The following is a 72,089-nucleotide window of genomic DNA, read 5'->3' on the forward strand; positions in this document are numbered from 1 at the left end:
TGTGTGCTATCAAATATTGAACACATAAATTCGTGTGTTATCAACTTTTAAAAATGTACATTTGATTTAATTATATGTTTCCTATTGTTATGCAACAAATTACTATTAATTTGGTAGCTTAAAACAACACAAATTTATTGTCTTACAGGTCTGGGGATCAGAAGTCCAAAATCAGTCTCACTGGGCTAACTTCAAGGAGTCTCCAAGGATGGTTCCTTCTAGATGCTCCTTGCCTCTTACAGCTTTCTGGAGGCTGCTGACTTTCTTTGGCTTGCGGCCACATCACTTCAACCTCTGCTCTTATCACCTTTTGTAACTTTGATCCTCTTGCTTCCCTTTTATAAGGATCTTTGTGATTACATTTTGTCCACACAGATAATCCAGGATAATCTTATCATCTCCAGATCCACAACTTAATCATGTATGCTAAGCCCCTTTTGCAATGTAAGGTAACCTTTGCAATGTAAGGTAACAGGTTCCAAACAGTAGGATGTGGGATCTCTGGAGGACCATTAGTCTGTCTACCACAGTGTAGCATAAATATTACCAAATAATGTACTAGTGTATTATTTCTTTGAAACTAAATTCAGAGATATATATAAGATTATAACTCTATTTACAACTGAGTAAAACCTAATATTCTTTTCACCGAACCAAATACATCCTCAATATTTTTAAATGGCATAAAATAAGTTTCAGAGAATGTTCTCATCTGATGCACCTAAGATGTGTTAATAAAGTGCATTAGATGATTTTAAAGATAAAAGTATTCAAACCTCTCTTCTGTGAGCATATGCTAAATTTGTAAAGGGCTTTTTCCTTTTGAGTTTTTAAAGACAATTTGAAAACTATATGTCTGTGGATGTCAGTAATTTATTCGCAAAGAATATCATTTAATTAGGTTGTAACTAGTATAGTTGTTGCAACTGTACCCTCAGGACCCTTTGAAAATAAGAAAGGAACGACTCAAAGTGTTTCTTCTGATTAGGAGTAAGCAAGTTGCTGGGAGACAGGAGTGGCACTAGTAGAGAAGAAAATTAAAACCTCTGTGAAAGTTCTAACGCCGAATCTGATTTTTTTAATTCTGACAATGCCAAGTAGTATGAGGAACAGAGAGGCCTGGATTCATGGTTTGAGCTAAAGGAGAAAGCAGTGCAGTGGAACCCCAAACAATACAATAAGCACCATGAGCTCACTTCTGTGACTAAAGAATGAAAGTCTGTCCTGTCATTTCCACCAGATATAGGTCAGGAAAATACCTCCTCATAGAAAAAGAGTATTATTTTTAAGAAATATAAAGTGTTTAAATTCTCCAAAAATTTCCCATAAGTTTCCAAGGTACTTAATATGAGGTGAAATTTTATACTGACTTTTATAAAAGCCAGAATTTGTTGACTTTCTAAGAAAGAACTCTTTGGAAAACACAGATCGAACATTTCATTAATAATATTTAGTCAACCTAGAAGACTGGCAATAAGCTGACAGAAATATCCTTGTATTTTTGTTTTATTTTGTTAATCACTTCCGTATGCTACAGATGCAACCAAAATTTTATTCTGATTAAAGAAAATCATAAATAATCATTTAAAAATATAAATCTCAATTCATAAGCATCATCAGATGCGCATTCGTTGTCCACTGTGCTCAGGGCACTAACTGAATACAATGGATGCCAGACCACGTCATCTTTGCTCAGATTCCACAATGGCACCCAGTCTGACCCAGAGAAAAGGTGAAGTATCTTCAGGAGCTTACAAGGCCCCAAACATTCTGCTGCCAACAGCCCCCCTTCTCTGACTTTATCTGCTGCTCCTCTCCTCTCTTGCTCTCATGACTACAACCTCACCAGAGAACCCCCATGCCAGCTCCTGCTTGAGGATATTGGACAACCCTGGAGTCCTTTTCCTCAGGTATCTATTTTGCTAACTCCCTCACCTCGTTTCAATCTTTGCTTACATCTCACCCTCACGGCGAGGCCCTCACTCGCTACCCTTATCAAACGCTTATGTAGCTCCTGCACCAACACCACCAGGCTCCAATCCCCTCCCCTCTGTTCTTTTCTTCTTTCCGTGACACTCTCCAACATCCTATGCAACTGACTTATAAGCTTTGTTATTTTTTCTCTCTCTGCACTAGAATACAAGTTCTATAATTGGAGCTTTTGTCTGTTCTATTGATTGATGTATCCCAAGATCATAGAACTGAAACAGAGCAAGCATCATTAACTGTATGTTGAATAAATGAACACAAACTGAGGACAGGAATTTTTTTTTTTTCTTTTTTTTATTTATTTATTTATTTATTTTTTAATATATGAAATTTACTGTCAAATTGGTTTCCATACAACACCCAGTGCTCATCCCAAAAGGTGCCCTCCTCAATACCCGTCACCCACCCTCCCCTCCCTCCCACCCCCCATCAACCCTCAGTTTGTTCTCAGTTTTTAACAGTCTCTTATGCTTTGGCTCTCTCCCACTCTAACCTCTTTTTTTTTTTTTTTCCCTTCCCCTCCCCCATGGGTTTCTGTTACGTTTCTCAGGATCCACATAAGAGTGAAACCATATGGTATCTGTCTTTCTCTGTATGGCTTATTTCACTTAGCATCACACTCTCCAGTTCCATCCACGTAGAGCCTAAATGTCCATCAACTGATGAATGGATAAAGAAATTGTGGTTTATATACACAATGGAATACTACGTGGCAATGAGAAAAAATGAAATATGGCCTTTTGACAGGAATTTTTTTAATTACACTTTAATCCTTGCAATAAACTGTAAATTTGATAGCATTATAACTTATTTTTACAGATGCCTAAACTAAGAGCCTGCAAAGTTAAATAATTTACCTGTATCATGCAGCTAGTAAATAACCAAGCTAAAACTCAACTCAAAATTTTAAACCTTTTCCAACATACCTCACAACAATACCAGTTTCCATTCCTTAATTCAGTAATTATTTCCTGAGTGCCTAGGCCATACAAAGCACCATGGTACAGAAATTATAAACAATAATAAAATATGGTACTTGTTCTCAAAGAGATGACTCTCTGGTAGATTTTCAAATGAGAACACACAGATTGGGATGGAATCCATCTGGTCAGCCAACTAAACATGCAGGGTTCTTAAGCTTCTCCCTGACCAACCTATCTCAGCAAACTTTGTCTCTCCTGGTTGGAAGGTTTCAGCATAAACAACAGCTTCTCTAACATCCTACATTTAATCATCTGAGAAAATGGAAGGCCCTCTGAATTCTATTTAGTCTTGAAATGTTTTACAGCCTATAATTAGAGTATAGTTACTCAGAAGTACTTCCATTACCGTTATCCTGTTTGTTCTGCAGAGTTTCCAAAAGATGGGTTCTCATTTTCTAATGATTTATGGATTGTGGACATGGAGAGGATAAATAATCACCTAAGTAGAGTACTCCAGGCCAAGGTTTCAGATATTCTCCAAAACACCTAGAACTTTTACTGGAAAGGTAGCAGGAGCAATATATCAAGATAGTGTTATGGACTGAATCATGATATCACTTCAAAATTCATATGTTGAAGCAATAATCTTCAGAGTCTTTGGGAAGTGAGAATAGAACCTTCATGATGAGATTAGAGCCCTCAAAAGGAAAGGAAGACAGCACACTCTCTCTCCACTAGCACACGCCAAGGAGAGGTCGTGTGTGCACACAATGAGATGACAACAATCTGCAAGGCAGGGAGACAGCCCTCACCAAGGGCCAAATCTTCTGGTGCCTTGATGCCAGATTTCGCAACCTCCAGAACTGTGCAAAATAAATGAAAGTCTGTTATTTGAGCCACCCAGTCTGTGGTATTTTGTTATAGCAGCCTGAACTAAGACATTAAGATATTACAAAATAAGAGTGCTGGGTGAAATAACTAAAGAGAACTATCAAAAGCTTTCTCCATCTGCAGCCCCTCTCGACTGTCTTAATAATGGACCTCGTCAAAACAAGGATTCAAGTTTTCCTGCTATGGAAAAGGAAGTGAACCAAATAAGCCTTTTAGAAAAGGCACTGTACCATTAACATGGGAATTGTTCACATTAGATGTGAGAAAATGTTTACTCCTTTGAGTCTAGGTGTTACATTGATTACTCACAAGATCCTGATTGGTTTTGTGAGGTCTATAAAATCTCCAACTAAGGTGCAAGCTAGTCTAGGAGATTTTAAAAAAATGTATTTTTAATTTAGTGTGTGGCTTAAAGAAAATAAAAGATGGAGTGGAAAAGAATATTCTAGCTAGCTTTTGAAGGATACAAGACCTGGGCAAACAGAGATGAGGATAAATGGAAGTTCAAATGAAAGGAGCACCTGGAGCGAAAGTAGGCACAATGTTGCAAACTTCCCAATGGAAAATAAAATGTACCACTAGTTCAGTTTCGCTGGGCTATGGGATCTTTGAAGGCCAGTGCAGACCGTAAAGACTAAGGAATATAAATATTGTTCTATAGACAGCTGTGAGTCACTAATGTTTTTTGCTCAGGGGGTGACAATATCTGAACTGTATTTCAAAACGATTCATCCATGTGTAAGACAGATTAAATATCCATATTATTAGAGGAAAAATAAATAATAAGGAAAAGATATTCTGCGTAAAGATGTCAACACATAAACACACGAAACTTTTTGTAAGATGACATATGCTTATTTTGTCATCCAAGAACCAAAATAGGAGACATAGGACTGGACTTGTGCATAGGTTACCTAAATTACTCCCTCTTATCACAAATGACCAGGTGTGTGCCACCCCGAAAACTCAAAAGTTAATAGGTTTTTGGATTATTCATTATTCTGTCTGAAAAGTTCTCTGGAGAACCCACCCACTGAGAAGACCTGAATCCTCCAGCCTGGAAGAATCTGTCTTTTTGTTAATTATAAGAATCCAATCCTCAGAGATACTACTGTTTGGCATGAATAATGAAAAGCACATTAAGCTCCCATGAACAACTGCTATTCGGATATTGAGAAGAATACCTGGCACTCTTAGCATACCCTAATGCATAGCTGCTCTGATCCAGCCCACTCTGGTGTTCTCTCAGAAATGGAGCCACTGGACAATAAACCACACATTTAAGCTAATTATGCTGTGGTTCCCATCAAATACAAATTACTTTTAATAAGCATCTCCCACCAACATTATGATGTTATGCAATATTATGAATTTCCTTTGTTCTGTAGCAAAGTCTATTTGAAGTCTTCCTTTCTTTCCTTGTCTTTGAAACTATTTCTTAAGTTTGCTTTTTGCAGTGTCTCTTGAAACTTGAAGCTCTCACCCCATAACCTTAAGCTATTGTGTGAATTTCACATTCTCCATCCTTTCTTCCACTGGAGTTAACTCGCCTCAAGAACCTACATCTATGGTTCTCACATCCCTATACCATTGGGCCTTGGAAGTCTTCTTTTTCTGTTCATTTGTTCATGCATTTCTGGGCCTGTGGTTGTTACCAATGATACTTTTAAAGTAGATCACCAGTTCTATATTTTTTATAAAGGGATAATGATATTATGATGATTCACTTGTAGGTCTTCCCCATTGTGTATGGGGTTCATACTAAGAAGAAACAGAACTTCTGCAATAATAAAATACCTTCCTAGTTCTCTCTCTCTCTCTCTCTCTCTCTCTCTCTCTCTCTCTCTTCCTGAAACTAAGCTATGAGGACAGTACATGCGATGATTTTCTATTGTCAGATCAGGAGATATTTTAAGTCTTCTTGTCATTTATAATCATAGGCTTTGCCAATGAAGCCAAAGAAATGTAGCCAGCCTGCTGTTCATACTTGCATAGTCTATATTTTCTATAAATATGGACTATTGAGAAGCTTGGATATGTTAAAATTGATACACCCTATCAAACAGACATCCTATTTAATAAATATCAGACTCGAATTCACTTGTTACTTTTTCCTATAATTTAAGAAACTTATTGGGTTTTGGAAAAGGAAAAAACCTCACTATAATGAAGCCAAATGGATCTTTAGGTTATTTTTGTATATCTAGGGTAGAAAAATAATAATTCTGTGCATGATGATTATAATGCTGGTGATAACTGCAAATTGGATAGATATGTTTTTGATTAGACACAAGTCACTAATGAGCTTAAAATGAAATGTTTCAAAATACAGTTGCATTTTTGAGACCGCCTACATTTTTTAAAACAACATAATAATTAAGACTAAAATAAAAAAAAACAACCTTGACATTTTTGTTTTTCTTAATAGATGGCAATTAAGTCTTATGATTGTTCCAGGCTTGATATGCTCCTGCTTGATTATCCTTCTCTCCTCATGGTCCTCTCTACATGTATTATCGCTCAGAAAAAAATTTATGGATATGCAATAAAAATAATGGCTGCCTCTTACCACCTTCCACACAAAGATTGTCCCAGATACATTACAGATGTTGCTTCCCAATAACCCCACAAAAGTATGAGGTCTTCTTCTATCCATTTCATGGCTGAACACAGATATCTTGAGTTTACACAATGGAAAGTGCCAGCTGCAGGGCGCAAGTCCAGGTCTTTTGCAACATCAAAGAATCACTGGATTGATATATACTTACCTCAAGATAAGTTTATCAACAAATCATGTTAAAATTGCACAAAAAATTTCTCCTCCTTTTCCATATTTCTTCCTATTCTTCTTCCCACTTGGGAAGCGTTTCCAGCAAAACTTTCACTTCTCTGTAAACTCTGTAAACCCTCCCCTTCCTCAGCTATGAATAGTGCCGTCAGCCGAGGTTCCTATGAACTTTAGGGACATAAGCCAGGATAAATTATCCAGTAATTATCAGAACACAGGGCATCTGGGTGGCTCAGTTGATTAAGCCTCTGACTTCGGCTCAGGTCATGATCTCACGGTCTGTTAGTTTGAGCCCCTTGTTGAGTTCTGTGTTGACAGCTCAGAGGCTGGAGCCTGTTCCAGATTCTATGTCTCCCTCCCTCTCTGCCCCTCCCCTGCTCATGCTCTGTCTCTCTCTCTCTCTCTCTCAAAAATAAATAAACATTTAAAAATTTTGTAAAAAGAAGAACAGATAAACAGTTCTCTTTCTCAAGTAGCTGACTGCATAAAATATCACTGAGGAGGTATTTTCTTCTTTTTTAATGTTTACTTTTGAGACAGAGAGAGAAGGAGAGAGAGAGAGAATGCAGGTAGGGGAGGGGCAGAGAGAGAGAGACCGAGGATCAGAAGTGGGCTCTGTGCTGACAGCAGTGAGCCTGATGTGGGGCTCGAACTCATGAACCTTGAGGTCATGACCTGAGATGAAGTTGGATGCTCAACCAACTGAGCCACCCAGGTGCCCCGAGGGGGTATTTTCTTAAAAGCATATTTTTGGGGACCCACCCTGAAGTCATTCTGTTTGAGCAAGATGAGGCCTAGGAATCTGTGTCTTCAGCAGCCTCCCAAGGCAATTCTCATTCACAAGCAGGCTTGAGAATTATTGGTTAAATCAAAAGCAGAATTGATAGTCAATAATTCCTTAAGGCCAAGATTAAGAACAACTCAGCTGCACATTAGAATCACCTTGGGAGGTTTTTTATTTAAATCCTGAAGCTTAGGCCCCAGCCCCCAGACCAATCTCATCAGGATGTTTGGGGGTGGGACCCAAGCGTCAGTGTTTGTCAAAGCTCCCAGGTAACTGCAATGTGCAGCCAAGGAGAGAACCATTGCTTTAAGGGGTGGAAATAATCAGGCAGAGTGGTTTGGTTTTGTTTCCCCCCAGCTCCCTTCTCTCTGTGCCTTCTTCCTCTCTCTGGGCTACAGTCACAGAGCTGTCACCCTGAATGTGATGACACATCAACATCTGTCCGCAGCGTGGGGGTAGCTCCAACAGGGAGCCAAGAACTGGGTCTGCAGCTTCTAGTTAGCCTGCCTTCCACTGGAGCAGAATACTTAAGTATCCAAAACTGAAATCTGAAAGAGAAATGTATCATAATTTCACTCATTTACCCAACAGCTATTTAAGCTAAGTGTAAGCATTACCTTGCACTCATGTAAAAGAAAATGTGGATGATTTTCTATTTCTGACTTGTTTACCTGCATCCATTCACAAACTCTGAACACACACTCACAGCTTATGCATGTAATCTCCATTGCAAACTCTTGCTTAAAACTTTGTCCCCTTGTGTATTTCAGGACTTAGATGGGAAGAAAGGAAGGTAGGAATGTTAGGAACTCTGGGCCAAACTGGACACAGAAAAGATAGAATTAAAATCTCAAAGATCTCAGTCGGTTAAGCGTCCGACTTCAGCTCAGGTCATGATCTCACAGTCCGTGAGTTCGAGCCCCGCGTCAGGCTCTGGGCTGATGGCTCAGAGCCTGGAGCCTGCTTCCGATTCTGTGTCTCCCTCTCTCTCTGCCCCTCCCCAGTTCATGCTCTGTCTCTCTCTGTCCCAAAAATAAATAAACGTTAAAAAAAATTAAAAAAATAAAATAAAATCTCAAAGATTATTGAAGGTTAGAGGTAAAGGTGCCCCGAGCAGAACATATGTTTACATAGTATTTCTCTGTTACTCCAATTCCCAAAGGATATTGTCAGTAAAAGCTTTCTTTAAGTTGGGTGGGGGGAATAATTCATATTCCTGAGAGAAAATAGGAAGCCAGAAGCCTGACACTGACGTAGCCATGAGCATCCTGGGTCAGGCAGTCAAAAGTTAATGAGGTGATAAAGGACTGGAGGACTAGGAGTCATTGACACCTGCTGGCATTTTTTCTGGAACAGGTTTGAATACACTTGGTATCTAAAATCTACCGCTACTCTTTTTTTTTTCCTTAATGTGTTTGAATCTGGTCCAGGGTTCTCTAAATCACCTCAAGGGTTGGGATATTTTCCTCAGTTTCTGTCATAAGAACGTAAAACAGAATAGCAAAAGTCTGACTGGTGATTGGGAAGTAGACAAAAATTGGAAATTATCTCCAGTTTATGTCTAAGTCAATTTAAATCAGGGGCTGGGCCCAAACTCAAGCAGGACAAGCTCACAGTTTTATGAGCCAATTCAAAATGAGTTTTAAAACAAATTTAGAACCCAAAAGGCAATTTAATTCAAAATTCCTCTAGGCAGAAAACCAATGGGGCTTTAAAACATGGCAAAACGCAAATAAAAGGGCAGATTCAAGGGTAAAAATATTTTACAAGTTCCAGTGACAGCACAAAAATTCTATTTAAATATGGGATAATAGGAAGATAACATTGTACAGCATTAAAAAAAAAAAAAAAAGCACTAGGCTGGAAATTAGAAGATCCTGATATTATTTTGGCTTTGCCAGTGACTAACAGCCCTTGGGTAAATTATATAAAATTTTCTGGGCCTTAGCTTCCTCATCCTTAAAAGAAAGGTGAGGGATAATTGGTATCTTTCAAATTCCTAAAATGTTTATTTCTGTATCTACTTGAAAACCTCACACTTTGGGTTGTCTGAAAGGTTTACATCATTTGATTGTCTCATAAGTGAAAATCACTTTAAAATCAAATTTGATACTTACAATTATTTCCCCCTACAACAGACTAAAACCCAATCTGAACTCACCCTACTTAAATTTAATCTTTAGAAAATTAATAGCACTGTACTAAAAAGTCAAGAAGCTTTCAGAATTGAGAAAATATTTCCAGGTTGGTAAAATATTTTCTCTAGAAATTGTTTGTCCTCAGTCCCTAAAACGTTACCATTAAAAGAGACCACGGAATCAAGTAACTATATCTCACTGGCAAAAAAAGAATAAAATTTTTAGTAATTGCTGGATGGGATATTTCAGTCAATGCTTGACAAGCATCTTGTTCTCTTCCCTCTTACAACCTCCTCATTCTCTCTGAATCCTTTTTGCTATCATCATCCCACTTCTCACCAACAGAAAAATTTCTTAGCCCTCGGTTTCTTCATGAGTTTGTGGTTCTGAAAATTGTCTTGCCCCTTCCAGTAAGTTTTTCTTTTTTTGTCCAAGTGGCTCCAGTATTTGACATCATAGAAGCTATCACCTTTATTCATGAGAAATTCATTAAGTATCTGGAGGCAAGTTTTGGAAATAAGACTTCTTTCTTAGAAACGTTATGCCTGTAGGTTTATTGCCTAATGTAATGGCAACTATCCAGTTTTAAAATAAATAAAGACACTTGATTTGCCATGCAATTCATAGAAGCTAAAAGGTGAATCCTATTGTGAATCTCCATTGATTTAGAGTAAAGCACAGGGAAGCTTACCATATAATTCTGTTGTAAAATGCTATTGATTTACTGTACGGTATATAGAAGCTCATGGTGTGGCTTTATTGAGAGACTCTTATTCACTGTGCAGTAGCATGAAACCAACTGAGTCACTTGGTAGTGAAACCCTCTGGTTTGATATGGATCTCAGAGGATTTTATTGTGTCACTCTCTGGTAACAGAACTTGAAATTTCATTAATTCATTGTGAATTTCTCAGTAGAAGCCCTTCGTAGGCTGCAATGTGGCTCTAACCAACCATGAACAGTAGCAAGCACAGTGTTCTGTGTGGAAGTCATGAAAAAACAACCTCAGGAGAACAGTCTCTGGCATAAGATGAGTGTCGCTAATCTTCCTTTTAGTAAGAAGGATGAAAGATTTTATCCTCACCAAAAAATTGTTAATACCAAAGTTCATAGTCTAAATTTGAAAGGAGAAAGAACAATGTGATAATTCATCATAAGATTAGTTACATTTTATAAATACTATATGAAATAGCCTGTGATTATCTTCACTTGCTCATATTTTAGTTCCTATTTAGAAAAGTGTATTAATCACTATTTGAACTATGTAGAACTAGATGAGGTAGCACAAAATAAAGTAGATTATTATCTGGGGATAATTTTTTAAAGTCTTCAGGAAAAAAATCTTACAAGATTTTCAAGTTTGAAAATAATGTAAAAAAATTAAAGTGTGCAAAATTGTGTGTTTCTTGGTCTAAATACTGTTATCAATTCATAATATTTAATTTCTAAGTTTAATGTCTTCATTGAGGACAATTCTTTGTTTAAAAGGTTATAAATCTGTTACTCTTTAGAATAAGTTTACTTTCCTTGAAATTTAATAAAGTGAGCTCTTTTCAGAAGAAATCCCAGTGTCAAACATTATTTTTTGTATATGTGAAGTTTTTGTCCTTTACATAAATTATTCAAATTTGTCTTTCTCTTAACCCTGCATATTTCTTTTTTGACTTAACATGAAAATTGTACTTGGTAGTAAGCAAATGAATGAACAGGCTTGCATTTCAGTCCTTTGTATTGTTCAAGAAACACACTGTGATTTAGTACGTTAGAAAGATTCCTTTCAACTTCACAGGCAGTTGAAAATCTATGCTACATGGGATTTCTTCTAGAAAGTTCCATCTGCAAAAGTCATCTTCTTCTTACATGTGTATAAAATATAACTGTGGGGGCGCCTGGGTGGCGCAGTCGGTTAAGCGTCCGACTTCAGCCAGGTCACCATCTCGCGGTCCGTGAGTTCGAGCCCCGCGTCAGGCTCTGGGCTGATGGCTCAGAGCCTGGAGCCTGTTTCTGATTCTGTGTCTCCCTCTCTCTCTGCCCCTCCCCCGTTCATGCTCTGTCTCTCTCTGTCCCAAAAATAAATAAAAAACGTTGAAAAAAAAATTAAAAAAATAAATAAATAAAATATAACTGTGAAAAATAATGTTCGAAGGACTGCTTGAATTTGATATACTATTATATTTTCTGTCAGTCAAAGACTACCTCTGAAGTGTATTACAAGTAAAAAAGTAATTTTTTTAAATTATACATGTTGAAAGAAAGAGAGAGAAAGAAAGAAGGAAGGGAGGAAGGGAGGGAGAGAGATGGAAGAAAGAAAGAAAAAGAAAGAAAGAGAAAGAAGAAAGAAAGAAAGGGAGGAAGGAAGAGAAAAGCAGGGCAATTGGGTTGGTCAGTTGGTTAAGCATCTGACTAGATTTCAGCTCAGGTCATGATCTCAGTTTGTGAGTTTGAGCCCCATGTCAAGCTCTGCACTGACATGATAAAGTAGTGCTTATCTTATCTAGGAATTACTTGGATTGGGAAGGAGGAAAACAAACATTGAGGCCTGAAGACATCAAGGTTAAGTCTAAAACTGGTCCCTATCCTTGCTTCCTTTATACAACTCCACCATAAATACCTCCAAGAGAACTCCTTTTTTAAACTACAGCCCCCAGCTGGGAAGGTCTCAAACCATATGGACAGGGTAAAAGGAAATTCATGTTTCCTCTTGTCACAAAAAAAAAACAATACTATATTTTTTTTGCAAATATTTACTGCGTGTTTAACAGATGTCATGAACTAATTCAGGGGCTCTCCATGCATTAACTAATTTAATACTCACATTGACTTTTGAAGTTTTATTTTGAGCCTCCTTTTCCAGATCAGAAACTGAGCATGGAAAGTTCACAAAACCTTCACAAGGATACAGAGATAGTGAGAGATAGAGCTGGGACTCAAACCCAGAGTCTAATTCCAGAACCTTCACCATTGAAAATTCTACACTAGACCTCCCCAATAGGCTTAATGGCTGTCCTTCAAATCACACATTTGTGTGTGTCTTTATGTAGGGGTTTAAATCTATTGTGGATAAATACACTTCTTTCTCTTTCATTCCTGTGTATGCATGTGTGTTTGTGTATGTATGTGTATGTGTGTGTGTGTGTGAATCTGATGTGCATAATGCATTTTAGAAATATCAGAATCTTTTACAGGAATGTGGACAAATGCAGTGTGTACAATGTGTTTCCTATTGTGAGTGTATATCCTAAAAACTGCTTCTGCCTTATGAAAAAAAAAAAATGGGCTTATTATTAGAATTAAGAGGCATTAAGAGAATTAAGAGGCATTGCATAACCCCAACTAGTACCAAATAAATACCATGTGACTTCTTGATCATGCAGGAATTTTGCCTCCACAGAGTACAGATAGCTCAATAAGGTTAAATGTCCTGCCAAAATTGCATTCTTAAAAATATCCCAAACCCAATAAGTTAGAAGTCATTCAATGAAAGACTATTCTTTATAGAGCCTCTCTCCTTCCTTAAAGGAGTAAGTGATGAACTGAAGTGAGATCATTCACATGTCAAGAAGCTTTTAACTGCCTTAGCTGCAAACTTGATTAATAGTCATCACATTGGCCCTAATAGCACAGCAGATAACATACTTTTTTTGAAGCACGCAAAATCCTTTCTTGAGTACTAGGCAGATATCCTAGGTGTGAGAACAGCTGTTTGGCTCTGTGGCAGTTTAGAATAGCAAATGTTAGCCCCAGGGGCACGAGAAACTAGAAGCATGGAAGTAGCTTCTCGAAGGCAGTGGAGGCTTTGTGTGCTTTCCCCTTAGATTTGGGGCTTATGGAAATCTCTGTGAACTACTGGACAGGTCTTGATCTTGAAGGTCAGTGCTTCTCAACCCTAAGCATGCAGAGGAATCACCTAGAGCACTTGTGAAAACACATATTCCTGGGCTTGAGAGTTTGCATTTCTAAAAATCTCAGAGGTGATGCTTCTGCTGTTGCAAGGTTCCCTTTGAGCAGCGCTGAGCAGCACTGTTTTAGGGCATCCTTGTAACCACTGTGATTCTCAAAGCTGCCTCAGTTTCTCACTATTTTTTTTTTCTCTTCCTTCATATCAGTGAGATGGAGAAACAGCTCTGGGAAACCAGGACATGCAAAAACAATTACTGTGCCCTGACCAAAATACCAAAACAACCTGCAAGGCCACCATACAGCATGAGGCTTCTTTGACTGGGTACATGAGTATGAAAGATGAGTGTCTCTGAAGAGAATCATTCTATTGTACCATGAGCTCCAAGGGTGGCAGGTGACCGACCTTAAGGTGCTGTTTCATACTATAAAGAGAAGCCAAGAAGATTTGAAAGTGAGTGCATGTGGGGTCCAATTCAGATGCTTTCTGCAGATCTCAGTCAAGACATTTCTTTATTTTCCACTCAGTTTTAGGTTTCTGTTCATCTAACTCATAACAAAGTTTTCAGTAACTGTTGGATGGTTAAGTCAAATGATCACTCATTTAATGTCACATTTTTAAAGGAATATCCAAAGAAGCTTAGCACAATACATTTTGAGCTAAAAAGGGGGAGTTATTGCAACAGGCCTGCTGCTGTGGATAAGCAGGATATCTTTATTTATCAATGATACAAACGTGGCTTAAAGAAATTAGCTTACTTGCCCAAAATCACATGCCAAAAGCATAGAGGGAAATAGTTGACCTGAGGCAAACTGGTGTGCAGGATGAGGTAAAGCCATAACTGAAGCTGCCCGGTGGACTGTGTAGATCCTTCAGTGGGTAGAGGATATGACTGAGACTCAGTGAGCCCTTCAAACAGGAAAAAGCTGAAGACAGACTAAAGTGGGTAGGTGAGAGGGATCAGGGGGGAAGTCCCAACCATGTGAAGAGAAGAGAACACACGTCTCACCAGACCTCCAGTGCTTAAACAAAGAATGGCAGCAGATTATCAGTAACCTGGTGAAGGGACTTCTCCTAGTAGGACACCAGTCAAGACTGAAAGAATAGCAGAGGACAGATATGGAGATTTTTAGGCCAAAGGTCATCAGTTAAACACTGGACACTTAATTTGAGATGCCTGGGGGATATGCAAGTGGAAGTGTATTTTGAGCCATTAATTTGGAAGTCATCTACTTGTAGATGGAAACTGAAGGGATGGAATTTGCCATGAACACTCACTGGGTTTTCATGTCATCCCACACAGGTTCCCCCTTCTCTGTCCTACCCACATTGTGATAGAGGAAACAGCCACGGTTGTACACTATGTCTTGCCCTTGCAGGCCACAGTTAACTGCATGAAGAGTGGGTACATTGCCCAAACTGAACCAGGCAATTTAGAATGGGAAGTAGAAAGTCCAGCTTCGGGCAGGTGCTTGTTGAACATAAAAGATATAAATCTGGTCCGTTGTATCAGCAGCCATTTTCCATTGTATAGGGAAAGATATAGAGAAATCCAGGCGATGGCAAGAGAGAAAGCATAATGCTAGCATAAAGAGAGACCCAGAGATGAGAACAGAGATGTTCTGGTTCATCTACAGTGCCTTGGTCCCTGATTAGATCCATTTCTGGGACCTACCCACATGCAGGTTCTTATGGCCCATGAGCCACACCTTCTACCTCTACCAGAGAAAAACTCCAAGACTTCCCTTTTGTTTAATCAAGTTCAATTTGATTTCCATTACTTCAAACCAAGAGTTTTAATCAATAAAAAGTAATGCTAATAATAGATAAGAGGTTATGGGGACACTTTTTAGAATGAGGAGAGGACTTTTTAGAGAGATGACAAGGATCGTAAATAATAACCAACAAAAGTATCAGACAGAAGAGAGAAGTTCACAGGAGATTGAGAAGTGGCCATAAAGAAGAAAACCTAGAACCTGTGTTGTCTTACAAGTCAAGAGGAGACCATTTCAACAAAAAGGCAGAGTCCAGCTGTGTCAAATTCTACCTGTCTAGCAGTCCTGAAACATAAAGAAGGAGACATGGCCAGTGGATTTAACAAAAGGGGAGGACATGGCTGTCAACCTTGACGAGAGAAGTATGGAGTAGATTGCTGTGGAGCTGTCAGGAGTAAATAGTAACAGGAGGTAGAAAGAGCAAGGATATGTAACATAATCAATAAATTTGATTTAAAAGAGAGTATGAAGGGTATTTGAGATGGATACAGTTTTTTTTCCCCTTCCTGGGATGTGTGTACATGTATTATACACATTGGAAACATGTCAACATGTTTAAATTCTGACGGAAAGAAACATCAGGAATGGTCCGCACAGGAGATAAGTAGATAGTAGCATAATGGTAGAATTAGGGCTGAGAAGGCCAGAAGATTGGGGTCCTGAGAACACCTGAGAGACGCCTCTTGCATTAGATGAGAAGCTCAAGTAAGATGCCCGTTCACTGTCGGGGAATGAAGGCAGGGGTACAGCCTGACCCAGCCTCTGTTTCTTCTCTCCTTCCTAGCCACACCTCTTTTCCTTCTTCAAGTCCTGGAGACAGGGATCCTGATAACCCCTGCCCCTGTGGGGAATGAGTTCGGAGTCAAGGACATATAGACAAGATACAGACTTTAGTATTACTCGATCAATGACATTCTCCACTCTGCTGTTTTGTTGTCTTCTCCAACATGTATCTGTCCTCAATCCGTAGACATTAATAAATATGTCTTACTGTCTCAATTAAGTTAAAAATTCTTTGTGAGAGACAAACATGTATTGTCCACTTTTGCAGCTTCCTCTTCAGAATTTACATGCAAAATTCTCTCAAAAACAATTATTTAATAAGTTGATTAGAAATGTTGCTTAGTATCTAAGTCAATAACCACCTAAAATCTCACCATATTTTTTCACTCCTGACGCTAAAGTATCCTAATTTCTGATTACCTTGTGAAAGCTGATTTAGCCTATGTGTTTTCTAGTGATGTGAGAAAGAAAACTATCATTTGGAGGAATTTTTTTAATTTGTAGAGGTTTGAGAGGTTTTATAATCTGATTTATTTAAATGGACCTCCGAATAAGTAACAAATTATAGCCAGGTTTTTTATCATTCTTTTTATAGCTTATTAAATATTAAACATTTCTTCTTTAGTCCTTTTCAGAACTATTTATTCCAAATCCATTGCAGAGTCATCCAGAATTTTAAACACCTGGATTAATTTCAGGCATCACATAATGAAGCTAATGTTTCCATGGTTTCATATTTCTAAGGGCTCCTGAATGTACCCTTCAGTGTCAGTAATATTATAACCTTCCTCTCTCCTTTCCCCCTAGCTTGATACTGAGCCTCTACTTAGTATCTGTTAACCTAAAGATACTCAAATGAGAGTCATGTGATTGGAGATGCATTTATGCTGTTAGTATTTCTAATACGTTTTTTTTCCAATTTCTATTCATTTAAGATCTGGTTACTTTCATGTTTAATATCAGGTTTTGTGATGAATTCCAAGCCACAAGTTCTGTGTTTGATGGTCCGCTGCTGCCCTCTAGCTTACATTTGCAAACTTCCTGCAATGTAACAATTTATTCAGCAAATCCCTTGTATGAGTCCGGTAAACAGATACCCATTCGTTTTCAATGAATCATACATTGGAGGCTCTTTATTTGTACAGCTATTAATTAAAGGTATACATTTCTTTCCTTTCCAGATAAGATTTACGCGGATTTATAAGTTGATTAACTGATCATATTACAATAGAAGAAAAATCTTAAAAAGGAAAAAATTTAAAGCTCCCTCATTGTGTGCCAGATTCCCAGCTGATTCTCTTTTCACCTTAATTTACACCTTCTCCTTTCAGGTAAGCTGGCTGTTTTAAAAATCAATGTGCTTTCTTATCTTTTATTCCTTAAGCAGCCAGAGAGAAGTATCAAATCTTTTATGCTCTCAGTGAATGCTGAACACTTGTCAAAGGATATTTCTGAAGAAGGAACAAAATAATTTCAGTTCACATTCCGAGGACTGTCAGTAACTTCAAAACAGCTGTTTTTATATTCAAAAAAATTATAACACTTTTTAAGGCTTGGGTTGCTATTCTTCTCTGAGAAAAGTTCTGAAATAAATGCTGTTCTGACATGAAACTCCTTTGTGATGAGATTTTCTGGCCTTGGACAGAGTTATCAGCTATTTGTTACCTGAACAATTCCATATCTGCTTGGCTGGGGTTTATTTGTAGTCAGGCTAAAACCCAGTGAAACGACATTAAATTGAACATGTCGACACATTAACAGAAAAGGAAGATATGTTTATTTAAGTATCTACTTGCATTTTGGTATCCAAAAGCCTTAAAATTGAAATATAATGTGCAGCTTAAGTTTCAGTGTTGTTCTCAGCTGGAACTGTGTAGGGAATGACATTTGCATATAGCACAGAGACCATGATGCCCCAAGGGTGGATACCTGGATTTGATTCTCAGTTCTGTCAGCACTTAAGCACTGAGTCTTACCTCTCTTACATTTAAAATAACGAGTATACCATGCTCATGCAATTGTAGAAACCATCAAACGAGGCAATGAATGAGAAAGCACGAGCATGATGTATGCTCCAAACAAGGAGTTTAATAAGCCTTTGTTTACTCTAATATAAACATTAAGTTGTTCCTATTCTTCTGATCAAGGGGCACTCTCTATCTTGTATCTTCTTTTCCCTTTATCAAAATTTCGTGCTCTTTGTGTATCCTTACGTACTGTTTTTCGATCTTTGCAAATTCGAGCTTGTTTAAGCAGAAGTGAATTTCTTAAGAGCTATTAAGTAATTCACAGAATCAGGGATGGTCAGAAAACCAGGTCTGGAAGCTACACTGACTGTTCCACACACACCATAAGCCACTCCCACTGAGCAACAAGTACTACCAATGCCAACCCAGGATGCTACCCTTGGGACTCTTGTCACTGCTGCCTCCTCAGGTTTACCCAGAGTGAAGTCCACAAGGGTTGAATTATTGCATCTGATCGGCAGAGCCTGCACCACGGCTGCAAGAAAAACTGGAAAGGTGAGATTCTAACTTCTACTTTGGACAACAGGAGACAAAAAGTGAGGAATTCTACAAACATAAGAAAGTTACTTAAGGGTTCAATGTGGCCAAAAAGCATGATCACTCCACCTTGCTCTCTGTTTTTTGTTTTTCGTTTGTTTGTTGTTTTCTTCTAAGATCCCCATCAAGCTGATCAAATTGTTTACCCAAGAGATCCTAGAAACAGAGAAACTGAAGAAGTACATCTAACGGCAGAACGTTTAGGGCTAATAACAAAGCACAAATCATGGATTCTCTCAGCTGTCCCCATTTCTACTTTTCACTCTCTCTGGGTATATGAATATGTGTAAGAGTATGATACTGGACAAGCATAGAACTCCATTATGCTTACACTATATACATTGATTGACTGACTGATTGATGGATTGATTAAGCATTTATTGAATTCCTTGTAGAACATCTACAAGGAATAGGAAATATAAACAAAAATATGAATAAGATCTGTGTCCTTCATTCTTGAAACTCACATCCATAGGAAATCCGCCGTATGAACTGCTAACTAAAGGTAACATGTGGAGCATGTTAACAGAGAAGATGTAGGGCACTCTGCATATATGTAGTGTTTAGAGACACTGGTTCTAACTCTTGTAGTGGGAAACCCAAGATGAAAGGTATTGCCCCATAAGACTTATATCACAAACATATTGGTAAGTCTATATTGTTAAACAGAGACCGGAGATATGTCAATAGACTGTTGCACATTGCTGATAAGTTCAGGTCTTACTGTGTGTGCACTTTCAATTTTTATTCATATTAAAGTTTTTGGGTCTTTTATTGCCTTCAAATCATCATTTCAAGCTTCGTTATGATTCAGACACTGTAAAATGAAATTTTAGATCATAAAATGTCCTTGAAAATAGAAACTTCTTACTATGATACTAATGTTTTAGTTTCTGGTCTTAAAACATTATAGTTTTTAATTTACATTTCTTATGTATACTCATTTAATAACCAACTTTAAATTCAGGAATCACATTTTCCCCTAAGCTTTGATTAGAACAATTATAGTTAATGAAAATAAGAAAGTAATTTCTGTAAAGAGATTCATAAAGCATCCTTTTCAAGCCATAAAGCAGCCTTCCAAATAGTTTCTTCAGCATTAGGTCTATCAAAAAAAATTATTCTGTTCTGCTCAAGATACACAGATCCAAAACACTTTCACTGTCTTCTCATCTTTTTTTCTGGGTCTACTCTGGTACTGTGGCTCCCAGCAGAAGAGTTAGCACACAAAATGTGCCCAATAAATGCTACTGAGTGAGTATCTGGCCCTTTTGCCTAGACCTTAAAGCTAGAAGCATTAGCAGAAACTCCCCTCAAAAATAGAAAGCATGTAAACAGGTAAAGAAATAGAAAAGAAACAGATCATTCCATTTTTACATCTATCACAATTTTTCTTTAACCCTCAACTTTACTCTTGGCCAATGTTACTTTGGTTTTACCTTTAAAAACAAGAATATACATCAGCCCACACCTAAAGGAAATCTCTGTGAAGATTACCACACCAAATTATGTTGTAAGATCAGCCGAACATTTTTTGTCAACTCACTATGGTACAATTAACATCAAAGGTATTATTCCTGGTTACATAATTTCCTCACATTGCCATCCTGAATTTTGTAGTTTTTTTTAGGTTATGCTGATATAATATATATATATATATATATATATATATATATATATATATATACACACACACACACAAACACACACACTGATATAACAACTTGATTAGCAGAATTTTTATAGCACCTTCTATCTGTTGTGGAAAAAACAAGCCAAAACACTAGCCATGTTTCATGAAGGCCCATGGATGAAAGAAGTTTCTATACAGCTCTGTTAGGGTGGGAGATAGTACAGTTTTTTTTACACGCGTGGATCCTTCTGATTCAGATTCTCAAGAAGTGGAAAGATTGAGGAAGTAGTCTTTCACTGTTTCTTATATCTTTATTCTTTCATTCTCAAATTCCCCAAATGTCCCCCACACATGTATATATACACATACAACTCAGGCACATGCACTCGTGCACACACACACACACACACAAGTAGGAAGATAAGTTTTGTCACATAAACAAAGACCCAAAATCACTGCACCTTAGAGGAGAGTTTCCTTCTCTCCCAGGTAAAAATCTCAATGTAGGCCATTGAGCAGAGTTTCCACCTTGTAACTCCATCTCGTGTGGGTTCCATTCCCGAGGGCATTACTCTAGCTGCAAGACCTGCAGGTTAACCAACAGGAATGGCAAAGGCAGAAGGATAGAGAAAGGGTGGGAAACAGAGTCTGCCCTTTAAAGAAGTTTCCCAGAGTTTCCATGCAGCACTTGTACTTACATCTCTTTGGCCTGAATCTAATCACATGACCACACTCAGCCACAGTGGAACTCAGAAACGTCATTTTTATTTTCCATCATGCGTTCCAACTGACACATTTAGGTGGTACTATGGGGAACAGAGAGAGAATGAATATTGGCAAATAACTAGCGAGCTGCCATGGGGTTCCTCCCTGCCATCCTTCCCATGATGTAATGTGTGGGATTCCATTCTCAGAAGTTTCTGGGCTGTTTCCTTTCCTTCTCCACTCACCCAGCACCACCTTGCCCTCTACCTCTTAATCCACCAAGAACGTTATTCTCCTGCTCAACAGAGAAAAGAGGGCAGCAATTAGTGATGGACAGGCGACTTTGACTGTTTAAGCTACTGGGTGCTATGAATTTGAATAGGAGGATCTGAGCCAAGTCTAATCCTCTGCTCTTGTGTTTGCTATCTAAACTGAGGCCACTGTCAGTTTTAATTGAACATAAAATCTCTTGTTTGATCCTAAGCAGTAGAATAGGGTTTTCACTTGCTAGTCAGTGGATTTTGGATTTCCTCCCAATGAAGCTAAACTTTAGGGATAGTTAGCAATATTATCTCATTCAAATGAAGATCTGGAACATTTAATATTCTCTGGGACATACCAACCTCTGTGGGCAGTAGAATCAGTCATCTAAAGATAAACTTAAGCTGCAAGCATAGCCTTCTTATATAGGCAGTTGCTCTGACACTTCACAAAGCACTACAGACATCTTCAAAGAACAGAACGAAGCATGAAGAGCCCAACCATCCCGCCCCCCACCCGCCCTGCCACACATACCCATTCCACCTGTGTTTTATGCATGGGATTCTATATGAGATATTGCTTAAAGAAAAATTTTCATGACTTTCAAATATTTGACCTCATTGTTCCCAGCCAAATTTTATTTCTTATGGATTTGTTCCTCATGGACATTATAGCCCTGAACTTCCCAAGCCTTTCAGAAACTAGTAAAAAAACAGTGAAAAGAAGGGATATAGGTGAAAACTTCTGCTAACTTGTCATCATGACATATTTTTGAAAACTCATTTAACTTATTTAGAAAGATCACAATGATGCTTGCAAAATTTGCTTCACAAAACAGCTTCCACGTTGTTACTCCATCTTGTGCGGGCTCCATTCCCAGGAGTGTCACCCTCGCCACATCACCTGCAGGTTGGCCAACAGGAAGGGTAATGGCAGAAGGGTGGGGAAAGGGCAGGAAACAGAGCACCTGTCCTCCAGAGGTCTTGATTAGTGAGATTGTATTAGTAAGCATTTTTGTCTTTCTGGCAGTCACAACCTATGTGTATAATTGAAATTAATTGAAATCCTTTGGGTTTTTTAGTCATTTAAATTCTGTTTTGTAATTCTTAAGACTTCTTTTATTGTGTGAATGTATCTGTTGCCCAAAATAACTGCATATTTCTATGTAGGTCAACATACACGGAGGAAATGATGACTGACTGACAAGACCTGGTAAATTTGCATAATACAGCCGCACCACAACTTTATTGTTTGTTTCTACTGTCAGAATCTCTCAGCAGTCCCACTTCATATCTGTCAAATACTCCATGGGGACAAAAAAGAGCGAAAGCATTTGTAGTCTTTTTGTTGTTAATTATAAAAATCCAATCTTTTCTTTCTGGGAGATCAACTACTTAAGTAAAAATCACATCTCTGAAAGAATAGTTAAGGGTGCTATTCTAAATAAAATATTCTAAGAATTTGTTTCTCTCTGCATCTGTTTCTTCATTTTCCAACTCATATTTTTTCATGGCAACAAAATAGCGAATAAAAGTTTCCCCGAGAGCCTGTCTCAGGCATTGATCTTCCTCCAGTGCCACAAGAGCATCTTCCAGTTTCAAAGGAATCTCGGAAGGTTTTGACTGATAGAGGTCCGTGCTGTCATCTGGACCAACCAGGACACCATCGCTGCTTTGAAGTCCATCCAAGCCTGCAGCAACAGTAGCAGCCAACACCAGGTAAGGATTCGCAGTGGCTGAGCCCAGTTTGTTCTCTATCCGGGTGCCTTTCTCACCATGACACTTGATATTAAAAGCACAGCTGTTATCATTGTATCCCCACGTTGTAGGCACACTGTCCTTGAGGTCTTTACTCTCCTTAGAATAACGCTTTCGGCAGCTAACAGCGGGAGCCATCAAGCAGCTGAGAGCAGCGGAATGCTTCAAGAGTCCTGCCAACCATTTTTTCCCAGTGATCGTGAGCTCCTCAATCCCAGAACTGCTGCAGAACATGTTTTCCTTCCCATCGACATCCCAGAGACTGTGAGACAAAATTCCTGAATTGCAGAATCCAGTCTCAATGAAAAAGCTGGCGATGTAGTTATATTTCCTTGCCACTTCTTTGACACCTGTTCTGAGGGTAAATGCATTATCAGCTGCACTGATGCCAAATTCGGGCAAAAAACAGATTTCCATCTGACCAGGCCTGGTAGAGGAGGAAAAGCTCTCAACATTGGCTCCTGTGTGATACAAACCATCAACGAGTTCCTGGATGAAAGGCTGGTCATGATTATTTAGCAACGTTGAAGCAGGAAAAGATATGGTCTTTGAATTGATAATTTCAGGCACAGCAAAAATGCAAAAATCATAGATGAAGGCAGAGAGCAAGGAAAAGCCAGAATCTTGTAGCTGGCTCAGTTGCCTCTTGGCAATGTACCTTGGGGAAGTCAGAAGAGGTTCACCGGTCACAGTGAATGTGTCACATATCACTCTTGCCGTTCTCTCAGCCCATGGCAACACTCGAAAGGTTGAGAGCTCTGGCATCAGGACTATGTCACTATTAAAACATGTTGCTCTTATGTGATCCACTTCGTCGTCCTTAGGATTCGGTATCAATTCAAGATAACCTCGAGGCATGCAAACGCCATGGATCACTTTTTCCTAAAGAAAGTAGACACAGCAATCAGGCTTTGAAACTTGAAAACAAACAAAAGGGTGGAGGTGGGGGTGAGACACTGCTGATGAGGAAAAAAAAACTGTGTCTAATGTCTGCTGGGTAACATTAGCTTAGTATCAAGTAAATTTCAAATATTTTAAAAATAAAACCCCAACGTTACTTTTATAAGCAACTGTTAACCTTTTTAGCCTTCAAGGCTTTATATGTTGTTGGATCTGAAAGTAACAATCCTAAATAAAAGGTACAATGATAAAATGTCTTTATCACAAACAACAAAGGTAAAGCCATATGAAATTATTCGAAATGATTATAACCTAGCCCTTTTCAAAGCACTTTTTATTTTATGGCATAGTTGCTAATACTTCAGATAAAATTTTATTTTGGCTTATTCTATTGTAATCCACACAGTTAACTGAGAATCCTCAGTTCTTCCCAGAGAGACTAGTATGGGTCAATCCTGGGACACACATGACAATTATCCTATTCTAGGACACACATGACAGACATCCTAACACCAGAGGAACCGGGTCTACTGAAAGCTGCACTTCTGTCTTCAGTCATTTTTATAGCCCACTAAGAATGACTGCCTCGCAGCCTCACAGTCCCAGAAACTTTGCCCGTGAGCTAGAGTTCCAAAATGTTATAGCCTTCAAGTCAGCCATGAACTGGATGTTACCAAATCTGACTTCTAGCCCTAGGTGTTTCACCAATTACCTATGCGATGTTAGGCAAATCACTGGACTATGTGCCATCGGCTTCCGTGTCTGTGAAACAAAAGTGTTAGACTAGATGATTGCTAAGACACTTTCTAGCTATATACCTCTTGGGGTCAATAGATTTGGTCATTTATTTAACTTTTGCTATGTGCCAGACAACAGGGACATGATGAGGTTATAAAGTTGAGCAGACACATAAAACAATTTCTAGAAATAGTGTCATAGCAGTATAACAAGGCTTCATGTGTTGAAGGTTACACTGATGGTAGAGAAAGCTAAATATAAAGTCTGGTTCCCATAATGTCAGTGTGCATCATGAGGTTAATAAAACATACTAACATTCTGTGAGCCAAATTGTTTCTTATATTACCTCCAATCCCAAAGAGCATGGGTACCAAAAAGGGGCCAAAGCTAGTAGAGGCAATCTACTGGTCCCTCTTCTGCCTTTGACCTTAAGTCACTGTCTCCTTCACTTTCCACCATCTATACACATGTTTTCAAATGCCATTTGGCTTAGCTGATCCAAATCTGCTTTTGCCAGTAATAAAGTAGAGAAAGTCAAGCACTATTCAGTTATTCAGCGCCTGCTTAATTTTTCAACTCCCTCAAGGACCTGTATACACACATACATATTGTGGAATTTTAGAGTACTTTAATATAAAATCCTTTCATTTGAATTTTTACTGTAAGAAATAATATTATTTCCCTACTTTTCAATTTCTTCATTTGAAAATCTGTCATTTCGTATGTATCTAACATGAGGAGTAATATTATTTTACTCATGAGACTTCCAAGAGTTCCTGCAATTTAAATCTGTTTGTACTCACTTGATTGTGAACAATAAAGAACGGCTTGTTACCATTTCATTCCACTAGGCCTTCACAAATTTAAAGAATAGTAAAAAGTCACACTGTATTCTTCAAACGATTTAATCTCTATTTTTCCGAGCAGTCTTTGTTAACACTATCATTTTCTTTTTTCGTTTCTGGACATTCTGATTCAAACTACTCTATTAGTAGGGGGAAATATATAAATATATACAAACATGTCATGTTCATGACCACAAATTAAGTTACCTTGTATATATATAAAGCACTAGAACAACTTCACACCCCAATATAGATCACCAGGAATTCAATACTAATTCTTGCAAAATAGCTTAAATCTCTATAATAACTGAAATTTGGATCACAACAAAGTCCACCAAAGTCCACCGTCTGTCACCATACAACGGTATCACAATATTATTGACTATATTCCCTTTGCTGCATTTTTCATCCACATGGTATATTTATAACTGGAAGTTTTGTACTTTGTCATTGCCTTCACCTATTTCACCCATCCCCTACCCCATACTCCCTGGCAACTATCAGTTTGTTCTCAATGAATCCGTTTCAGCTTGTTTGTTTGTTTGCTCCTTTGTTTTCTTTTTTTGAGATTCCACATGTAGATGGAATCATATGGTATTTCTTTCTTTATCTGACTTATTTCACTTAGCATAATACCCTCTAGATCCATCTATGTTGTCACAAGTGGCAAGATCTCATCCTTTTTGTGGCTGAGAAATATTCCACTGTATATGTGTTCCACATCTTTATTCATTTATCAATGGACACTTAGATTGTTTCCGTATCTTAGCTATTGTAAATAATGCTACAATAAACGTAGGGGTATTATGTCTTTCCAAATTTGTATTTTCATTTTTGGAGGGTAAATAGCCAGTAGTGGAATTACTGAATGGTATGGCATTTCTACTTTTAATATTTTAAGGAATCTCTATACTGTGGTTTTCCACAGTGGTTGCACCAATTTACATTCCCGTCAACTGTGCACAAGGGCTCCCTTTTCTCCACACCTTTGCCAACACTTGTTATTTCTTTTTTTTTTTTTTTTTAACACTTGTTATTTCTTGTCTTTTGGGTACCAGCCATTCTGACAGGTGTGAGATTATATCTTATTGTGGTTTTGACTTGCATTTCCCTGATGATGAGTGATGTTGAAAATTTTTAAGAAACAAATTTGAACCTGTTGGAATTCTTGTAAAAAAAAAAAGTGTTTTGGGGATGCTCGGTTTTTCCCAAAATAAAACAAATGATAAAATTACAATTTAATATTAAAGTGATAAAAGTAAGATATCTCTTAAAAATAAACTTCAAGGATACTTAACTTTTACACTTTCATATATAATACTAACATCCCTTCCTTCTAAGAAATGTTTCAGTGATGCAATAAATCAGTCATTAAAAAAATACATGACATAAACTGGAAAAAAAATCTCAAAAAGTCTCAAAACATATCCAAAACTACAATATTTCTTAATGTCACTATTTTCAAGAATTTAATCATATTCATTAAGTCATCCAACAACAATAAGGTATTTTCTTATCATAATTAGAAGCTGAAAGGGATGTTCTTTTTATCTAGCAAATTCTTACCATTTAATCTTTTTTTTTCATTTGATATTTGCTCTTGGGTCTTCTGTTGCAATTTTCTCATGTCAAACAAAATATAATCTTCATAATTGCAGCACGAGAGAAAAGATAATTCTATAGAGGGAAACTATTCAAGGCAGAAAAACTAAAATTACCAGTCTTAATTAGTTTTGTATTTCTATCGGGTAAAGGAATTGCTACTTGGGCCTTGAAAGTATATGTTCAGCTCCTTAGGGAGCAATAATGTGTTTGGGGAGGGACAAGCAAGAAAGAAAATAAATTATTGGTTTTCAGCTTTAATTACTGTATAGATTACAAGAAAATAAGAAAGATTAGTTAGGACCATTTGCTTGCTCATGGTCGTGAAATTACATTTAATCTTAACTCCACCTGTAAAACTCACTTGGAAAAAGTGTGCAGGGATACTCTTAGATCTGGACACACCATGGAGGTCTGTTGCTTCAAATCGCACAAACTGTAGGTGATTTTTGACCATCTCTTGCTTAATGTGCTTCATTCTAGAGGAGATATGGGGTGTGGTCGGAAGCTGAGTGCCATCTCTGGTGTCATCTGTAAAATAGAGAATGGCCCTAAGTAGTTAGATCACGATGAACTGACAAGCAAAAGGAAGCTACACAGTAGTGGCTTCGTCACCATGATTGTTAACAAAAGCATCATATACTCATGTTATTGGCTTAGAATTGGGGATCTTACCTTTCTTTCCCTGCCTTTACCATATTCCCAAGAACATGGTCTCTAAACAGCCTTAGAGACTGTTTAGCACTTGGGGGTAGGTGAAAGATAACCTTATGTGAATAAGGCACCACACAAGTCTGCATACAGATGACTATCATTGAAAAGACTGAGCTTCTAAGGGGCGCCTGGGTGGCGCAGTCGGTTAAGCGTCCGACTTCAGCCAGGTCACGATCTCACGGTCCGTGAGTTCGAGCCCCGCGTCAGGCTCTGGGCTGATGGCTCGGAGCCTGGAGCCTGTTTCCGATTCTGTGTCTCCCTCTCTCTCTGCCCCTCCCCCGTTCATGCTCTGTCTCTCTCTGTCCCAAAATAAATTAAAAATGTTGAAGGAAAAAAAAAAAAAAAAAAAGAAAAGACTGAGCTTCTTGAACTAACTAGTAATGCCTTCATTAGAAGTTCCTGTATGATTAAAGGCAAAAGTGTTTGGTTTTTGTGTATTGTCTGTGGGTTTCCATTTTGTGTTTTTTGTTTTGTTTGCCAAAAGGATTTTATAATGGCATCTAAATCTAAGACATCTACATGTCTCTGTCAGATTTAAACTTTAAAATCAGTGTGAGTGAGCAAACAAAAGGGTTCTTCAAGGATGAGAGTGTAAGAGAGGAAAAATCTAGAGTGAGTATTCAATTTTAAAACCAGAAACCTAACCCCAAATGTGTGTGTGTGTGTGTGTGTGTCTATGTGTGTGTGCGTGTGTAGGTAGGTATGTATATATTTTCAAGGCATTTAAGGTAGACTGCAAATTCTAAAACTTCAGAGCTAGAAGAGAGTTTGGAGATAAATCACCTAATTCAACTGTCTAGCTTGAGTCCCAGAGAGGTACAGTAAGGTAGTCCAAATCATGCTCTCAGTCCAGTGCTGAAATTGAAACTAGAAACCAGACCTCTTAACTCCCAGTTGGTGACTTGTTACCATAAAGTGAATGAATATATATAAAGCACATAGATCTAAAGGATCTGGCACATAATACACATCATACATGTTAGCTACTGTCCAAACTTTGAGGAGAGGTAGCAGACCATGATGATTCAACACACACACTGAAGCCTGTCTGCCTCCCTCGGAATCCTGCCTGTGCCCTAGACACTTTTTTCATCCTCTCTGTGCCTGGGCTCTCTCACTGATACAATATTACCCTCTTCATAGGCTTGCTGTGATGATTAAACAAGTTATTTAACAATCCCTGGCAGACATTAAGCATCATATAAGTGCTTCTGAAACGCATAAAGTGAACACAATTACTCTAACCCTAGTAATGGTACCATGATCATGTCTGAATCTGAATACTCATCAATCTGTCACATCACTGATGTTGAGCAGCTATAATTTTAACGTGATACCTGAATATCCCTTTTTGATATATAATTGGCTTTAAAAATATGCATAAAGATTGACAGTTTAAAAACACAGATTAAGCAGATTTAAGTATGTGAAGCATGAGGAAAACAAATTACTGGTTCCACCTCTACAAATATATTAGAGATAATGTCCTGTCACTGATACATTTGGCTACTCTGAGACTCCTGAGGCTTTATAACTACCTTCCATTTAACACAAACAATTAAGCTGTAGCAATTACAATGTTTCATGCTAAATTAGCAGTTGCTGTCTTCCCAACCTATCCTGAAGTATTGGGTGTTCTGTCCAGGTTGAACAATTCTCTTTACAGAAAATAAAACTGATAAGCATTTTAAAATATGGAAAACTTCTGGGGCCAGTTAAGGGCTGACCTCAGCTTAGGTCATGATCTCACGGTTTGTGAGTTGGAGGCCTGCATTGGGCTCTGTGCTGACACCTGGAGCCTGCTTCAGATTCTGTCTCCCTCTCCCTCTGCCCCTCCCCTGCTCTCTCTCTCTCTCTCTCTGAAAAATGAATAAACATTAAAAAATTATAAAATATGGAAAATTTCAGACAAGCAGTATTCTAAAAATAATAAGCAATTAATATATAAGCTATAAATATTTTAACAACATAAAAAAATCAGTATTCATCTCCTATCAAAGAAGGAAGGTCATTTTATTAGTTCATCCGTAATATAATCACAGACAATCTTATTAGTTCTTTGCCTTACATGTAGCTTCTAACATTTCTACAATAAATATGCATTCTTTTAAAATAAGAAAAGTATGTATCCACTCAAAATATGTTGTTTAGTTACCATGTATTATTTATTTATTATTATTATTTATTGGACATACACCTAGGAAGAAGCCAGAAAAAGCCCTGCCCTCATACAGCTTTATATTATTGAATGGGGGAGTGATAGACAATACATATGCCATTGAGTGCAAAGGCGGTATACTTTACCATGGTTAAAAGTGCTGAAAATAAATAAAATATAATCACCTGGAGTAATAATTCTATGAGATCTGATCACAGTACGGACAGGTCTAACCCCTGATTCATTCCAAGATTGCCAAGTTGCCCTGTGGCTGGACAATAAGTAGATGTATTCATTTGCTAGGGGTGCCAAGACAAATTCCACAGACCAGGTGACTTACGTACAAATTTATTTTCTTACACTTCCAGAGGGTAGAAGTCTAAGTTCAAAGTGTCAACCAGAGTTGGTCTGTTCTGAGAGCCCTCCCTCGTTGGCTCGTAAATGGCTGTCTTCACATGATCTTCCCTCCTTGGGTGTCCTAATCTTCTCTTCTCATAAGAAGAGTAACATTCATTACTCCTTTTAAAACCCTATCTCCAAATACAGTTACAATGTGAGGTATGAGGGGATAGGATTCCAACCACCCACGAATTTGGGGCAGACATAATTCAACCCCTAACAATATATCATCTCATTTCCATTTTCTTGAGTCCCTATCACTACCCACCATATTGTATAATCACATGTTTACTTTCTGTCTTTCCCCACTTGCATGTCAGTTCCAGGAGAACACTTTACTTGCTGCTGTATCCCGGGTACCTGCAGCAGTACGAGCATATCAGAGATGCTCAATGACCACTCCTTTAATCCTTCCATAAAGGGGTGTGTGAATAAATTAATTAATTAATAAACCCTGCATGATTTGACCTCATCTAATTAAGAAGTAGAAATTGGCATCACATGTTTTGGTAATTTGATATCTTTTTTTTTTTTATTTAAAAGTTTAATTCTTCCATCAAATATGAGAATTCCATGCAATCTAATTTCATTTTCAAGGAATCAACTAATCTTACTGTATCATTGTCTGAATTTCTCTTCTTCAAATAAATCATACTTGTTAGTTACAATTAAACCTTTTGGTCAGGACTTCCCAGATGTACATGATGAATAGCAGGCAGATAATTGCTAGTTCGGGGACTCATTTGTTTTTCTTACAGTATGGTTCCTGGGAGATGTTCTCCTTTCCTATCCCCTCAGAGGACTAATAAATTAAATCAATCTGCTTTTACAGAGGAAGTTTTCCTGCTGTGAGTGTTTGGGGGGGTGGGGGGGAGATAAGACAACACTACAAAAAAAATTAAAATTAAAATTAAAATAAAACTTCAAAGCTCTATAGCAACTAAAATGCCTTGGAGAAATGTTGTCTGTGTTCAGTGACGATGAGGACATATTTCAGCTATAGAGAACAAGCTGTGGTCACTTATAAAAGGCAGATTGAATAGGTGTTTGAGCTTTCAGAAATGTCAATTTAAAAAGGGAAAAGTGCACCAAAGAGTACTGTGCAACACATTTAGCTTATGGAATATGCCTTGGATGATGTGCCACACTCCGTTCCCAGGGCCTGCCCTCCTTCCTCCACATGGCTTCTCTGACAGACACCCTCTTAGAGCAAATGTGACCCCACTCTCCAGAAGTATCATGTGAGCCCAGGTGGCAGAATAACCAAGTACAAAGCAGCAACAAAAACAAAAGCAATAAAAAAAGTCTGGAGGGGGGGCTTTCTTTGAAAAAAATATTTTTTTTTAAGTCAGAGTGGTGGGGCACATGGGTGACTCAGTCGGCTAAGCAGTTAAGTGTTGGCCTCTTGATCTCGGCTCAGGTTATGATCTCATAGGCTCATGAGTTCGAGCCCCAGGCATCAGGCTATATGCACTGTCAGTACAGAGTCTGCTTGGGATTTCTCTCTCTCCCTCTCTCTCTCCCTCTCTCTGCCCCTCCCACTGCTTGTGTGTGCCCTCTCTCTCTCTCAGAATAAATAAATAAACTTTAAAAAAAACACTTTTTTTAGAGTCAGGGTGGTATCACAGAGAAGAAAACACCATGTTAAAATTTCTAGCATTTATTAGGGGATGGATTTTTCATACATATCTTTAAATTCTGTAGTGGTGGTTTGTTGCAAGCTATAAACTTTTTGGTGCTCTGGGCCTATAAAAAAATTAATCTTGCCTGGGGCCAAAGAGGGAACTTCCGAATGAACCAAACTGAGTTAATAATGATACCCATAATCCTAGTCATAGTCGGTTGGTGCAGAGAGCTCATGGCACAAATTCCTTCCACAGATTTTTTTGATGTAAGACGAAGAAATGGTAAATTTCATCTCAATTTTATGGCTGAGACTATATAAAACAAGGGTCACAAACTGTTCATGGAAGAGCCAATGTGGCTAGCAGATGTTTTCTCACTGGTTGCCTCACGGTGTTTGGAAACATTTAAAATAGTTGACACTTGAAAATCTGAAAATTGCAAAGAAAAATTTTCAGTTCAAGCTTCTCTTGAAGAAATTAAATTTGGTACCACTGGGTAATTATTTCTCCATAGCAACCACTGGCTGGAGCTCTGAGGTGGCCTGAAATGGGCCACACATCCTCTAATCCATGGGTTGGCAAATGCTTTCTGTAAAGGGCCAAAGAGTAAATATTTGCAGCTTGGCAGACCGTATGGTATCTGCTCTCGCAACCGCTCAACTATGCCGCCGTAACACAAAAGCAGCCATAGACAATACATAAACCTTACTTACAAAACATGGCCAGCAGGCTGAATTTGTCCTGTGGGCCACAGTGTGTCAACCTCTGCTCTAGTTCCTCACAGCCAGCATCACTGTTTCTTTATACAAGCCCACCTTACTCATTTGTATTATTTACCTGGCCCCTGTGGCATTAGCATCAATAGTTCCTGAGGCTAGACTGTCAGCGCTCACCTGCATCTCATGGAGAAACTCACAAAGCCAACGCACAAAGAAATGCAGAGATGAGAAATGCCACGGTGGGCAGAGCTGCCTCACAAATATGTTCACATCCTAAGTCCTGAAACCTAAAGGATATGTTAAACTGCAGGCAATTAAGGCTATAAACCTTAAAATTGGGATATTGTCTTGGATTATCCAAGTGAGTTCTTAAAAGCAGGGAACTTTCTCCAGCTGTAAGGAGAAAAGAGATGTAGAAGAAGCAGAATTTGGAGAGGTTCCAAAAGTGAGAAAGATTTGACTGATTGTCTTGGTCCCGAGACACAGGACCACACAGAGGCTTCCAGAAGGCAAGGGCCACTCCAGGTGACAGCCAGCAAGGACACATAAACCTCAATCCTACAACCCCAAGGAAATGGATTCTCCCAACCATCTGAATGAACTCCCTAGAATCGCTGGATAAGAATCCAGATGGACAACACCTTGACTTCAACCTTGCAAAATCTGAATCAGAGAAACCAGCTGAGACAACCCTGACCTCTGGCACACAGAACTATAAGGTAATGAATTGTATTCTTTTAAGTTACTAAATTTTTGGTAATCCGTTATGGTGGCAATGGAAAACTAATACACATGGAGTCCTGATAGCATTCACTTCTCGGGCTCTAGTTCCTCCTTAGGACCTGTGTGTAGTAAAGAATTTAACCTTCCCAAAGGAGACCTCCTTACCCTTGGCTCCTGGAAGATAATCTCTAAGACTTTGGAACATCCTAACTAACGAGAGTGTCTTTGTTTGTGATCTCTGGGCCACACTAGAAAATCTAATAATGTCATTTTTCATGGGAGCTTTGAGTCATGTTGTATCAGCTTGACCCCCCAGAGAAGCTGGAGACTGAGGTCTGCCACATGGAACCCCGCTATGGAGCTCCAGTAAAGACTCTGGAGACCAAGACTCAGGTAGGCTTCCCTGGTTGGCAATACTCCATGCATATTGTCACACATCATTGTCAGAAGAGTGGTTCTGTCCATGACTCCACTGGGAGAAGACAAGTGGAGGCACCATGCTTCGAACTTTCCTGGACTCCCCCTGCTGGGTCTCTTCCCTTGGCTGATTTTAATCTGTATTCTTTCACTGTATTCTTGAGTATAATAGTTTTCAATGAGTTCTGTGAGTCCTTATAGCAAATTATCAAAACTAGGATTAGTCTTGGGGAATTCTCAAACTTGCAATTGGTGTCAGTAACGACGGTGGACACCTAACTTCACACCCTGTCATATTTCTGTCTTTTCAAACCTTATTTGTTCAACCCTCTTATCAGGGATTCCCTTATGGAATACATATTTCACTTTTTAAAATTTGTTTAAGGATTATTCATTTTTCAGAGACAGAGAGAGACAGAGCATGAGGTAGGGGGAGGGACAGAGAGAGAAGGAGACACAGAATCTGAAGCAGGCTCCAGGCTCTAAGCTGTCAGCACAGAGTCCAACGTGGGCTCGAACTCACAGACTGTCAGATCATGACCTGAGCCAAAGTCGGACACTCAACCGACTGAGCCACCCAGGTGCCCCAATATTTCATTTTAACTGTTTTCTGTCACTTGGATCCCAGAGATTTTTAACCCATACACAGATAGACCAAAATACTTATATAGCAATTAATAAGCCAGAAACTTAAAAGAATTTCACTTTAAAAAAAAGACTAGAAAGATCATCCATTGCAACCCCGCCATTTTCTTGATGAGCAGCCTAGTGGTTAAAGAAAACTATGAGGTCTTTTATAAATGATAGGTATATAAATTCTTCGATGACTCCGAGACTAGCGTTCCTCAATCAAGGCCACATTATTTCTTTTTTTTTTTTTTCAGTATATGAAATTTATTGTAAAATTGGTTTCCATACAACACCCAGTGCTCATCCCAAAAGGTCTCCTGATTTCTTCATTTTGGCCACTCTGACTGGCGTGAGGTGATATCTGAGTGTGGTTTTGATTTGTATTTCCCTGATAAGGAGCGATGTTGAACATCTTTTCATGTGCCTGTTGGCCATCCGGATGTCTTCTTTAGAGAATTGTCTATTCATGTTTTCTGCCCATTTCTTCACTGGGTTATTTGTTTTTCGGGTGTGGAGTTTGGTGAGCTCTTTATAGATTTTGGATACTAGCCCTTTGTCCAATATGTCATTTGCAAATATCTTTTCCCATTCCGTTGGTTGCCTTTTAGTTTTGTTAGTTATAGTTAGTTATAGATTGATTGAGATGTACCAAATTGGCCAAATCTTTTTTTTTTCAAATATATGAAATTTATTGCCAAATTGGTTTCGATACAACACCCAGTGCTCATCCCAACAGGTGCCCTGCTCAATACCCATCACCCGCCCTCCCCTCCCTCCCACCCCCCATCAACCCTCAGTTTGTTCTGTTTTTAACAGTCTCTTATGCTTTGGCTCTCTCCCACTCTAACCTCTTTTTTTTTTTTTCTTCCCCTCCCCCAGGGGTTTCTGTTATGTTTCTCAGGATCCACATAAAAGTGAAACAATATGGTATCTGTCTTTCTCTGTATGGCTTATTTCACTTAGCATCACACTCTCCAGTTCCATCCACGTTGCTACAAAGGGCCATATTTAATTCTTTCTCATTGCCACGTGGTACTCCATTATGTATATAAAACACAATTTCTTTATCCATTCAGCAGTTGATGGACATTTAGGCTCTTTCCATAATTTGGCTATTGTTGAGAGTGCTGCTATAAACATTGGGGTACAAGTGCCCCTATGCATCAGTACTCCTGTATCCCTTGGGTAAATCCCTAGCAGTGCTATTGCTGGGTCATAGGGTAGGTCTATTTTTAATTTTCTGAGGAACCTCCACACTGCTTTCCAGAGCGGCTGCACCAATTTGCATTCCCACCAACAGTGCAAGAGGGTTCCCGTTTCTCCGCATCCTCTCCAGCATCTATAGTCTCCTGATTTGTTCATTTTGGCCACTCTGACTGGTGTGAGGTGATATCTGAGTGTGGTTTTGATTTGTATTTCCCTGATGAGGAGCGACGTTGAGCATCTTTTCATGTGCCTGTTGAAGGCCACATTATTTCTATTTCAAATACAAATTTGGGGGCAGTGGCTAGAATGACACGTGAGTTTGTTTCCCAGTCCTTACCAGAATGGCTGGAGTTTGTGTTAAATTCGCTACAAGGAGCACTGGCTGATGTTTTGAGGCGGAAGGGTTTCATCACTGTTGTCTGATTCTCAGAGTCCTTGTCATCTTGTGGCAAATGAGAGTCTGCAGAGCCAGGTCCCACAACTGGTTTGCTGATATCCCCCAATTTGTGGCACACCATTTGGTATCTGATCCTTTCTTTAATAATAAAGAAAAATGTTAAAACACACACTGCCTTGGTTTTCAACCGCCTTTTAACATGATATGGAGAGGAATCTTTGAGAAAATAATTTATTCCTGGGCAGTGACATACCGAATGAGGAGCAATGGGAAAGGTCTGCACCCGTTGCAGGCCATAAGGGGGTACATGGTCTGCAGAAAATTTTAAAGCAATAATAAAATCGATGAGCACCCTGCTTGCTTTTTATTGTTACCATGTACCAGCCATCCCTGTGCCCCTGCCTTGGAACACCACTGTTCCTGGATTGCATCTCTTGTTCAGATTAACTCCTAGTTTCAGCACTGTTTCAGATCTATTGAGTTTGGTTGAAATTCCAGCATGTGGTATGAAAACTTGTTCTACATCTTTATTGTGGCCTCCCAAATCCTTGGCAATGATCTTTGCAATCAATCTCAGAGCAGAAATGTGCTTCCCTGCTTATGCATATGTTCTCTCTGTTGTCTTCTCTCTTTTTGCCCCCCTATCAACCTAGTTCTGCTCCCTTTACATTCTAAATATTTTGATTGGTTATTTTTATATAGTTACGTTATACCCTTATATTTGCTATCTTTTGTGTTGCCTATGTAGAACTAAATTTCATTTCTTTGTTTTTGTTTCTCCCTTCGATGAAAAGAAAAGGTTTTGTAAAAAGGAGAACTAAATAGAGATTGCAATTGACATCATATTCCTAAGGGATAAGAGTAACTAAGTTACCTTTTGAGTTGGATATATCCATTTCTCCTACTTCAGTTGAAAATAGATGTTGTTTAGTAACTTTTTTTCTTGTTCTTCTTAATTTACTCATCCTGTTGGCTTCAGTCTCATTACCTTCATCTCTCGTGTCCTGTAATAATTAATAAACAAAAACCAGATAACAGATCGTGCACACAACTAAATCTGGATGTCAGGAAATCTGGATGACTGGATACTTAAGTTTTAAAGTGAATGTAAGAGACTTTTATAATGAGGTAAATTTTGTCACTTCTGTCACTTGAATAGTTCAAAATTAACAAGCCCAATATTCTGTTTACAGGCTGGATATTCTGTACTCCTTTTATACCTGGCACAGAAATATAATTAAATAAATTGGGATTTTGTCCAACTAGTCAAGATTTTAAATCTTTATTTTTTACTCTGGGATATTTTATATTATCCATGCCTAAACCCATTTAAGCGTAAAATCCTCTTTTTATGATTTCTATCTTTTTTTGGATCTCTAACCTTTTGACCAAAAGCACAAGTACCCGAGGAATTTGATTCTATTCTTTCTTTTCTCTTACCCTCAACCTTACTGCATCAATATTTACTTTACTTCAAAAGTAAATTAAAATATAAAAAATAAAATAAAAAATGCAGTTGCATTTGTACATATTAGTTTCTATGGGTAAAACAAATGTTATACTCAAAACAGTTTTATAGCTTGGGAAAATGTAAAGAAAAATATTTTAAAACAAAATAACTTCACTTTTACAATGAAGTTCTAATCCTTGACAGAATTCTTCAATAGACCTGTCAAGAGCTATTCCCAGCAAGGAGCTGGGCAGTGAAGCAGGGGCTGAAGGGGAAAGAGCTCGGGCATCTCTGCGCCAACAGTGGGCAGAATCACCCCTGTAGTCCCAGGACATGAAAGCTAACATTAAAAAAAAATAAGAAAAAAAAGCAGACATTAGTATTTTTTATGTTTTTTTTTGTTTTTTTTGTTTTTTTTTTTTGTTTTTTTTTTTTTACAAACTCCTCATTGTAGTGTGAAGGGAGAAATAAGTGGCAGGGTCAGGGTCAAAAACTATAGTCTAAAATGTTTTGAGCTATTGTCTTTTTGAAGAGCAGATTCTGAAAGATTCTATATCTGGAGCAAGTTATCTGGGAAACAGCTGTACACATTTGTCAATAAGACCAGTTCAGTCTCCAAAAGCTAAAAGAAGAAAACAGAATTCAACCTGTTGGTGTTTATATGTAATCAGGACACATTGTTATTATTGTTACTACGTTTTAAAAGGTATATTTCATAGGATGCAATCTTTTTTTGTCATTTTAAAATTTCACATCTTAGGGGCGCCTGGGTGGATCAGTTGGTTGAGCATCATCCGACTTCAGCTCATGTCCTGATCTCTAGGTTCATGAGTTCCCCCACATGGGGCTCCCTGCTGTCAGCGGGGAGCCTGCTTCGGATCCTCTGTCCCTCCTCCACTTGCGCTCTCTCAAAAATAAATAAACATTTTTTAAAAAATAAATAAAATAAAATAAAATAAAATAAAAGTAAAATTTCACATCTTAGAAAATTGTGGTCCCCTCTACTCCCTCCAGACAATTTTATATTTGAATGATGTGATACTTATTGTGAGATATACGAGTTTAATTTTTCCTAGCAGTTTATCACTTTATTTACATATTTTCCAATACACTTGTGAAAGAATTCTGACAGTGATATCCTGATTTTATTGTACGTATTCAACATTTCTAAAATTGCATTGCCAGAAATATACATCATATAATTGTACTTTTGGTAAATGTTTCTATAAATACATGACTAGCTTTATTAAGAAGTCTTGTTTAGACAAGGAAATACTTGGTCAGGTATGTAAATATGAAAGAAAATTGAGCAGACTAACATTTGTGTTAGTTGACCCATTAGGTATCCCTCATATACAGATAGAAGGAATCAAATGAGATAGACTTTAAGATTTCCTTCAGCTTTAAACTGTAACCTGCAATTGAATAGCAGTGTGCTAAAATCGAGCCCTTTGTCAGGCACATTTCTCAGCATAAGCCTCACAGTAATAGAATCTCCATTTTACAAATGAGAAAAGTGAGACCCAGAATAATTTGCCAAGGCCTCAAGAGGGAGTGAGAGATGTAGTTTACAAACACATCTTCCGATTGCCAAAATGCCATTCTGTTTCCCAAATGCCAGAGACGCCCGTTTAGAGAAAGTTCATTTTAATAAGAGTCACCTGTGAAATTTTATGCTTTTTAAATGTTGGCAATTAATTTAAAGTACAAGGTAGGAAGTAAAGAAGAAAAGGAAGTTTCTCAACTACTACACAGCCAGGTCTCAAAAAGACTGGAATGCTGCTCAGAATATGCAGTTCTGGAGGCCCCCAGCACAATGAGAGCAGCGGTGATGGCGTATCTCTTCCCTAACGTTGGTATTTAATGTGGTCCTGAGACATGATGGTCAAAACATCTAACTGTTATTACAGCTAATAAAAAATAAAAAATACTTTTATTGTACCTACTATATGTCACATCTCTTCTAAATGCTTTGCACGTATTAATTCATTTAGTCTCAAAACAACCCCTTGCAATAAATATATTATCAACTGAGTCAAAGGAATACTAATTAACTAGCTCAAAATCACATTTCTCATAATTGGTAAAGCTAAGGTTTGAACCCAGACATTGACTCCAGATTACAAATACTTAATGCATCCTTAATGAACACCACCAGAATACCCCTGCATCATTGCTGGGATGCTGGGAAGCATCATTGCTGGTTCTAGAGGGCCCCTGCAGGGTGAGATGTTAACTCTTTAGCTGATGGATCATGAAAGTTCCAAAAGCCCAAGAAGAATAGTAGGTTAGCTACAGAAGTTAGGAGGGTTGGGGGAGCCTTAAGGGACTCTTATCAGCACCTGTTTACCAACTAGTTTAGAAACTTTTCTTGATCTGTCAGACATTCAGCAATATAGTTCCAATTTACAGATCTCCTGGTTGCACCATTATGTTGGACAAGCAGTGCCTGATGTATGTAGTAAGCACTGAAACAGACATTAATCCTTATTATTATTCCCTAGGCACCCTGCATTACTGGGGTTGTCTGTGGGAAAGATACCCCATTCTAAGTTACTTCCTGGGCCCCTGGCTCTTGGGAGGTGGCTCTCACTGAGTCAGGCCCTAATCCTTTATCTGAACAGCTCTAGATTCTGAACAATAAACTAGGGGAACTTCTCAGAGAGGTGAGGGTATGCCAAGCAGTCTGAGGATTCTCAGGAAGGGTTCCGAGAATATACTCATGCCTGGACTCTATAGTACTACTATTATTAAATGGGAAGAATATTTTATAAACAGTCTCCACACAGCCAGGGAAACTAGGCTAAGCTTAAAAAGAAGAAGGGATACATACGCTGAAGATTGAGAGAGGTGAGGTAAGGCAGGTTAGAAGAACCAGGAACACAAGCACAGATACACAATTTAATTTTGATCACATGACATAAATATGCAAATCCAATTCATGCTTAGCTTAGACAGTCTCAAAATTCCACTACAGTAGGTTGATACTGACTTGATTTGACATTCCCAACAGAGAGGCTTTTCCCACTTCAGAAATGTTTCTGCTGTCATTCCATTAGAGGACTCCTTTGTCTCATACATGGGACTGGCCTCAAAGAAGGTTTCATATTACAAGAATTTTCATAATTCATGTTTCTCTCATCACATTGTTGCTTTTGAAAGTTGTTTTATGGCTTAATATAAGTTTGTCATTTTGCATTTCAACCCAGTGGCTTGATCAAATTAACTAAAAGAGGCTTAAGCTAAAGGGATTGTGCCAAGCATTAAATTTAGACCCTAATTTGACCTAATAAGTTTCCCTTCAATGTATTAACCAGTGTTATTTAGATTCTAAATATCACTGATTTTATTCATTTACTTTCAATTTTCTCTAACAGCTACTTTTTTAATATCAATACTCTAAAAATCATTGTTTTGTCTCCTGTATACTGGCTAGAGTCTGAGGTATAATCACGAATGCATTTACCAAACACTCTGACTTCATTAATGATGGAGTGCAAGAAAAAGAAAGCAAGCCAAAAAAAAATCTCAAGTTTTAACCTCTGTGAGAAATAACGGGAGAGGCACTGGAGTGGCTCAGTCGGTTAAGCGTCTGATTCTTGGTTTCCGCTCAGGATGTGATCTTACAGTTGGTGGGTTCAAGCCCCACGGCCAGCTCTGCACTGACAATGCAGAGCCTGTTTGGGATTCTGTCTCCCTCTTTCTCTCTGCCCCTCCCCTCCTTGCTCTCTCTCTCTCTCTCAAAAATAAATAAACATTTTTTTTTTTTTAAGAAATAATGAGGGGTGCCGGGTGGCTCAGTCAGTTAAGCATCTGACTTCAGCTCAGGTCATGATCTCACATTTTGTGAGTTCGAGCCCCACATAGGTCTCTGCACTGACAGCTTTGAAGCCTGGAGCCTGCTTCAGATTCTGTGTGTGTGTCTCTCTCTGCCCCTTCCCCACTCACACTCTTTCTCTCTCTCTCTCTCTCTCTCTTTCAAAAATAATTAAATGTTAAAATAATTTAGAAGAAAAGAAAAAAGGAGAAAAAAGTATCAATGATTATCAAATTTAAAAGAATATGTCAGGGAGAAAAGAGTATGCCTTCAGTTTCCTTAAAGTGTGCTCTTCAAAGAAAAAGGGAGGAAAATGTATTCAAAATATTTACAGAAGAGATACTTCGAAGGGCACATCACAAACTTACATCAATGAATCTAAAACCATCCATACCCATTAACTACTAGTTCTACTTCTAACAATTTGTTCTAAGAAAATAATACAAAATATAAAGTCATGGATGTCCAGGGTCACTTTTTTTATAATAGCAAACACTTGAAAGCAGAGCACAGTGAAGTAGGAAGAGTGGAACAGATTGTGGTTATTCCGTTCAGTGAGTTCACCATTTAAAATGAGTGCCTCCATTTCCTATCTTTGTCGCCTGGATTACCACAACACTTACCAAAATGTCCTCCCTGCATTCTCCATTTCTACCCATCCTCCACACTATGGCCCATGGTCCTTCTTTAAATCACAATGTTGGTATTACTATTTCTCTGCTTAGGTTGCATCCAGTTTTCCCCCACCTTTAAGAAAAATTCAGACTAGTATTCTCTGAGGCCCTGCAGAGGCCAGTCTCACCAATGCCTCCAGACTCCATAGCTGGCCATTTTTACACACAAACCTTATCTCCACCCATTCAAAACTAATTTTATCATTCCTCTGTCCCACACTGATTTCTTTTTTCCTATGCTCATTGGTTTTCTAGCCTGTCCTAAGGAAATGTAATCTACTCTTCTGGTCACAGCTCAAAATTAACCCCCTGGACAATTTGCTGTAGCCACTCCATTCAAAGATGGCTGATTTTTTTTAAATCCCCAGTGAAAGCATCTCCCTTATCAAATTTCGTAATCAATTATTGTCTTCTTCATCACAACTGGTAAAATGTTTAGCCTTCTCTTAAAAATCTCGCTTAGTGCTTTGTAAAATAATTCTCAGTATCGTTTAAGTAGCTTCCTTCCATTTGTATACTTTTTTCTCCAAACCACAAGGCAACAATTAGTTTTTGGGGTTCCTTAAGTGCCAAGGATATATTTAGGCATCCCTTCTAGAATTAAGAACTACTGCCACTATAAACGAAGGAAGTACTTATAGCCCCAATATCCACTTGGGCAAACTAGGGTAGAGATTATGTTGATCTGACTATGGCAATGGCTGTAGGGATGGGGAAAATGAACATACTACAGATATATTTGGGAGGTAGACTTGGCAATTTGGTGATTGACTTGATATAGGAGGTGCAAGAGACAGAGGGTCAAAGGTGATAGGTTTCTGACTAGGGATCCCAGGATGAGGAGGAGACCTGAGACAGGATTTGCTGGGTTGTTTTGTGAACATATGGACCCTATGATGACTGTGTCTTCTGAAGGCCTCCAGCAAGCAGGGGTCAGAATTCGAGAGATAAAATGGAAGTAAAGAGCATAGCCCTGAAAGTGGCTAAACCATTAAGAGAAAGAACAGAGACTGAGAAAATAAGAGGACTAAGCTAGAACTGAAAAAGGACAATACTTAATAAGTAAACAAAGAAAGAGAATCCCAAAAAGTAATCAGAGAAAAAAAAATGACAAGACGGTGAAAGAAAAAGTTGGGACAGAGTGGTTTCATTGATAGCAAGAAATAAAAGCTGTATTAAAAGAAGGGAGTACCAGTAGGCCTACTACTGAAATGATAAATAAGGTTGATATTAAGACTAGTCCATTGTTGAGAAAGAATAAAATCATGCCATTTGCAACAATGTGGATGGAACTGGAAGGTATTATGCTGAGTGAAATAAGTCAGTCAGAGGACAGATATCATATATTTTTACTCATATGTGGATCTTGAGAAACTTAACAGAAGTCCATGGGGGAAGGGTAGGTGGGAAAAAAAGTTTCAAACGGAGAGGGAGGCAAACCACAAGAGACTCTTAAATACAGAGAACAAACTGAGGGTGGATGGGGGGGTGGGAGAAAGGGGAAAATGTGTGATGGGCATTGAGGAGGGCATTTGTTGGGATGAGCACTGGGTGTTGTACATAAGCCGATTTAACAATAAATTGTATTTAAAAAAAACATACGTTGTATAAAAATACATCTTCCACATTATCAAAAACAAGAAAAAAAGGAAAAAAGGCTAGTCCATTGCATTTTACAACTCGAGTCACTAGAGGCATTGGTAAAGGCAGGTTCAATGGAAGAAGGTAGACATCAAAGAGTTGAGGAGGGAATGAGAGATGCTTAGTCCAAGGTCCACACACTACAAACACAACAGAAATATTCTCTACTATCAAGTGGAGACGGTCAGAAAATACACCTCAAAAATAACAAGAGAAAGAGACAGAGACTTTGACCACTGGAGAAGTGCCGAAGGGTCTAAGAAAAGCTTATGTTGCTTTTATGAAGAACGGCTTACACATATTTAAATGCTTAATGAAAGGAGTTAATAAAGAAGATGTTGAAGGGAGAAGAAGAATAAAGCAAGGCCCCTGAAAGGGCAGAAAATATGGAAACTAGAGTTGAAATGAAAGGTTTAACTTTAATATACCTTCCTCTATAAGAGGAAGAAAGGAAGATAGAATGTTAGAAGGAAGAGAGAAGAAAAAAAAATTAAGGAGGAAAGGGAAATTAGGAGGAGGAGGGGAAGAAGGGAATTGTCAACATCTAATGAGGGCTATTCAGGTGACATAATTGTGCCTCATGACAATTAAGTTCACCCAGGAAATGGCAGAATCTGGATGCAAAACTAATTTTAAACATTGTTCTTTCTTGTCTATTCTGGATAAGAAAGGTAGCCAGTTATGAAGCTTCCAATTTTCTTCTCTGGGTGGGAGATGCACAGACAGTATTAGAATGCAAGACTAGAGGTTTAAGAAAAATGGAAATGGTTGACATTGCCATAGCAGAGAATTCAAAAAAGCCAACTCAGGAAACAAAAGTGCCGAGTGCCCCACAGAAATGGGAGATTTTTAAGTTATAGTGGCATCAATCTGTACAGGTAAATTATTTTTCCTCCAGCAAATTCTTCCAGGATTGAGGTTTTGTGAAGATACAAACTTAGGAAGACAATAACAAAAATAAGTTAAGGATACTGGCAAGAAAGACTAAAATAATGAGATATGGAATCCAAGAGAGATGAAATGGGAAATGAAACCAGGAAAGACCGACAAGGGGAACCTAGTCCAAGGACTGGAGAGTCTTAGAAAGTGGCATTTTATATGTATCCTTGTGCTGAATATATTGACTAGAATAAAATAGGAATTGAGTAAATATTTTCTAATCAGTGAATGGCAACCAAGGCCTACTTTGTTGGAATATAAGGCCAGAAGGGAACTTCAACTCAGATCTCTCCTTCATAAGTGATTTAAAATGAAATCTTTGGATATCCAATAGAATGAATGGGTTGATGTAATCAAAACACTTTTCCTAGATAAAATGTTACTGGATTCCCTCAGTTTTCTCAAGGTGAGCTAAGAGAAAAGAATCCCTGCTGGGGAGCCTCTGCAGTGACTCTGTCCCTTCACCCCATTAATTCCACCTTTCCTTTAGGGTTTCCCTCACTGTATTTATCCTCAAAGCCACACCTTATCTTCAAGGTTATGATTATGTACTTTAAGACATACACAAAATCTTATTTCCTATTTTTCCTCATAGCATAACTAAACATGCTGATATTTCAAAAGAATTTTCTAAACATTAAGGAACAATAAAAAAGAAAAGAAAAAAGAAAGAAAATTATAAAACACATGCTTTCTATTGTCTTGGTCATTAGATATATTTTCTTCAGTTCTGATCTGTTCCCTGTCTTACTCAAGACCTGTCCAAAGTATATGCCTTTTTAGTTCTCTGACTTACCAACCAGATAAATAAGCATCCTTTGGAAACTTATTTGGAAACCTAGAACACTTCTTTATGGTCTACTAAGTGATTCACTCCTTCAACCAAGCTGTTTCTGCAAAGTCACTGTAGTCTTACCCTAAATTAGAGTCCCTGATATCATTAAGGACAAAGACCCAAATGACCACCATTTCCCAACTTAAAGAAAATGAGACATTCTTAAGGAGACATTACCCACAGATCTACTTATTTCTAACGCTAATTCTTCATCTATATATTTTTAAAATAATTTTAACCCTTAAGCTGTATTGCATTTTAGGAGGTTCCATCTGAATACATGGATCTCTGGAGACTTTTGTTACAATGTTCTTTATTACAAATGCAATAATCCTCATTGCAAAAACTCAAAGGTCAGAAGCTCATGAAATAAAATGGAAAATTTTAAAAACAGTAAGAGTCCTCTGTTCTCCTCTAAACTTTAAATTTTTTGACAAGCAAATATTTTTGGAAAGTCATTTCTTACCACTCCAAATAACTCTTATAATGGCTCATCTTCTAATATAAGTTCTTTAATAATTGTTTCTAGTAATGATTTAATGTGTCAGTACTGATTGAGACTATGCACATTTTGAAATATATCAAAAATAGAAACTGAAAAGAATAGATATAGTACATTTATACACCTGTTGACAGGAGACTTACTGGAGCCACCCTCTTTGTATGAAATTCATTCATTTACTCAACAAGTACTTAGTGAATATCTAGAAGAGGCCAGTCACTTGTTTGGATGCCATAGGAAAATAAAGATGAGCTACTTGTTCCATGGAACATAAATATAATACATGATAGAAAGTGGTGTAAGTATATTATATGAATGAGGAAGGTGCCCCTAGAACCATCTTGCTGATGCAACAGCTGAGTCTTTGAAAGTTATAGTAACTACCCCCCCTGACTTCACACCTAGAAAATAGCAGAATCCAAACGTGTGGTTTGAAATTCTTCTTTCATTTTTTCTTCTTATTTACAAACTTTACAGACAACAAAATAATGAGTTGTTGTTGTTGTTGTTGTTGTTTTGAGAGAGCGAGATAGAGAGTAAGCCAGGGGCTGAGAAGTGGGGGTGGTGGGCAAAGATAGAGGGAGACAGAATCCCAAGCAGGCTCTGTGCTATCAACACAGAGCCAATTGTGGGGCTCAAAAACCCACGAACCAAGAGATCATGACCTGAGCTAAATCAAGAGTCAGGGGTTGGATGGGGAACCTGGGTGGCTCAGTTGGTTAAGCATCTGACTTCAGCTCAGGTCATGATCTTACCATTCCTGAGTCTGAGCCCTGCACTGGGCTCTGGGCTGACAGCTTGGAGCCTGGAGCATGCTTCAGATTCTGTATCTCCCGCTCTCTGCCCCTCCCCCCACTCGTTCACTCTCTCTCTCTCTCTCTCTCTCTCTCTCTCAAAAATAAATAAACATTAAAAAAAATTTTTTAAAGAGATGCTCAACCAAATGAGCACCAGGTGCCCTCAAGCAACAAAATATTGAAAACTAAAAATGTTGCCTTTAAGAATGCTAAACACTGAGCAGTTTTATATAAAAGGCAGCAGGAAATTCAAGTTGATTTTTTTTAACTTCACATTTTAACACCGAGTTCAGTAGCATCCCTGTCTTTTGAGGTAAACCTAAGGTAAAGGTAACTACAGATACATTCCTTGGAAGTTACAGAGAATCAGAATTTTACTTAACTATAATGGGCTAAAAATAGGATGAGCTATTTGGAAACATGTCAGGTTTGTCATCCTCCAGCACATTTGTGGTGGGGTTGGATAGTCAATTGTCAGGGATGACCCAGATAGTTTCCAGTCCTCACCACTTTTGCAGTAAAATAACCTAGATCCAAGTTGGTAGGTTAGATGGAACCCTGTTCCACCTATATATCCATCTCCGCCCAAAAATTATAGAGAAACTATCATTGTAAAGAGCCTCTATGTGAAAGAAGGGCCACAACGTTAATTATTGGCTGCCCCTACGCTGTAAATGATGTGAAGTGCTCGGCATCTCACTTCCATTCCCAACAAGATGGCAAAATATGCAATAGCAGAACCAAGCCTACAGCCAATCTCTCCTCTGCAGGTAAAATCTTGAACACAGCATTCAATATGAGAAAAGTGTGCAGAGTCAATAGTTTCAGAGAGGGGAAAAATGATTTTATAAACATCTAACACCATGTTATTTTCACAATATGAAGCTAAAAAACAAATGAAGCTAAAATAATAAAGGACAAAAAGTTTGGTCAATTTCCTGAGCTTGATGCTAGTACTGGCCTTCTTTTTTTACTGAAAAATAAATTTCCATATTTACCTGAGAAATGAAGATTTTGTCTCTAAAAATATCCGTGTAAATAGGATCAAAGTAATTTTTGCAGACTCTGTGATGGGCATAAAAACAAATATGTTTCAAAGGTGAGAGAAGATTTGTAGAAAAATTTAAATATACATGTAGTATATAATATATATTTATGGTAATGAGTTCTATAATATAGAGTGAAATAAGATCCAAGAACATTATAGAACTGTCAGCAAAGATATCAGCTAATAGGCCGCTGCAGATAAAAATATTGGGCCTCATCAAAAAAGAATATTTTCAATGTGACAGGAGGAGTTCCATCTTTTAAAAACAATGTGATGTGTTTACGGCTAGAATACTAAATATAGTTCTAGTCACTGCCCCTGGAAAAACATTAATGGGCTAGAAGTGGATCAATATGTGTTTATTTATATAAATGTATGCCACATGTATTGTCATCATTATCACATAGAAAGGCAAATAGGGGCACCTGGGTGGCTCACCAGGTTAAGTGTCCAACTCTTGATTTCAGTTCAGGTCATGGTCTCACGGTTCATGAGATGGAGCCCCAGGTTGGGCTCTGTGCTGATAGTGTGGAGCCTGCTTGGGATTCTCTTTCTCCCTCTCTCTGCCCCTCCCCCACTCTCTCTCATAAACAAACAAACAAACAAACAAACGTTTACCAAAAAAGGTAAATAAAGTTCTACCATGTAAAAGAAAAAGTGCAAAACTCCTCAAGGCTATAAAAATGAAAACTTAGGGGAAACACTGCTGGTCATCTACAACATAGTAAAGTGCATATGATGAATAACTCCTGTTATTCAGTAGTTCTGAGCACTATTCTAAGCCCTGGACTTGTATTAACTCATTTAATTTCTCACAAAATCTCTTCCAGTCAGTACTATTAATGTCCAAATGAAGCACAGAAAAATCCAATACTTTGTCCCAGCTCACCCAGCTAGTAGGTAGTACAGCCAAGATGAAAACACAGGCATTCCGGTTTCGGGGAGTGTATTAGGTATGTGAAACACAAACCTAATTTTTAACATCAAGAGAGGTACTGAAAGGGAGGTAGATTCAAGGTAAATAAAAATAAACATGAACTAAAAACCTTGAAATCTAAAAACAAAACTGAATGTTTAAGAGACAAAACATATTTAAAATATAAAAATAGAATCAGAAAGTCTATACAGAGTTGCCCAGACAAGCATAAAGCAGGGAAAAGAGGGTAAGTTGGAGTAGGGAAATCTCTAGCCTTGAGTCCTACTTCTAGAAAGTCAGTCATAGCTTCCCACGGAGCTGCACTTAATGCCCCAACACACACACACACACACACACACACACACACACACACAATACAGGCTGCAGAGTAGGATGAACCTCTGGTCTCACCCAGATAGGGTCCATTCGTCCTGCAATCTGGAAGCATCACCCCTTTGTGTCTACCTGTGCAGGTGTTTTCCTCTGTGTCTACCTCACAGATGCATAATTTACAGGGCAGAGAACAGATCTTACCCAACTCGCTTGGCGTATCACCCAGCTCAGGACCACACGCAAGGTTTTGATAAATAGCTTTTAATTATTATGATGTCCTGCCATTTCCATCAATTTGCAACTTCACACACCCATAGGGTCTACTTTCAGAAATAAGAATGTGTTTTTGATCTATTGTCTGTTCACTGCTGCTGAGAATTTGGCTGAACACACGACTTTATGACATTGTTTTGAATAGAGAATCTCAGTAAAATATTCCTTAGGGAAATACCAAATCTAAGATTAATAACTGTTCATTTTCACTGAAGATTCTACCAAAGAATTTGTTCAGGCTGGGGAAGTAACCACCTGGGAGAGTTTCTTCACACGCACAATCTGCCCTTTTGATTCATCGAGTCTTTGTTCAGCTGCTGTGTTTTTTGCAGTTAACCTCATGCTGCTGCAGCTCACGTTACCAAAACATCTGGTATGGAACAAAATCATTGTCCTTTTCCAGACATTAGTTAAGTAGAAATGGAATGTCACACACCATCTCCCTCCCACCTTCCATATTCTTTCTCTTCCTGAGAATATGACCCTACACAGGGTAACACAGGGGTTATTCAGAGGAGAGTTGGGTAAATATAATGTTCTATCCCAGTTATCAAAGAACTTTTTCCCAAGACACAGGGTTTGTCTCTTGCCATGAAAACTGTGTACTTCAAAATCATATTGCTAGTTTTTCTATTCTCCTAAGAGTGAATGAATACTCAACATTTGGTCTAGACTGGTCTTGGGAGACTATGACACTTAAAGATTTTCACAAAAGCTGGGGCACCTGGGAATACAGCTGGGGGTGGGAAATACAGTTTTGTCATAGGCTCAGGTGTAATAAAACCTAGAACAAGAAGAAGTTGAATAGTTAGACGCCAATAATTGAAAAGGTGAGTTACCTGTGTGGCTCAGTTGGTTAAGCATCTGACTCCTGATTTCTGCTCAGGTCATGATCTCACAGTTCTTGGGTTTGAGCCCTGAATTGGGCTCCACACTGACAGTGCAGAACCTGTTTGGGATTCTCTCCCTCCTTGTCTCTCTGCCCCTTCCCCTGCTCATGCTCTCTTTCTCTCTCAAAATAAACAAATAAAACTTAAAAGAAATTTTTTAAAAAGGTAATGATGTGCATTCTAAATACTTTCCCGAAGTCATCATTTATTCTCAGCTCCAAATTTACTTTCAGATAAAATCATTCTATTAAATGTGTCCATCATTTGACACCTCTGACAATGACAGGACACTGTGTGATGAGCCACAGCTACTCCTCAGTGAATCCCTTCTTCACCTACTGTTACCCAGTTTCCTTGTGGAAAGTGCATTTGTTGTCTCCATCCCAAAGCACACAGCTCACACTCATTCTACGTAGCAGTGACCCCACTCTTCCTTAGCCTTCAAGCTGTCTTCTCCACTAGATGGAGGAGGGGGGATCAGGTCTATTTTCTCTATGCCTCTATTTCAAACACAGTGCATCGTCCTACCACTATGCTTTGCACTTAGTAGATGTGCTTCTTGTATTTTATTTTCTTAAATCCATCTAAAGAAAACCCACATTCTCCAAGATTCGACCACAATGCACCTCCCAGTCTACCTTTCAGTCTTCCAGAATGGTCTGTCAGAAATACAAGAGTAAAAGTTGGATACATACCCATTAAAAACTAGTCAGAAGTGCTACATGTTGACAACTGAGTATTTTAATATATTCTAGAGCAGATGAGAGGCTATCACTATTTAAATGCCATGCATTTCAATTATAATTTGAAAATGGGTTCTCACCTTTAGCCACTTAACCTCAAAGCATTTTTATTATGAGACAAAAGCTTTGAGAAAAACAAAGATTGTGCTCTTAAAAACAACCAAAATATGCATAAAAGAATTCTACATCATCCTTACGCTTCCTAAATGCAGTGCCTAGTGAAGTTATTTTCAATGATTATTCAAACTAAATGAGCTTTTCTAATGCAAATTCTGAATTTAGTTTTGATTATATTTATAAACTCAATGTGTAGTAGAGGAGAGAGTGTCTTCACCAACTTCTCTGAAGCAGACATAAAACAAGTATAATCATGCTGCCCTTATTCATACTGGCACTCAAATAGTTCACATAGAATAATAAAAAGCTTTGCTGTCAGTATTTTGGTAAACAACATTTTAACCATTAACTTCATACCTCCTGTAGAAGGTCCCCTTCATCATCCATCTCACACTTTTTTATTTAAGTCCACTTTGGAAACCACAATCCCCAACAAATGCGTTCAACACGTATTTATATGTATACCTGAAACAAACACGGCAGATGATGAATTCCATTGAGGCTCTTTTCCAGAGGGGTCTGGCAGGTAATAAAAGATAAACACCAGACTCTGATGTGTCATGCCCAAGGCACAGTATGCTGGAAATGCACTAGAAGAGTCGAATGACAAATGCTCATTTATGCCTGACTCCCTACAAACAAAGGACATTGCAGAGCTTAAAACTGTGTTGATTGACTTTTTCTCCAACATACTGAATTTTGTTATATAACAATTGTATTCTAGAATGAACTCTATTGTTAGACTCAGATGATGAAACATTTATTAGACAACTATGCAATCACAGTCCACAGACAAAACACAAATGGAAAAATACAGTTGTAAGTGACCCAGATTTATACCAATGGCAAAGATCCACTCATTTGTAATTCCCATTTTTTTCTTCTCTTCTCTTCTCTTCTCTTCTCTTCTCTTCTCTTCTCTTCTCTTCTCTTCCCTTCCCTTCCCTTTCCTTTCCTTTCCTTTCCTTTCCTTTCCTCTCCTTTTGTTTTCTAGGGTCCTTTCTAGCTTCTAAATTAATTCTGGTCCTTTGCTATATAGCCACAACCATTTTTCTTTATTTAGCCTTTCTAATTTTACAAATGTCACTCTCTGACAAAACCCCGCCCTTCCCAGCTGGCCACAAGGAACATAGAATGATCTACAGGTTGCCCCCACATGGTCCAGAAACAATCCTAACTCAGTCAGAGGAATAGGGAATGCTTTCTCAAAGAGAGTTTGAAATTATGCTTTTGTTGCCTTCAATTGTGACTTCATGTTGGTGGGGGAGAGGAGGGAAGTGTTCTGAATCAAATCAAATCCTCTCTAAGCATTTTCCATGTATGAGTGTACAGTCTCCATAGCTGATCACTTCTGTTCTGGACTCTGGCCTGAGGAAGCCCAAGCCAACACCCCAGCCCATCAGCCAGGCCTGACTCTTTTGTTCTATTTCCATAACTGCATATTGTTTTATGTTTGTTGTAATCAACTCTATTTTTTCCTTTGCTTCTTTGCTCATCTTTCCACCTGTCTCCCTTGTGTTCCTTGTCTACCGTATAAACTTCAAGGTCTTCTCAGTTTACCCTCTGTGTCTACTTCTAACCAAACCATAATATAAAATTCAAACACATTGTTTATAATAGTTTCTATATTGCTGACAAATTTTGTTCTCTGTTCTTAATTACAAAACTTAATATCTAAGAAGTTTTTCACTTCTCTCTTAAAACTTAAAAAAATCAAACTGGACCTATTTGCCTAATTACTTTTGGTTGATTTTTCATAATTTAATCCAAAGCCAAATGCTGATTTTCTTTGGAAATTTTAATAAATCATGGGGTGCCTGGGTGGCTCAGTTGGTTAAGCATCTAACTCTTGTTTAAGCTCAGGTCATGATCTCACAGTTCTCGAGATCAAGCCCCATTTCAGTCTCCACATTCACAGCACAGAGCCTGCTTGCGATTCTCCCTCTCCTTTCTCTGCCCCATCCCTTCTTGCTCTTTCTCAAAATTAATCAATAAACTTTAAAAAAAAATTTTAAATAGAGGCAGAGTAAAAAAATTATAGCTGAAGTTTTCATCCTCTTTCTTTAACCCTCCAAATTAACCATTAATTCTAATTCTAATAACAAAATAAAATGAAAATATTGTTGTATTATGAAACAGGGAGTTGATACATTTCTGAAGAGTAAATCAGATAAACAATTAAATCTTACCAGGCTGTTAAAACATCTTAATTATTCATATATGAGTTTTCCTGTCACATGCAGAGGAGTATTATCTGCAATAGTGACACAAGCCATACATTGTAAGTCAGAGAGATCTTAATTCAGAGATTCCGATTTCCAGTAACAACCTATCCTGAGCATCTGTCCAATTCTGTTGTACTCACTAGCCTGTACCCCATCATCTCTCACCTCCCAATCAAATTATCTTTGACCCTCCTTACTCTAACCCTCGAGATCAGCTACTTTAACAAGTCCCTTCCACCACTTCTTCCACCATTCTAGTTGTATACTTACTAAAAATTAATTGTAGTTCTTTCCAAAATTGCTTATCCTAACTGCACTGGTTCTTGCAAATACGCAGTTTAATTAAATATTGTGTAAACTAATAAAAAGAAAGATATTTAACATTGCTTCAAAGCTAAGGTGAATGTTTTAGAAAGATTTAAAAATGATACAAGTCTTAGTCTGCTATGCTTAACAAAATACCATTGACTAGGTAGTATACAAATGTTAAAAATGTATTTCTTACAATTCTGGAGGCTAGGAAGTTCAAGACCAAGACACCAGCAGATTCAATGCCTTGTGAGGACCCCCTTCCTGGTTCATAAATGGCAGTCTTCTCACTGTTTCCTCACATAGAGCTTTCTGGAGTCCCTTTTATAAGGGCACTAATCTCATTCACAAGGGACTCAGTAAATAGCAGTATATGTCTAATAATACTTGTTGCTAAATACTGTTCAGGTAATATGCCTGTAGAAAATAAAGATAATTTATTAGAGTATAGAATTTTCTTTTGGATTGCCTTGTGATCATCTTTAAGATCTTACAACACTAACTAAAATAAACAATTTTATATTATTCTTACATGAAGCACTATGATAATGGTTTATGCAAGAGAGCCAATATAAGATTCAAATCAATGGATGTATACTCAAAACAAGGCATTGATCCAAAATCAATATATTGGCTAATAAGTGTATAATTAGATGACTTAAGTTAATATATATATATATTTTTTTTTTAAATAAGTATGCCTTATGGTACTTTATTTTAGCTGATTTCTTTGATTAACCAAATATTATTTATTTGATCGTTTAAGATGAAAGACCTCCTTTATTTTTATAAACTTTTCTTTAAAAAAAGTGGATGAGGCTTTTTGGAGACAGGTGTCAGATATAATATACACATTTACTTTTGCTGGTTTCAAAAAAATTGAACTAAAAGGCATAAGTGAAAAAGGAAAAAAAAATGGAAATGAGGACAACAGAAAAAAGATTTGGATGGTAGAAAGCATGTTGAAAAATTGTAGCAAACTTTTAACAAACCACAGTAAGCTAATCCTAAGTAATCAGTGAGAAAAGTCAAGAAACAATACAGCGTGCACTGTAGAACTTTCCAGAAATAAGAGAAAAAAGCAAAAAGTAAAAAAAATAAGATCAAAGAGACTAAAAAAGAAAAAGATGACCAATCTAGGAGGTTTGATATATGAATAATAAGAGCCTCAGAAAAATATAATAGAGAAAAATAAAGGGGAAGGTATCTTCAAAAATAGTCATTTCCCAGAATTGAAGGCCATGAGTTTTCAGAATGAAAGGTTACACTGAATAACTAGCTAAATGGAATAAAATTTATACATATCTAGTCTCACTATTATAAAATTTCAGAACACTAACATATACAATGTATGAAGAATCCAAAAGAACCCAGACTTCTTAATAGAAAACAATGGAGAAAAGGTTTCAAAGTTCTGTGGAAAAATACCTAACCCATTATTCTATACTGAGTCAAAACTAACAATCAAATGAACAAACTAATGACATGTTTCACATACCACTCATGTACCCTTTCTCAGAAAACTAATGAAGGATATGGTTTCCAATGTAGGAAACCAAAATAGAAGAAAACCACAGGCCCAAGTAACAGGAGATCCACATGGGGGAGAGTAAAGAGAAGCAGCAGGAAACTGATAAGGTGAAATCTCAGAATGACGGCTGAATAGCAAAAGTAAAGTATTGTCAGATATTTTCAGAGCAAAGTCTCAAGAAATAACTTTCAAAAAGAATAAATTAATAAAACATCTCTTGTGTCTAAATTTTGGGGGAATAACTGAGACTGAATTTCTTTTTTTTTTTTAATTTTTTTTTTTTAACGTTTATTTATTTTTGAGACAGAGAGACAGAGCATGAACAGGGGAGGGGCAGAGAGAGAGGGAGACACAGAATCGGAAGCAGGCTCCAGGCTCTGAGCCATCAGCCCAGAGCCCAACGCGGGGCTCGAACTCACGGACCGCGAGATAGTGACCTGAGCTGAAGTCGGACGCTTAACCGACTGAGCCACCCAGGCGCCCCGAGACTGAATTTCTAATTTACATAGGATACTTATACATAAGCAACTGGGAAAAAAAGACAATTGCTAACATCATGGAAAAGAAAAAAATGATGAGGGTCAGGAAAAAGAATCATGTAATAATACTACACAGCTCAACTGTGAATAGCTTTATATAATAATGTAAATGCTAAGTTTTGATCCTGATAACATTACAATGCTTTATTAGAATAACTGTGGGAATTGAAAGTGTACATGTATATTCAGCAAGGAAAGATAGCTAAATCCTCATTTATCCAAAGTGAGAAGTCAATAGTTAATGCCAAAAACTTAAAGATGAATAAATAGTAATGTAAGTACAATTTTTAGAGATAATTGAGTCAAAACAAAAAGATTCAGCTAAAGAAATTGAGACTAGATGTCTTGGGAGAGGAAACAGAAGGGGAGTGAGGAACTGTTTGCCTCTTTAAACCATGGGCATATATATCTTTAATAAACGCAAAAGTTAGTGGGGGTGGGGATGGTTGAAATGTTGATTTCTCTCTTCAAAAAGCAGTTCATTCAATTGTGTTTACTTGATCTCTGTTTCTTTCTTTTTTTGGTAAGTGGTCTTATGTAATTTCTTTATGTACAGTTAGCCACTTAATCCTTTTATATAACTTAATATAGTGTTTACCATATCATAGCGTATTTTATCTGTCTCTATATCTCCCACCAAAGCTGTGAATTCCTAGAGAGTTTGGACTCTATTTTGTAACTCAAGTACCTGGAATACTGCCTATCTCATAAAAGATCAATATACTTTTGTTAAATGAATGAATGATGTATGAGAAAAACTGAATTTATTATCTAGGAAAAATATGGCACACTTCTATTATGAGAATTAAGTATATATTGCCAAAAAACAAATAGTCTCTTATGCCATTCTAAATCAAATTTTTATGATGACCTAGTTTCAAGTGATATAGCCTCTATGCTGCAGTCACTCACCATAGCCACTGAAGTTATCATGAGTGCTTTCTTTCTATTAGACAAAGGACTGAAAACATCTACTGTCAGACATCTTCACCCAGAAGTGACAATTTGTATTCATGATTACTTTTTAGGTAAAGTCAGAGCCCTTCATATAATTTATATACCAAACATTTGAGTGTTCTCTGACCAGGTTGCTGCTTTAGAAAATACTGTATATTATTTACTACTATTTCAGGTTTCTTGAAAATCTTTCTAAGATTGTTCAATTAAGAATGATTTTTGGGGCACTTGGTTCACTCAGTCAGTTAAGCCTCCAACTCCGGCGCAGGTAATGATCTCGCAGTTTGTGAGTTCCAGCCCGGCATTGGACTCTGTGCTGACAGCTCAGAGGCTGGAGCCTGCTTCGGATTCTGTGTCTCCCTCTCTCTCTCTGCCCCTTCCCCACTTGCACTCTGTCTGTCTCTCTCAAAAATAAATAAACATTTTTAAAAAATAAAAATAAAAATAAATTTTTTTTTAAAAAAATGATTCAGGGGTGCTTGGGTGGCTCAGTCAGTTAAGCATCCGACTTTGGCTCAGGTCACAATGTCACAGTTGGTGAGTTCGAGCTCCCCATTTGGCTCTGTGCTGACAGCTCAGAGCCTGGAGCCTGCTTCAGATTCTGTGTCTCCCTCTCTCTCTGCCCCTCTCCAGCTCATGCTCGCTCGCGCACTCTCTTTCTCTCTCTCGCTCTCTCTCAAAAATAAATAAATATTTTCAAAAATTTTTTAAAAAGAATGATTCGCAAACCGAACACAATATTCTTACCACCTAGAAAGATAAGCTGTATCTTCTGCTTGAATTTAAATGATTAATGAACAATTTTTTCTAAAAAATAGAATTGTCATCTGTACACAAAATATTTTAAAAACATAAAGATATTAGACTCTAAAACAATAGGGCCCACACTCATCTGAAAAATTTGATTCCCATTGTATGCTGGGTGCTGTAAAAGATGGTAGGTAATAAACTAATGGTATATGTTTCATGTCTGTTTGGTATACTTTACATTAGACTACAAATAAATACGTTTCTGATGGCATCATAAGTTTTAAAGTGATGGGTCTTTAATTAAGCAAACATGCTTTAGAAAAGGAAGCAAATGAGAAAAAAAACGTCCAGGAAGATCTCTTTCTTTGGCTCACTGATTGAGCTTCTTCACTGAACGCCCTTGTGCCTATATCGTGTGCTTCAATCTCTTTACTTTGGAACTGTGACCGAGATGAAGCTGGAGTGTTGACACTGCTTCCTCCACTCCATTTGAGAAGTTTGTAATTATGACAAAAGCTTTAGCAATTTTGCAAATATTTAACACTGCTACATTATTGTAATAGATAAAATAAGATACACGTACCTAGTTCTTAGTGTGTACAGATGAATGTCTAAGTGCTTTACAGATACGAACTCATTTAACCTCCCCCAAAATTAATGAGGTACTGCTATTATTACCACCATTTTACAGATGGAGTAACTGAGGCACAGAAACTTTATGTATCTTTTGGAAGCCCCACAGCTTAAGTGGCACAACCAGGATCTGAACTCTAATAGCCTCGCCCAGACTCCACAATCTCAGCCATGAAGGCAACACAGGAGAGGACTCAGGCTTAAAAGAACATAGCACCTAAGAAAGCATAAACATATGCATAAATCTAAAGTCAGGAAACTCAATAACCCTTGCCCCTTTGCATTTATAAGAGCCTATCAGGACCCATACAGGTTAAAGGAAACTCTGCTGGTGTCATTTTTTAAATTTTTTCTAATGTTTTATTTTATATTTGAGAGAGAGAGTGAGAGAGACAGAGCATGAGCAGAGAGATGGAGACAGAATCTGAAGCAGGCTCAAGTCTCTGAGCTGTCAGCACAGAGCCCAATGTGGGGCTCAAAACCATGAGCAGTGAGATCATGACCTGAGCTGAAGTCGGACGCTCAACTGACCGTGCCACACAGGCACCTCTGGCGTCATTTTTTGATCTCTAAAACTGACTGATGTGAGTAGGAACTCATTGAACTACTTGCAGCAAAAATTAAATTGTCAATCTATTTTAGGAGGGCACAGGTACTTTTTACTTTGTGGGAGTGAGGTTTAATATAATATATTTAACATTCCTAAATACTGAAGACTTCAGATGGAAAGCTGCATAGGTAGAAGAAGGCCATTCCATCTGTAGAAAGTATGATAGTTGAAAGCTGAGGAAAGAGGCAAAATTTTAGAATAGCATTTGCACAGAATTTGAGACCACATTTGGTCTTTCACATTATTTTTGTCTCTCCTTTCTGCTAATTTGATTTTTTTTTTCCCTCAATTTTTCAGAGAAAGGAAAATCCTTGTAGGGAAAGGAATGTTTAAAAGAAACTGTTGAAAGATATTTAACATGCACAGATGACTTTAAAGGATAAATCAGGGCGGGGCACCTGGGTGGCTCAATGAGTTAAATGTTGGACTCACTTTCTGCTCAGGTCATGATCTCACAGTTCGTGAGTTCGAGCCCTGCATCCGTGTGGAGCCTACTTCGGATTCTTTGTCTCTCCCTCTCTCTCTGCCCCTCCCACATCTCTCTCTCTCAAACTAAATAAATAAACTTTAAGGAATAAATTTGGGTATTTAACCATGAACGGGGATCAACAAACTTTTTTTCCATAATCCAAATAATAAATATTTTAAGCTTTGTAGGTCATTGTTGTGCTTCTGTAGGATGACAACAGCCATAGACAATATATTGCCAGTTTGCCAACCCCTGACAGAGAATTTGATCGACAAATGTACACATTTATACTTTGTGATCTCTCAAGAGACTTTCTGTTTTCATTCTTTTAAATAAAAATATGTAATAATATATTCTATATATCACATATCATTTTGAAAGTAAACTTAAAACATTTAATAAGACACAGGAACAAACATTTTTGCTTTTAAAAACTCCTTTCATCAGTGTCTGATTTTCTGGAAGAATTCTTATTCAGCACATTGCCTCATATTCTGTTTAGGGTCAGCAAAAGTAAATATAAGCACTATTTGCTTACTATAATTTCCCTTCTTCCTATATGCTTTGTGTCTTTTTATGAGGTATATACATTTTTTTCCTCAGTGTGATTTTTTTTTTTAGTGCTTATTTTTTATTTTTGAGAGAGAGAGAGTGAGCAGGGAAAGGGCAGAGAAAGAGGGGGACAGAGGATCCAAAGAGGTCTCTACACTGACAGCAGTGAGCCCAATGCAGGGCTCAAACTTATGAACCACAAGATCATGACCTGAGCCAAAGTTGGATGCTCAACTGACTAAGCCACCTAGGCACCCCTCCTTAGTATGATTTATGATTTGTTCCTTAAAATGTTGATTGAAAAATATGTTATTTAAAGTCCAAGACATCAAGTCAATTTTCAAGACCAGTTGTAATTTTACCCAGGGAATTTTATTATATGAGGAATTTATAGGGGTGTCTGGGTGGCTCAGTCAGTTAAGTGACTAATTTTTAATTCAGCTCAGGTCACGATCACAGGGTTTATGAGACTGAGCCCTGCATTGGGCTCAATCAGCACAGTGCCTGCTTGGGATTCTCTCTCTCCCCTGCTCTCTCTCTGCCCCTCCCCTCTTGTGCATTCACACTCTTTCTCAAAATAAATAAACATTAAAAAAAAAAACAAAAAGAATTTATAGGGGCATCTGGGTGGCTTAGTTGGTTAAGCATCTGACTCTTGATTTTGACTCAGGTCACAATCCCAGAGTCCTGAGATCAAGCCCCACCTCAGACTCCTTGCTGAGCGTGGAGCCTGCTTAAGATTCTCTCTCCCTCTGCTCCTCTCCCCTGCTTATGCTCACTCTCTCTCTCTAAAATAAAAATAAAATAAAATAAAATAAAATAAAATAAAATCTATGAAGAAAAGAATTTATAAAATGTTAAACTTCACTCTTGAACTAAATTCTATTAAAGGAAAAACAAATTGGATGAATGATAAAGTCAATTATTTCACTTATACATATTTATGTGTATATATTTAACATCCTTTTGGAAAATTCCTGGTTATTTGCTATTCCACTTATTCATCTTTTCATTGATACTGCTGCAGTCCAGCAATGGATGGCAAATAGGCTAACCATGCATGCAGCTACCATAATCATTTGTGTGCGTGGATACATGGAAATAACCAAATCTGTGATAGTAGCACAAGATACATTAAAAGTCTTACTGTTATAAAATCAGTTTTCAGGAAACCAAATGTTAGTAAAATGTTTAAGGGATAGATGGGAAAAAACAGTGAATTGTCATAAGTCCATAGTCAATACTGCTCATTCATAAGCATTTGTTCAATACCTACTATATTCAGGGACTACATCAGCCAAATGATTAGAGTCATTGAGCCATGAACGTAAGATTCAAGTCTTTCCCCTACCACTCTTCTGAGACAACATATGGGAAGACTGTTCAACTCGAGTACTTCTCTTGCCAAAAAGATGTACTCTAATTGAGTGGATCCAGAGAGGAGTGACTAAAATGATTAACGGAATGATGGGATTCATTCTCTGAGAACAGATTGCAGGAGCTAAAGTTTACTAAGTACCAACCAGGGGAAACAGTGTGTTGTTTACCACTAAGTTACTGCCTTCTGTTGAATTATTTAACAGGACTAGAGGAGCAAAGGATGCAAATTAAGTACAAGATTAAACCTATTCTTTCATTGTACAAGAAACAGTGGAAGAAAATGAAACCACAAGAATTCTGGTTTTACTTCACACTTATGTATGCATGTTACAAAACAATGTATAAGACACAAAGTTCTTGCCTCCCCAACACTAACTGCTGAAGAAATAGGATAGAACATGCCCAATGGAGCTAAGGGCCTAACTGATTTGTGAGAATAATAGATAAGTGCAAAGGAGAGAATAGTCTTTCTTACCACTTCCATCAATCACAAAACCATAGTTTAGGATCAGTGCGAGGCCATGACCACAGTGACAGAAGGATACTTGCACTTTCTCTTTCTCCAGATTTGTGTTCTAGAAGCTGCATGGGTTTGCTCCTCTTTCATATGTGTCTAGTTTTGACAGACTACCAGAAAACTGCCATCGACACCCTTAACTAAAGAGAATATGGCCAAGCCTTGTGAAGAGTAATATTTGGGCTCTCTCAGGAGTTCTGGAACTCCTGATTACAACAGCTTCCAGTAGTCCCCTCCACCTACCCAGCCCCCGCCTCTCCCCAGTTCTGCCTAGAAACATTTCATTTCCTAAGGAAACAGTAGATCTGTTTACAGGATTGAGATTTTAAACGCATCACTAAGAAAAGTAGTTTGGGTGGGGCTGTGTAGAGGCTTAGTGATTTCATGAATGAGAAGAAACACACATTGGCAGGGAATGTGAGGATTTTGCTGTTGTTGTTGCCCTCTTCACTTGCTCTGGAAAGGGAATTTCTCCTGTCATCTTCCCCTTCTGTAAAGTCAATGAGGCAAGAAGTACAAAATAATGCAACTCCCTGAAAAAAGTAGGTGACAATTATGCAGATTTGATAAAATGAAAAACTAGTTCAAAACCATTTTAATACAATATTTTCAATCATTATTCATATATTTAGCCAAACTCCATAAAGTTAAATAAAGTCAATCATGAATGTAGAAGCCTGAAATCTTAGTTCCAAGGAGCTTGCTATCACATATAATGAGTAAAAAAATTACTCCCAAACAGCCAGAGCCCTATTTAGAGAAAGAAGGGGAGTGTCACAGAAAACATTTTTATAGCACCATTAATTTAACAAATTTGATAGTGAATGTTGTCCAGTCCATGTTTTCTTCTCTTACTAAGGACATCCTTCCAAACACTGGGACAGTGCTTAAAAATTATTGAGAATTCCAAAACCTTTCATTTATGTAGATTATGTCAATCAATATTTACCATATTTCAAAATAAAATAGTAATGAACAGAGTACATGTTAACACAAATAATATATTTCAAAGAAAAATAACCATATTCTCCAAAATGCAAAAAAGTAATAGAGGCTTGACACCATTTCATATTTTTGCAACTCTTGTTAGTATCTAGAAATTGAAAATCGCTAGAATCTCACATCTGCTTCTGCATTCTATTGCATCACCACATGCCAGGCAGCCCCTGGACAATTCCACTGTACGCTCGTGAGAGAATAAGAGTGAAAAAGGCAAATAACATCTTATTATGGAAATAATTTTGATGTCATAATCACCTCACAAGGTGTGGGGATCCCTAGGGGTCCCTGGACCACACAGAGAACTGCTACTGCAGTGGGGAAGAGCCAGCAGATTAAAGACCCGAGTTCCAGATGAAGCCTTGAAGGCACATCACTTAGTTTTCTAGATCTTGGTTCCTTTGCAAAATGAGGATTGGGGTAAGATGATCTCTCAGGTTCTTCCCAACTCTAATATTCTGTAATTCTGTAAAATATTAAAGAACCAGAGACCCATTCATGGTCCCCTACACTTATTTATGCTCCTTGTGGCGTATTCCAAGTTTAATGTAACCTCTTCACGTCCATGCTGTAATTGTCATAATAGGAAACAGATCTTAGAAATTAACTCCAACTGGGAGTTGAAGCCTGCGTGGCTCAGTCAGTTAAGCATCCCAGTTTGGCTCAGGTCACGATCTCGCGGATCATAGGTTCGAGCCCAGTGTCAGCCTCTGTACTGACGGCTCAGGGCCTGAAGCCTGCTTCAGATTCTGTGTCCCCCTGTCTCTGTCCCTTCCCCACTCACACTCTGTCTCTCTCAAAATTAAATAAACGTTAAAAAAATTAAAATAAAACAAGGAAATTAATTCCAACTAAGCACCTAGCATGACTAGGCCAGGGAAGAACTGTAAAATTTCTATGTGTAGAGTTATCTGACATAATAAATTAAATAAAATAAAAATAAAGCTATGGCGTTTCTAAGGGCAAAAGGGGATTTGAAATAAATAAAGGACATTTTTGGAAAAACTGGTGAAATACAAATACATTCTCTAATTAGTAGTACTGTGCCAAGATTAATTTCTTAGTTTTCTTGGTTTTGGTAAATGTTCTGTGGTTATGTAAGATGCAAACATAAGAGGAAGCTTGAAAAAGAGCATACTAGAACTCTGTACTATTTTTGGAACTCTTCTGTAAGTTTAAATCATCTCAAAACATAAGGTGGCATTGAGGGCACTGTTATATCACTGTGACAGAGCTGATGGGGAGAGGGGCAGAGCCGCCCTTCAGATCCCTCCATAGCAACTCTGCTCCTCAGGCCCTCGCTGTCTCCTAATCATTTTTTAAGAACCCAAAAGATTTTGAAGGGAAGTAGCCCAGATATCTCAGAACATGATTCAAGATCCCATATAGGAATTTAATTTTTAGAAAACTGATTAAAACTGGGAAATTTATTTTTATAATGTTTATTTATTTTGAGAGGGGGGAGGGGTAGAGGGAGAGGGAGAAAGAGAATCCACACTCAGTGTGGAGCCTGCCGAGGGGCTGATTTCGGGACCCTGAGGTCATGACCTGAGCTGAAATCAAGAGTCAGACACTTAACACACTGAGCCACAGAGGCCCCTGAAAACTGGGACATTTAAATGTTATTATCAGTGAATGTTAAAAGTGCAGCTATTCAATTTGCTACTTGCTTTATCAATTCAATTAGATTAATAGTGAACATTGTTTACTCATAGCCCTTATGGATACTGGTGCTATTTTGTGTTGTTTACTGCCTAAAATCTAAAACCCTTCCTGCGTTTGGGGGAAAAAAGTACCTATGTTGAGAGTCTTGGTGGAAGCAATAGTCAGCTCTCACTACAGAGGGTGAAAATATCAGATTCTCACATTTCTACCCCTACAATTAACATGTATGCACCTCATCTAGGAAAAGATATTTGTCCTCTGCCCAGCCAGTCAGGCAGAGCTACCAGGATTCTCAATCCAAAGCTCAGAGTCCAAGGCTCTAAGGGAAACTCTTCCGGATGGAAGCACATCTGAAGAGCCATAAGAATACCTGGTGGGTCTGAATGTATTAAGAAGAGGTTTAGACTATTGATTGAGAGTTTAGGGTCAAACTGATAGTTCATAGAGACATAAGCAAATGAAGAAAATAAACTGTAATTAATCCCTAGGAAAACAAAGAGTTGAAGTAAAGGAAAAATGATCATAGTATAATATTTGGCTGAGCCATCCACAACATTTCTATTCATGATAATATAAACACACAAAATACTGTAAACTTAACGATGTGATTATATTAGAAAGACAGAAGACTGGAAATACGTACTACTATCAATATTGATTCAAGTCCCCGTGTCTTTATCAGAACCCGCTATTGTCCTCTGTGGCACCGGTTCATAGGGAACCCAACCATCATCCATAACTTTACTTCTATGAGAAAATATATTCCAAATCCTAATCAAGAAACTTACAAATGAACTTTTGGAACAGACACCATTATCCCACAAAAATAAAGACACCCCTTTAAAGAATCATTACATTAGCAATAGAGAGATAAAACCTAGGCTCAGAAATATGTGCCTTGGGCTTGAGGATTCTTTCTTTTCTCTTTAACATGTTTTAGTAAGGCGGTTTCTTTTTTATTTCTTCTTTTTTTCCACTTTTTTGTAAACTTTAAATTTATTTCTTAAATGTGTAATCAATAGTCTTATATCTGTGACAGATAGAATAGGGTTCATCTAGAGATAACAGGAAACCCAAAATAAGAGAGGCACAAACAAAATAGAATTGTATATTCCTCCAAAAATAAGATTTAAAGATAGGTGAGCCAGCACTTGTAGTGTCATGGATCCCTGTTCCCTCTATCTTATTTCTCTGCCAACTACAGGCATGGCTTTTTCCACATGGGCCAAGACTGTTTTAAGATAGCAGATAGGTGAGCCTGGGTGGCTCAGTCCATTAAGGGTCTGACTTCAGCTCAGGTCATGATCTCAGGGTTGGCTAGTTCCAGCCCGGTGCCGGGCTCTGTACTGAGAGCTCAGAGCCTGGAGCCTACTTCGGATTCTGTCTCCCTCTCTCTCTGCCCCTCCCCTGCTCGCTCTCTCTCTCTCTCTCAAAAATAAATAACCATAAAAAAAAGATATCAGATATTGTGCTTGTTTCAACCAGCAGGAAGGGTGAAAGGCAAAGGTGCCTATGCCTTTTACTTTGAGATCACAGTACAACCTTCATGCTTCCAGCCCATTGCCCATCAATCTGGAATTAATCACATAGCCACCCTACAGGAAGGGAGGCCAGAAAGTATGGTCTTTACTGTGGGCAGCCATATTCTGAGCTGGAAATCATGGGTTCTATAATGAAAGTAGCAGAGAAGAATGGACCAACTAGCAATCTCTGGCCCCACTTCAATTTCCAGAACTAAATGGTATGTTTCTGAATGCCATATTACAGTATGCGACCTATTTGTTGATTCTTACACTAATTCTGCACTGTTTTACTTACAACAAATTTAAAGTATACTTTAGATATGCAGTGGGGCTACAGAGAGGGAGGGAGGCAAACCATAAGAGACTCTTAAATACAGAGAACAAACTAAGGGTGGATGGGGGCATGGGAGAAAGGGAAAATGGGTGATGGGCTTTGAGGAGGGCACTTACTGGGATGAGAACTGGGTGTTGCATGGAAGCCAATGTGACGATAAATTATATTAAATAAAACATATGCAGCAGGGCAAATCTTCCTTCATTGTTCCCTTTTCAAAATTTTAATAGTTGTGTGCATTTTCCATTACAGATGAATCACAAGAAAAAAAATCCATTTGATACTTTGGATTCACATCAATTGTAGAATATTTGAAGAAAATTGACGTATTTATTAACAGTGTTGTTATTACAATGACATGATTATTTATTTAGGTCTTTTTTGTGTTCTTTAGTTAAGTTGTAAGGTTTTGATTATTTTCTCAAATGTGCAACTTAAAGTCCATTTTTCTCTGCTTCCATTTATTTTGTAATCTGTCATTTTTCCATAAGTTCATTCACTTTATCCATTCATAAGTTAATTCATTTTTTTTTCCAAAATCACTTATTTCAGTATGTTCTAAAAGGGATCTCTAAGGCAAGGTACTATTTTTCACAGCTGATGATTACATACATGCTTTATGAAATAAAATTAAATAATTAATGCCAAAGTCCTTTGAAAATTCAGAAAAGTTACCAAGTAAATATCTGTTCTGTTCTTATTTTTAATTAATCATAACTGGAACTGTGCAAGCTGAATCACAGAATGACTAATCATGTTTGTGAAGCCTGCTTAAATAAATGGTAACTCATTTAAAATCCAAAATAATCGCTGAGTCATGCATGACTCATATAACAGAGTCCACTAGTCAAGGAATGACTTGTAAAGAAATATTACTAATATTAAAAAACAGTAAATTCTGTGAATGAGATAATAAGGTAGAAGACTAAGTCTCTCTCTAGCTCTTGAAAGTTTTCTTAAATTTCAACAGAAAAACATTTTTATCCAGTATATCAAAAACATTTATTTATAATAATTGAAAACACAAATGAGTTGACCATTCAATATTAGGTAGGCATTTGAAGAATATAGTCTAACTGAGAAACCACAGCTCTGGAGTCAATGACGTTGAAAAATAGTTGCCACAAAAGAACAGACTATCAGCCTGAACTGCCAAAGATGTGGAAATGTAATTAAGCATTCACAGTGAAGATCTATGAATTCTCTCTTTTTTTTTTTTTAAGTTTATTTTTATTTATTTTGAGAGAGAGCACAGTCAGGGGAGGGGTAAAGAGAGAAGGAGACAGAATCCCAAGCAGGCTCCATGCTGTTAGTGCAGAGCCTGATGTGGAGCTGGAACTCAAAAACTATGAGATCATGATCTGTGCCGGAAGTCAAGAATCCAACACTTAACCGACTGAGCCACCCAGGCGTCCCAGAAGATCTATGAATTCTTGACCCACTCTGGTTTCTATTTTTATTTTGAGTTAATGGCTCAACAACCATTAGGCAACATAAAATCTCTACAAGGTACTACCAGGTGTTTTAGAGAGAGAGACAAAGATGAACCAAATCCAGATCTGGCCTGGAAGAATTCTCCATTCAGTAGGAGCAATTATTCCTTACAGTTTGTTACTTACCCTAACCCAAGGTGGAGCCCTCGCTACACTAGAGATATAAACTTCAAAAAAATAAAACAAAAGCATTCAAAGGAGAAAAGGTTAATGCAAAGCTCTTTGAAGGAGTTAGCATTGGAATGTTGCCTTGAAACAACATTTAAGATTTGTAAAGATGAGGGCAAGGAAAAGAGGGAGAAGTCAAAGCACTGAGCTTGCCATATACTGGACACACAGGGTGAATTCTCGATTTAATGATGCGTGAAGGAAAGTAGAGAGAAACAGGTGACACAGATCTTGATTTTCAGTGCCCTTACTTACAATGAGGGACCTTCAAAGTGAGGGTCGTTTTATTATCAATTTAAGCAAGATTCATTGAGGGTCCTATTTTGTAATGTGAATTTATGGGAGTATTAAGTCAGGGACTGAAGATTAAAAGCCAAATTAGAAAATGTTTGTAGCTGCACAGATGACAAGCATGGTCAGTAAAATTCTAAAAAGACCCTCAAAATTCACAGCCCTTGGTAATATGCACACCTTCTCCCAGTTATTCAGCAAAATATTAATCGAGGTGTTGCTGTGAATGGATTTGGGGATGTAATTAAGGTCCCAAATCAGCTGACCTTAACAAAGAAATCAGGGGTGCCTGGGTGGCTCAGTCAGTTGAGGGACCGACTTTGGCTCAGGTCATGATCTCACGGTTTGTGGTTTCAGGCCCCGTGTCAGGCTCTGTGCTGAGAGCTCGGAGCCCGGAGCCTGCTTCCGATTCTGTGTCTCCCTCTCTCTACGCTCCTCCCCTGCTCACACTCTGTCTCCCTCTCAAGAATAAATAAAGATTAAAAAAATTAAAAATTTTAAAAATTTAAAAAGACAAATCATCCAGGAATGCCTGACCTAATCACAAGTCCCTTCATTATATGTGTGTCTCGAGGCCAGAGACAGGGAAGTTAGAAAGAGCCAAAGCATGAGAGGAGCTCAACAAGGGAAAATGTTTCCATTACTGGCTTTGAAGACGGAGGAGGCTCTTTATGGCAAGGAAGGTCAGTGACCTCTGGGAGCGACCAGGAGTTGGCTCCTGGTCAACAGCCAGCAAGAAAATGGGGACTTCAGTCTCACAACAAAAGGAACTGAATTCTGTCCACAATTTGAATAAGTTTGGAAGTGGCTCATTCCCTAGAGTCTCCACACAAAAACTCAGCCTGGCCAATACCTTGCGTTCAGCCTTGTGATACCTTCAGCCTAAAATTCACTCACCTCATGCCAAGACGTCTGACCTACAGAAGTGGTGATATCACATATTTGTGTTATTTTAAGCCTCTAAGTTTGTGGTAATTTGCTAGCAGCAATAGAAATAGCACAAGTAATGAAATATAGTACTTTCTACCATTTTAAAAGATCTGCTCTTTACTAAACCAAGATTTCAGCACATACTTGGGGAAGGCAGTGTTTACGGACCTGCTTGTCCAGGTCAGCTTCATAGGACAAGAATACATTTCAGTAAATTTCAGTTATTAGTTAGAGACTTGCCCAAAGATTTGGAGGTGAATTACGTGATTTTTGCAAATACTTTAAAATTAATTACTCAACAAGCAAAAGTTGAAAAGGTGTTGAGTACCTATCATGTAAATTAATTAAACCTACTTATAACAAATAATAAGTGAATAAGCTCAGGAGTTAAGAGAATTGGATTTGTAGTTATTTGGGCCATGCAGTATTCAACGGGTACCTTGATTTCTTCCAGTCTTACTTCCTTTATCTGTAATATGGAAACAATTACTGCACTAATTACTCTACAGTATTGTTACTAGGACCAAATTTGCTAAAATATACAAAAAATTACATACTGTAAAACAGTTCACAGATTTTAATTAAGATTATTACTAGGTCTAGAATAGTTATTTGTCTGTAAGCCACAGATTATCTCAGTGCATTTAAATTAGCCTGAAATAGGGTTGAGAAGATTTAAAAATTTTCACTTTATTTCCAGTTTGAATCAACATCCTACTTAAAATAGCTACACGCACCTACTACAAGGTAGTAGGAACTACAAAGTAGACATTGGTTAGAAGAATTGCTATTTTATCCTAATAAAAAGAATGGACAATCACTGACATCTAAATATATTTACGGGAGGGGGAAAGCAGATATTTGCCTTATAAATATCTTCGATTTGAATCTTAAAACTAACAGCAATCCAGTAATCTTAACTCCTTTGAATTAGATTGGAGACTAATGTATTTTTTAAATGGTGTTTCAGAGGAAACTGGTTGGCTCAGTTAAGCGTCTGACATTGGCTCAGGTCATGATCTCACAGTTCATGGGTTCCAGCCCACATTGGACTCTGTGCTGACAGCTCGGAGCCTAGAGCCTGCTTCAGATTCTGTGTCTCCCAATCTCTCTCTCTCTCTCTGCCCCTGCCCTACTCATGCTCCCTGTCTCTCTCAATCTCTCTCTCTCTCTCTCTCTCTCAAAAATAAATATTTAAAAGATCAAAAAATAATAATAAATAAATAAATAAAATGGGGTTTCAATTACACATACTATATATCTTTTCGAACCTAAAAATTATTTCAATATATTGCAGAAGATTTAAGGAAAATTAGGCCACTTCCTCCGGATTTCCTAGTATATCAGTGGAAGAATTTCTTGTGATAACTTTGTAGAGTACTTAACAGTAAGTGATTAAATAAACAATTTTAAAAGAAGAAGGAATTGAGATAAAAATGGTCTTTGCAGAAAGAGAAATGCAGTTAGAGGAAAGAGTATGGTTATATAAAGTGAATTATACTAGTATATTTCCAGGCAAACAGTAGGTGGCAACATCACCACAGTCTTGTTTTGGAAATGATTGTATAACACGGAGATAAAACAGGCTAATGATTCATGAAATATGGGACTTTCCAAAACTCATGTATTAAGAGGGATGTTTATGCATGAACGTATTCTTTGTTTTTATTCTTTCTATTTTAGAATATCATGCTGCTGCCTTATCAGAAGGACTTCACTGAGATCATTAATCTTAATGTTTTCTTTGTGAGGCTTATTAGATTGTTCATCTAAATAAAGGGATAGAATTTTTTTTTTCCTCCCATGAGTTGGCCAGATGAGGTGGTAGAATTAGAAAAGAGTGAGGATTAATGGAAGCATGGACTCTTTATTTCATGTTTTTAAAAAAAAGCCATAGCGTCACCTCAGTAACTAGAGTTTGCAGCAAGTTGCTGCAGGAGGCACATCTAGTGGTCAAGGGAAGGCGGAAGCTGCATCACGTTTCCTTTTCTCTTTACTCTCTCGTAACACTGAAGGTTGAAGACCTGTGACCCTGTGTGCAGTTCTCACAGACAAGTTTCCAAACCTCAGAAGCCATTTTAGGAGATAAGTGGTGGAAGTCACTGTGGCCTTTGACGCCTGGGGTTATTTTTATTTTCCAGAAGGATGAGATTTGTTACTGAATGTTTTCCTGGTGGACAATAAAAACGCAGCTCTTGAAGGTGAGCAGAAGGCGCTGCTTTGCATCAGCAGAAGTCAGTGACAGCAAAGGGGAAGGGAAATGGAGCAATCCTGCCAGAACTTGCTGTCACTTTCTTTGAGTTGCACAACAGGCAAGAGGCTGACAACACACAGGATATCCTAATCCTAAGTACCCAACAGAGTCTCCTGGGCAGACGGTGTCTCCATCTTGGTCATAGCCCCTTCCTGGACATCCTCAGAGATATTTAAGACTCTCCCTACCAGAGAATCAATTCCTACAACAGAGTATTTTTTAGGGAACCATAATAGAATATGAAGTAAAGTTTTTTCCTCTATAATCCTCTACAGTTATTGACATTTTTTCCTACCTCTCCAATCCTGGACCTGGATTTATAAGATAAGAAAGACTAAATAGTAGCAAAGAAAAGAATAGGAAAAAATAAAATTTCTTATCCCTACACTTGGCAAATATTTATTGAGTGCCAGGGACTGTTCTAAGTACGTGGGGTACGTAATAAACAAAATACACCATGCCTCTTTCCTCATGGAACTTGGAATCTGCCAGGAGCAGACAGAAGGTAAATAAATGGTGAATGTTGAGTGGTATATTCATTTCCTAGAGCTGCTACAACAACATGCTACAAGTAATATGAGTTAAAACAACAGAAATCTATTGTCTCACAGTTCTGGAGAATAGAAATCCAAAATCAAGTTATCTGTAGGGCCATGTCTCTCTGCAATCTTCTTTGCTGTTTCCCTAGCTTTTGGTGGTTGTCCATTGATCTTTGTCGTTCCTTGGCTTGTAGATACATCACTTCCATTCTCTGTGTTCACATGGTACTCTCCTCGTGTCTCTTCATATACCCTTCTTCCCATACATGTCTATGTCTATGCCCAAATGTCCCCTTTTTATAAGGACAACAGTCATATTGGACTAAGACTCACCTAAACAACCTCATTTTAACTTGGCTACATCTACAAAGACCCTATATATAAATAAGGTCACAATCTGAGGTGTTGGGAGTTAGTGCCTCAGCACACCTGTTGGTGGGGACACAATTCAACTCATAACCTATACAATGAAAAAAAAAAAGAAA

At 37.9% G+C, this 72,089-nt stretch overlaps 1 protein-coding gene across 3 annotated transcripts; it reads right to left on the reverse strand.

Moving 5' to 3' along the window:
* Positions 1-22,344: 22,344 nt before the first annotated feature.
* LGSN (lengsin, lens protein with glutamine synthetase domain) lies at positions 22,345-51,402 on the reverse strand. Of its 3 annotated transcripts, none has more exons than XM_058734348.1 (5): positions 51,294-51,402; positions 36,836-36,965; positions 35,902-36,099; positions 27,338-27,504; positions 22,345-23,770 (listed from the first exon to the last, which is right to left on the reverse strand). In XM_058734348.1, exons 1-5 carry the CDS (start codon positions 51,321-51,323, stop codon positions 22,571-22,573), a joined length of 1,725 nt encoding a protein of 574 aa, XP_058590331.1. In that variant the 5' UTR covers positions 51,324-51,402; the 3' UTR covers positions 22,345-22,570. The 3 variants fall into 3 exon arrangements, with proteins under 3 accessions (XP_058590331.1, XP_058590332.1, XP_058590333.1); XM_058734349.1 differs by lacking the exon at positions 51,294-51,402 and adding an exon at positions 47,615-47,677; XM_058734350.1 differs by lacking the exon at positions 35,902-36,099.
* Positions 51,403-72,089: the final 20,687 nt, after the last annotated feature.

This window comes from Neofelis nebulosa, chromosome 6, assembly GCF_028018385.1.
Source record: "Neofelis nebulosa isolate mNeoNeb1 chromosome 6, mNeoNeb1.pri, whole genome shotgun sequence".
NCBI classification, from domain to species: Eukaryota; Metazoa; Chordata; class Mammalia; order Carnivora; family Felidae; genus Neofelis; species Neofelis nebulosa.

Coding starts and splice junctions, on each gene's coding strand:
- LGSN (XM_058734348.1), bottom strand. CDS start 51,323: ATGGATGATGAAGGGGACCTTCTACAGGAG. Junction 36,100..36,835: donor GGATATATCCAACTCAAAAG/GTAACTTAGTTA, acceptor TTATTATTAAAG/AAAGGATCAGATACCAAATG. Junction 23,771..27,337: donor TCCCTGCACACTTTTTCCAA/GTGAGTTTTACA, acceptor TACTTTCTTTAG/GAAAAAGTGATCCATGGCGT.